Raw genomic sequence first — 72,089 nt, forward strand, 5'->3', positions numbered from 1 at the left:
GTTGATGAAAGACATCCATCTGCTGACATAGTTTTAAATGCAGGGTGTGAATTTCTAGTTATTCTAAGATAGTAGAAAGTATTCTGTATTCATTTGCCAGCATTTTTGAAAAGGGTTTAAGGCTAGATGAGTCTGTATCAGCTATGGTACTAATTCTTTTCTAACCAGTGATAAGTTATGAACTTCCTTTGGAGGTCACAAGGAACAGGACTTTTGTAGAACAATGTTTCTTAAAATACATGATTACTCTGGCAGACAGAAATAGCTAAATGGTTTGTTATCTTGCTTCCTTCATTGCCAATCCTGGTTTTAACATTTCTGTGACATGTAATTCAAAACCCATGGTAATTTAATTTTAGTGAAGTGAATTTTGTTCAAGAAAAAAAAAAAGAATGCTAAAGCCTTAACACGTGATTTATCTTACTTCATTTACATGTCGTAGTGAAACAACCTGATGCAAGGCTTGCTGTGTGGTGCAACAAACATTAAGCCATATGCAACATAATTGACCTGTTTTTAACAGCAGACGTAAGGCATGAAGATGGGATCATGTGTTCTGTAAACATCACCTTTTCTCTGATTTTGCAGAAAGTCTATAATTTTGCCTCAAATTTTTGACCTGTACCTTAAAATGTTTTGATTTTCTTGTACATTGCAGTCATTCTGTCAGTAATGCTGCACATTAGAGTTTCATGGTTCTTACTGTTCAGAAAATGCATGTTAACCCAAAACCTGTTGTATTGTTTTTAAGTGAATTAGAGTAATATTAAAAAAAAAACTGTCCCCGATCATAATCACCCCATTATTTTGTCTTTCTCCCTGATTCTTGAACAAAGGAGTTGAGAACTATGACCAGAAGAGCAATAGCTAGTGATTGTCAGCATGTATGTAAACATTTCAGGTCCTATTGTATGTCCTTTTCTGGAAGCACTGAATCAAGGTCACCCTGAATAGGGTATGGACAGTGAAGGAAACCACTTGGCCACTAACTGTAAGTACTAAAGACTGGTTTTGCTGGAAGAGGGTGGATGATGGATATGACAGGGAGAAAAAAATGAAAATATCCAAACATGCTGATAGACTCATTCAGGTTGCCAAGAGTCACATGCTATGACACAATGTTAAAAGTTGTATTGTAGCTACATTATCAAAATATAAAGTTTTATATGATAACTATTTTCTGCCATCCACTGATTTTCATTAAGAGTACCTCAGTCAGCAGGTTCTACAGTAAAACTCTCCACTAACTAGCATTGCTTCTTGTGGTCAACCTTGTGAATAATGGTTATTGATGTCACAGTATGAAGATGCTTCTAACTCACTCTGTTCTTTGTGCTTTATCTGGTAAATTCATTGATTTCTGTCATTGATTCTTAGCATACTTTCACCAAGAAATATTCTTCAGTTTTTCTTACATCATTGGCAGTAAGTCCACCTAGTCGTCAACCAGCGTAGAAGAAGATAATCCTGTACAGGAATTCAAATTTTGTGTGTGTGTGTGTGTGTGTGTGTGTGTGTGTGTGTGTGTGTGTGTGTGTGTGTGTGTGTGTGTGTGTGTGTACTCATGTGTGCTTGTGCATGTATGTATGTGTACTCATGCATGCTTGTCCATGTGTGTGTGTGTGTGTGTGTGTGTGTGTGTGTGTGTGTGTGTGAGAGAGTGAGTGCGTGCTGAGCAGGGTACAATGTACCACAATGATACTGTGAACTTAGCATAACTTTTAATTAAATCACTATGGAGTGTTTGTCTGCTATGCATGGGACAATGTAGCAGTATAACAAGTAAGCTTTGTCAGAATTTTAAGTAAATCACCATTAGGCTATAGAAGTGTTGTACACCCCCCCCCCCGATAATACAGTGGAAGTCTTTAATATGTCCTGTACAGTATTAATAGCAAGTTACTTAAGCTTACTTTTTGAAACACCTGTCAGTATTAGTCATCTTTAGAATTTTTTCTACAAAAGCCTGAGACCTATCCTGACACAACTTTTCACTTCAGTGTCACAATCTCCACATTATTTCTCTATGCGATGAGAATCAAGGTCACAGAATATGTTACTAAAATAACCTGGCCAGGTGTATACAACTTGGAGACCCTTAGCAGCAGTACTGATGTTAGCTGCTAGAGTAACAGCAACATTCTCAACTCATAACATCTAATTTTGCAATAAATATATAGATAACATGTTTATATTTTACTTTTGTGGATCCTTCAGTGGAAACTTCCTGTCTATACTTGCATGGAGGGCATTTTCTGTTGTTGATTTTGTTATAACTGCTGAACATAAGTAAAGTCCTGACTCAGGTTTTCCTAAAATTGTTACTTTGTTTCTGTTGCCATGATAATATCTCCCACTAATAATAGCTCGTCCTGGAAGAAGCATTCCGTTGGGTTCCCTTCAGCACCACGGTTTCATTCATCAAAGCTTCTTGGTACATCACTGGCTAGACTTGTGAATAAACATAGGTTCATAGGCAGGTACTAGGCTATCGGCCCTGGGGCCTATACAAGCCCAGCCAAAAAGGTACCCTGGCTTTTACCACCCAAGAAAATTATTTTCCTGTGCCACTGTCAAGCAGAGCCACAGAGATGTTCCCCGGGGTGAATTTCCTATTTCCCATGCGATCATCAAGATTTTTCTTGAAGAGTGCTAATGATGAGCTTTGTTTGATATAGATAGGTAGTTTATTCCAGAGTATGGGAAGTCTCTGGGACAGAAATCTATCCCTCCGGCATGTTCTGTTTATTGTGGTGACAAGGTTTAGGTCCCTAGAGCGTGTAGCTCGGAGGGATTGGGATTTCTTTAAGTGGAGCATGTACAACAGCTCTGGGTTTGACATAGCTTTGTATGTTAGGCAGAAATCACCTCTGAGTAGGCGATATGCGATGGAGTAAAGCTGGAGTTTTTTGAGATGGTCTGCATAGGGCATCTGTTTGAGGCCAGTAATCCTCTTTGTGAGGTATTTCTGCGGCCTTTCCAGTTGTTGTAGATGTCTTGTGAGGTGCGTACCAAAAGGGGCGTTGTACTCTATAATGGGTCTAATGAGTGATGAGTAGAAGGAAACAATGACCTCTTTTTTTCTGGATGAGAAACCTTTTGTGATGAGTTGTGCCACGTAGAAGGACTTCCTGACTACTGTGGCAATGTGATTATCAAAGGAGAGACTACTGTCCACCTGTGTCCCAAGGTCTCTTATCACACTTTCGGTGTTAAGTATACTACCGCCTATGTTTTATTTCATGGGTACAGAGTTTTTACCAAAGGGGATGACAATGCACTTTTTGGCATTGAGCTTGAGGCCATAGCTTTGACACCAGACATCTGTCTCAGTGAGGCCCTTTTGTAGGATGTCCACATCGTTAGGAGTTTCAATTATGGCTCCTAGTCATCTGCGAATTTTGTTAGCCAAAGACCTTCTGTGTTAGCCTATACTTCAGAGAAGTAGATACCAAACAGGAGAGGACTCAGGACTGAACCCTATGGTGCTCCCCTTGTCACTGGTTTGAAGTCGGATTTGGAGTCAGCTACTTTCACAGTGTGGGTTCTGTCAGTGAGCCAGTTGGCAACCCATCTTGTGACATAGGGATTTATACCTAGTTTAGTGAGTTTATCTATAATTCCAGAGTAGTGGGGGATGGTGTTGAAAGCCTTGACAAGTTTTAGATAGGCTGTGTGAACCACCTTAACCTTGTCTACGGCTTTGGTGACTGCTTCAAAGAAGTCAATCGGGTTTAGGAGACATGATCTGCCTTTTACAAACCCGAACTGGGTGGGGTCCAGAGTTTGGAGATTACCAATGTCTTTCTTTATAAATTCCATGACGATACGTTCCATGGCCTTGCAGACCAGGCTCGTCAGGCTGATGGGGTGGTAGTTCCCGGGGTCCGTGGTGGCTCCCCCCTTTGTGGAGTGGGATAACTGTTGCAGTGCGCCATTCAGCAGGCACAAAGCCTGAGGTGAGGCTATGATTGAACATGGTACTTAGGTGGGGTGCCAGTTCGTTCCATAGTTTGTGTAGAACACAGCCTGGGGTGTTGTCTGGTTCCATGGATGCTGTGTTCTTGGCTTTGGAGAGTGTGTTTTTTACCTGTGCAGCTGTGATTACAGGAACTTTGCATTCTTCCAGTATAGAGATGGGCTCTTTAGGGGGTGAGAGGGGGGTAAAGTTAGCACTGAACCTGTCTGCCAGGATGTTGGCAATATCAGCTGGGTCTGTATATTTAGTGCCATTGTGCTGTAACTCAGAGCAGATCAGAGTGTTGCCATTGAGATTCTTGACATAGCTATAGAATGCTTTGTGGTTGTCTTTAGAATCAGTGGCAATTTTGTTTTCATAACTAGCGTTGTAGGATTTTATCAGGGATCACAGCTTCTTACTGAGGCTGAGAAGGGAGCTCCTCCACTCATGGAATTTTACTCTCTTTTGCAATAGTTTCTTCCTTCTGTTCTACAGTTTATGGCAGGGGACCACCAGATTGGCTTCCTTTTTTTGGAGGATAGCGTCTTGGTTCTGTTTGGGATAGCATGATCCATGCACTCATGTAAGTGCTTATAAAGTGCAATTGTGTAGGATTCAGTAGTCGTAACTGTATTGTCCATCTGCATGGGTGTCATGAAGTTCACCACTTCTGTCTTAAGAAGCATGAAGTTGGCTTTGGAGAAATTTTTTACTATGGTTTCCTTAATGGGGGTGGGGGTGGGGGCAGGATGTGGATATCTAGGGTAATTAGCTTATGGTCAGATTGGACCAATGAGGCGTTGACTTCAGGTGTGGAACACCGGTCACTCATGTTGGTAATGACTAGATATAGGATATTGTTGCCCCTGGTTGGGGTGTGGATAAGTTGGTCCAGGGCATTGGAGTTTATGAATTCCAGAAAGCGTTGAGAGAAGGAGTTGGTACATGAGTAGTTTTCACAGTTAATGGTGGGGTAGTTGAAATCGCCCATTATTAGGGTGTTTGGTTGAACCCTAATATTTTCCAGTACATCAAGAAAAGAGGAGTGGGAATCCTGGGGCATGGTGGGTGATCTGTAGCAAGCTACAATTTGGATTGCAGTTTTGCCCAGAGTTAGTTGTACTTGGATAACCTCGGCTGCATTATGCTGAGCAACTAGCCTGGAGGTGTAGATATCCTTAATGAATATGGACACACCTCCGCCTTTGGTGTTCCGGTCCAGGTTACATGGCCGAAAAGTGTGGTATGAGTTATAGCCTCGTAGTGCAGGGGTGCTCTCTGGAGCCTTGAACCAGGTCTCAGTCACTGCACAGATATCAATGTTCTCCATTTTAAGGAGTGCCTCGAGTGAGTGCATTTTGAGATTTAGACAAGCCTTAGCTAAATTTCTGTGTGTATATGGTGACACATCAATGCCAGATCCTGGCTCAGTTTCTAGTGAGGGGTTAGTGTGTGAAATACAGAGCCAGGTGACCAGATGTGATACCATTAAGTAGCTTTCACTGCAGTTGTATGTAAATACTAGTGGGAGATGTGATAAGTGCTCTCTGTTTTTGGACCTGACAAGACACACATCCACTTTCATCTTGCCTTGCTTTAGTAAGTAACTAGGGAACAGCAGTTCTTCAGTCAGTTAGAAAAATATAGTGAGATTAGCTAAATGCAATTTTTTCTGTATTTGTCTGAGTCTTTCCATCTGTGTTTTTTTATATTTCTTGTGATTGAAACTGTGGTGTTTATTGTAAATAGATATTCAGTATTGTCATCTTCCCTTTTTATTATTTGTTATTAAATATATCCAAACCCTTCATTGTGGCTGGTCTTTTAGAAACAATTTCACCTTTGAGAGTACTTGCATTTGTTTGGTGACACTGTGACTCCACATTCCTGAAAGTCTTGCTGCTTGGTTAAACACTGCCATTTGTATAAGTATTTATTTTAATAAGTGTAATTGGGTACCCTGGTGAGAGCCTTAAAGTAGCTGGCTTTGGGTGTTCTGGTGGCATCAGATCTACCTTATAGCCTGGTTGGAGGTTGCAGAGTGGGTAAGCTGTGCCAGCCTTTCCCACGTGTGTGTGTGTGTGTGTGTGTGTGTGTGTGTGTGTGTGTGTGTGTGTGTGTGTGTGTGAGAAAATCAAATCTCAAAGAGAGTGTATGTGACAGCTACTTTGAACACGAACACTGAGAGTAGTGATTTCATAGAGAGGGTGGTGTAGGATTTGGATTGGAAAACTCAGTTAAGGACTCAGCTCTATAGTGGTCAGTGGGGAGTGTTATTTGGGGCCTGGAGAGAAAGCCCAGCCTCAGCACTGAAGTGTGCATTCCATGTGTACTCTTAAGGGAAATTGTACTTGGTGCAGAGAGCTGCATCTGAAAATACTGTGTGTGTTTATTTTTCTCACTATGAACATTCCCCACTGCTGGAAGTGGTGAGGATTGAGTCTCCTTGATCACTGGCCCAGAGGAGGGATGTCATATATTGGTGGCAGTGGTGGCATATTAATTGAACTTCTTTAGTCTATAAGCAGTTGTCGCTAAAGGTGTGTGTAGTAGCCACAAGGTAAACATACAGAGTTTCATTTTTCACAACAGTTTTATTTTTTTTTTAGTTTAGTTTAGTCAGGGAAAGCAGGCAAAAATGTCAGCAGAGGATTATGACAAGCTAAGAGTGAACCAGTTGGCTAAGGTGTGCAAATCCACAGGACTGGTGCATGCCAACCTGACTAAAGAAGAAATGATTTCAGCCTTAGTCGCAGCTGCAACAAAGACCAGAAACCAGGAAGACAACCAGTTTGATGATGGAGATGTGCAGCCCTCAGAAAAAGGACAATTCACCTTTTCCTCAGAGAACTTAAAAACCCATCTGGAGTTAAAGAGGTCTGAACTGGAGGCAAAGCATATGGAATTAGAATCAGCAGAGAGACTGCAGCATTTGGAGGCTGAAGAAAATGAGAAGCAGTGTCAACATATGAGGGATATGTTGACTCTTCAATAGGAACATGGAGGTAATGGGGAAGGGAATAACCAAATCCCAGAAACAACAAAGATCAGTAAATTTTTTTCAACAGTGTATAAAAGGTGATCATTTTGATCAGTTTTATTCATATATTTGAAAGAGTTTGTAAACAGTATGATGTTGATTAATGGCTTTGGGTGCAGTTCCTAACCCCCTTACTCCATGGTAAAGCTGTAAGTGCTGTTTCTAAATTGTTTGATACTGATTATTTAAATTATGACAAGGTTAAGCAATGTTTATTGAAATGTTTTAAGTTAACACCTGAAGCTTACAGAAAAAAAATTGTGAGAATAGATGTAGGGCAGATGAACGTGTATGTGATTATATTGCTGAGATAAGCATTCATTTTCATAGTTGGGTGAGTGGGTGTCAGGTCACCACCTTTGAAAGGCTGGCAGACATTTTGGTGAGGGAACAAATGCTTAGCACTTTGCCTGAGGACATGAGAATCTGGCTGGCATACCGGGAGTGTAACTCTGCAGATGAGCTGAAGAGAAAAGGGGATCTCTTCTTGGCAAGCAGGGCATCACTGCACAAGAAGGGGATACCCAGTGCTGCACATGGATATAAGGGAACCCATGGTGGACAGCCTAAACCACTCCAGCAGAGTTCACCAGTAAAAGGGGAAGCCACTAGTTCAGGTACATGGACAGGATGAAGGTTTAGATGTTTTAAATGTAACCAGAGGGGCCATGTAGCATATAAATGTCCACTGAAGCAAGATGGGGAACAAAAGATGAGGGAGCCAGCAATCTGAAATAACAGCATGTCAGTGGTAAGTTGTCTGGAGATAACAGAGGTGCCACACTATCACTGAAGTTTGTATCCTTTCTTATTGGATGGAAAACAGGCCACTGCCAAGAGAGAGACAGCCTCTGATAACCATTGTGAAGCCTGCAGTGGTTAAAGGGGAACAGTGCTTGCTTGGGCAGTCTACTCCAGTGAGAGTTTTAGTAGGTACCCCTTCCCAAGTACCTTTGGCCAGGGTTCACCTTGACTGGGAGGGTGGAAAAGGAAGCAAGCAAGTAGGTGTGTTTGAGGATATCCCTGCAGATGTCCTGATAGGGAATAATTTTGATAATGCAGTACCTCATGTGTATGCAGTTACATCCAGTCAGGCTTGAAGACAGACATGGGTCTGGTAGCCTGGGGGGGAGACCCAGATAGACCTCACACCTGAAGCCAGGGCTGGTGATGTGGCTATTTCAGGGAGGGAGCTACCCTGTAGCAGTGAGTCTGAAGATGAGCCACAGCAACTGATACAGGTACTGCTGCTCCCTTTGATAGGGTAATTGCAGTGGCAGAAGTAAGTGGTAGTACCCAGGCTGAGAGTGAGGCACCGCTGGCAGAAGATACCAAACTTCCTGTGGAAGGAGAGCTGAGAAGGGTCACAAAGGTAGAGTTGTGACAGGCTCTGCTCTTGGACCCTACATTATGAGGCTTGACGGAGGTAGCTAAGGAGGCAGCTGATTCTGAAGGAAAAGGGGAGACTGTATACTGGAACAAATGATTACTGTATAGAGAGTGGACCCCTGAGGGAGGGATTGAGTGTGAGGTAATACAATTGGTAATGCCCTGACCCTACTGTCTCGTACTTCTAGCTATAGCCAATGACATTTCTTTTGCAGGTTATATGGGGATAAAGCATACCAAGAGACATATTATGCAGAACTTTTATTTGTCTAGGATTGCAAGAGATGTAGCAGGGTACTGCAGAACCTGTGAGCAGTGCCAAAAAAGTAGGCAAGGTGGGAGACAAAGGTCAAAGCTCCTTTCATGTCTTTGCAGTGATTAAGGAGCTATTTCAGAGGGTAGATATGGATACCATGGGGCCTCTGAGAACCCCAAGTTCCACTGAGAAGAAATATATCCTTGTGGTAGTAGATTATGCTACTAGATATCCTGAGGTGGTGCCTCTGTCCTCTGTCATGGCAGAGAAGGTGGCAAATGCTTTTTTTAGATATTTTCAGCAGGGTATGTTTCCTGAGAGAAGTACTGACTGGTAGAGGTGCTACTTTCATGTCAGAGCTGCTGACTTGTCTGTGGGAGCAGTGTGGGTTGAAGCACCTAAAGACTACCACCCCCAGACTCTTGTGGAGAGTTTTAACTCTACACTGAGGACCATGCTAAGGGCATTTGCAAACCAGTTTATGACAGAGTGGGACAAATATTTGCTCCATATGCCTTTTGCATACATAGAGGTACCTTAGGAATCCATACGTTTTTCACCCTTTGAGTTGCTGTATGGGCATAAGGTAAGGGGGCCCTTTTGATTTGATTTGTGATGAGTGGGAAGCTGAGTGTGAATCTCACAAGGGGTTTGTTGTGGCATATGTCCTAAACCTCAGGACAAGGCTTAGGGAGCTCATGGACTTGGCCGAGGAGAACCTGGCAGTCCAGCAGCAGAAAAAGGACTGGTATAACAGGAAATCTTAAGCCAAATATGCTGTGGGACAGCAGGTTATGGTGCTCATTCCTGTCAGAAGCAGTAAGCTGCAGGCAGCTTGTGAAGGACCCTTCAAAGTGATAAGGAAGGTCAGTGATGTTAACTACATCGCAAAACTGCTATGCGGGAGGCAGGGGCACAAACTGTACCTTGTTAACATAATGAAGCCTTACCATGATAGGGAGGCCCTTGTGCCAAGTATTTGCAGTGGATGGCAGGAGGAATTTGAGGGGGATTTGGTGACTGATTTTTTCAGTGAGGCTCGGACTGATGGGTCTATATCATGTTATCAAACTCTTAAAAGTTCGAACGTCATATGGTCGACACCATATGATCGAACTTTTAAAAGTTTGAACATTTCAGTGGAGATCTCTGTACAGTGCACAATGGGAAGATTTCTGTTTTCTGCACTGTAATGCGATCTCTGAGTTGGTATATTTAAATAGCGGAGTGTGAGAGGGTCTGCTTAAACTGTTCAGGTAGTTTTTTTGGTTTGTTTTATTTATTTTTTTATTGGATTTTCAAACTTTTAAAAGTTCGATCATATGGTGTCGACCATATGACATTCCAACTTTTAAAAGTTCGATTATGTAATATAGATGCCGGACTGACAGCTCAGTGGAAGGGATAGCAATGTTCCAGCAGCTATCCCCTACCCAGGTTCGAGAAATCTGAGTAGTGTTACAGGAGTTTGGAGACATGTTCACTTGGAAACCTGGGTGCACCCACCTGCTGCAACAGCAACATGTGGAAACAGGACCCCAAAGATCTATCAAGAAGGCCCCATACATGGTGTCTGAGCAAGTCAGACAGACTCTGAGGAAGGAGATACAGGAAATGTTGGAAATGGGACTAATCCGGGAGTCCAGCACTCCCTGGGCCTCCTCAGTTGTGCTGGTACCAAAGAAGGATGGCAGCACCAGATTGTGTATGTGACTACAGAAAACCAAGCAGCCATACAGAGTCAGATGCCTACCCCCATGCCTAGGACACATGAAACCTTAGATCAGTTGGGCTGAGCTAAGTATTTGACCACTGTTGATTTGACCAAGGGCTACTGGCAGGTGTCCTTGACTCCTACCGCTAGAGAAAGGTCAGCCTTTGGGACTCATTTCGGATTATATGAGTTCTCGAAGATGCCCTTTGGGAGGAAATATTCCCCAGTGACCTTCCAGAGGCTGGTAGGTTGTATCTTAGCAGGAGTTTTATGCCATTGCTTACCTGCATGATATTGTCCTCTACAGCCATTCCTTCAGCATGTCATGGATGTTCTGGGCAGACGTCAAGGGACAGGATTGACCATTAAGCCCAGTAAGTGTCAGGTAGCTATGACAGAGGTCTCCTACCTGGAACATAGAGTAGGGAGTGGTAAGATCAGGTCAGAACCTGCCAAAGTGGAAGCTATTCAGGCATGGCCTGCCCCTGTTTCCAAAAAGCAGGTGAGAGCATTCTTGGGGACAGCTGAGTACTCTAGAAAGTTTGTTCCCAATTATAGTACAATAGCTGCTCCCCTCACAGACCTGATGAGGAAGAACAGGATAGATAAGGTTGTGTGGACCCAGCCTGCAAGCAGACATTTCAAAAGCTTAAAGGGGCTTTGGGAGGACCCCCCATGCTAGCCAGTGCAGAATACAGCAAAGTATTTGCTGTGCAGGTGGATGCTTCAGACCATGGGTTGGGGACTGTACTCAGCCAGATTTCCTCAGAGGGAGAAGAGTACCCTGTTGCATATCACAGCTGTAGACTCCAACCCAGGGAGGAATGTTATGCTGCCATAGAAAAAGAATGTCTAGCCATAGTATGAGCACTGCTGTTGTGTATCTCAGCTGTAGACTCCAACCCAGAGAGGAATGTTATGCAGCTGTAGAAAAAGATTGTCTATCCATAGTATGGGCACTGCAAAAACGTCATCCCTGTCTGTATGGAAGGAAATTCACTGTGGTTACAGACCACAATCACTTAACATGGCTACATCAAGCCAGCCAGCAAAATTCCAAGTTATTAAGGTGGAGCCTAGGGTTGCAAGCATATGACATGACAGTGCAGCACCATAGTGCGGTCAGCAATGCCAATGCAGATAGGCTGTCAAGTGAGTATGGGTTAATGTGTTCCCAGACATGCTCATTCCTCTTGAGCACATTTCTCCAGGGTCACTTGAAAAACTAGCTTGAGCTTTCAAAGGGGGGTGAGATGTGATGATGTGAGATAGTGACAGCTGTGCTAGGGAGAGTAGGGCAGTGCATGTGTAACACATGCCAGCATCGCTAGCTGGAGTTTTGTAAAGAATTATATGTCATTTGAATATCAAACTGATCTGTACAGATGCTTGTGTTAAAAATGTATTTGTAACGTTGCTTGTGTTAATGCATCAACATTGGGTCCTGCTGGACAGAAAATAAATATACATGTATGTCAGACTGTATTGCTGTAACTGATGAAATCTATATGTTTTAACAGAGGATACTGAAAGAGAAGGAGTTAAGCTCAGCCTGGCTAACCTTAATAAAAATAGCCTGAAATTAAATTACTTGGTTTAGGCCATGAAGATTTTATCACACAGGCCTGAATGCAGCCAGAGAATGGCTTGTTAGTCTCTGCAGGAAGGTGGGAGTGTTGGAATTTTTTATTACACTTTCCAGATGCTGTAATAAACCTTAGCTAAAGTTCTGTGTGTGTATGGTGACACATCAGTGCCAGATCCTGGCTCAGTTTCTAGTGAGGGGGCAGTGTGGGAAATACAGAGCCAGGTGACCAGATGTGATGTCATTCTATAGCCATCACTGAAATTGTATTTGAATACTAATGGGAGATGTGATAAGTTCATTCTGTTTTTGAACCTGACAAGAGACACTTATCCACTTTCACCTTGCCTTGCTTTAGTAAGTAACTCTTCAGTCAGTTAGAAAAATATAGTGAAATTAACTAAATGTAGTTTTTTCTGTAGCTGTCTAAGTCTTTCCATCTGTGTTGTTTTTTTTATATTTTCTGTTATTGAAACTCTGGTGTTTATTGTAAATAGATATTCAGTATCATCATATTCACTTTTTTATTATGTATTATTAAATATATCTAAACCCTTCATTGTGGCTGGTCTTTTAGAAAATATTTAACCTTTGAGAGTACTTGCACTTATTTAGTGGCACTGTGGCTCCATGCTTCTGAAAGTCTTGCTGCTTGGTTAAACACTACCATTTGTCTAAGTATTAATTTTAATAAGTGTAATTGGGTACCCTGGTATGATCCTTAAGGTAGCTGCCTTCGGGTGTTCTGGTGGCAGCAGATCTACCTTGTAGTCTGGGTGGAGGTGGCAGAGCGGGTAAGCTGTGCCAGCCTTTCCTAGATATGTGTGTGTGTGTGTGTGTAAATCAAATCTCAAAGGGAGTGTATGTGACAGCTACTTTGAACAAGGACACTGAGAGCATTGATTTCATAGAGAGGGTGGTGGAGGACTTGGGTTGGCACACCCAACTAAGGACTCAGCTCTATAGTGGTCAGTGGGGAGTATTATTTGGGGCCTGGAGAGAAAGCCCAGCCCCAGAACTGGAGTGTGCATTCCCTGTGTGCTCTTACTTGGTGCAGAGAGCTGCCTCTAAAAATACTGTGTGTGTCTATATTTCTCACTGTGAACATTCCCCATTGATGTCAGTGGTGAGGACTGAGGCACCTTGATTACTGGCCCAGAGGAGGGATGTCACATGTACTAAATATCTATTTTTTAACAACTACTTCTGTTCTAGATTCAACTAAAAACTCTACCAGAGCAAGTGTTTCTGTTAAAATCTCCCTATCCCTTTCACTTTGCCTGTACTCTGAGATCAAGCCCTGGTAGGGAAGACAGTCTAGCCTGCAACCCAAATGTTTTCTTGGCCTCATCCCACTCTATTACCTTTCCTGCTTGAGTTATTTGCTTCCAGTATCTTGGTTCCTTTACCAGGTTTCATCAGTAAGTTCCAGACCCTCTCTTGCCTAGTTTCTGTACCCCTACTTGCAGTCATCTCTATTGACAAAATCTCCTTTCCCCATCTTCTTATTGGCTTAGTTCTTAGAATATATTCTGCTACTTTATGGATGTAGTAGTGTGTATGGTTGTTATTGTTCTTAAAGATCTACATTCAAAATCTCTCTCTCTCTCTCTCTCTTCATCTCCCCCTTATTTCATCAATGTCCCTTTCCACTTTGAATTATAACCTTCTGCTTGTGTTATATACATATGAAGCTTAACTGTGTAGTTCTAAAATATCACTTCAAATCAGGTAAACCTAAATTACCTTGTTTTATTGGAAAGATCAGCTTCTCTCACTTAACTCTTCTGCTTCTTTCCCTCTCAGATAAATTCCTTCAGTTTATTATTATTGTCCACAACTTCTCCTCAGGTTGATAAAAGTATGTCTGACCTCTATAAAAGACTAAAAGGACTAAAACATTTTTCACTGCTTGCATCTTATCCATATTCATAGATAAGAGTTTCCAGTTTCTCAATATTTGTATTATCTTTTGTTTACTCTCTTCCCATATATCCTCAGCTGCCATAACAAAAGCCATTTTAATCCACACTCCTAAATGCTTCATCTTATCATGTCCCCATAAATATAGGTATTGCTGAACCAGTTTGTGTCTGGGTACATAATTTATGACTACAGCCTTTGTTTTATCTTCATTACTTTTCCAGCTCAAAAAGACTTGAAACTATCTCAAAATGTTCCATGCCATTGAGATGTCCTTTTCTGGATTTATCTGGTACAAAATAATATCTGCAAATAAAGCCAACTTTTCTTGATTACTATACCAATTATATCGTATTTCTGCGTCTCTTATTTTCTTTGCCAATGGCTCTAAATATAAAGCAAACAACAAAGGGGAAAGAGGACACCTATACATGGCTCCTCTCTTCAAACATAACTTATCTGAGAAGAACCCTTCCACTTTAATTCTGGCCTCCAGTCCTTCATATAGCCTTCTAATTAACCTTATTATTGTATCAGGGAATGCAAATGCTTCCAATGCCCAACTCATAATCCCAGCTTACTCTTTCATACACTTTTCCTGCATCAAGACCCACCATCAACAGAGATGTTTTCTTGCATTCTGCTTCCCTCTGGATCATCATTGAGCTGTTAATATTGTCAAATGTTTGTCTTCCCTCCACAAAACCACATTGATCCATATCAATCAATTTTGACAACATCTTTGCCATTCTTTTAGCTAGTATAGACATAAACACTTTATACACTTACACAGCCAAACTGGAGGCTGAGCTCTCGCAACCCAAGACTGGCACAGTCAGTCAGGAGGAAAAGGTAACCACCCGCACCACAAATCCAGTCTCACACAGACCTATTGCATCTGCATACCCAACACATAAACACATAAAAACATACTCGGAGGCTCTAAATAAAAATCTGCCTAAACAGCAAAGACCTCCTAAGCAGATATCCAAGCAACAGCCACCCCTCAACAATACCCACGAATCACATATCTCACAAAATCAGTGTGTCTCACAATCACAGCCCTTAATGCCAAACAACACACCAAATACACTTGTTATAGGGGACTCTATTGTCCGGCACACTGACATCCCGCTCACCAGACTGAACAAGGAGAAGGTCACTGTAAGTTGCCTGTCAGGTGCCAGGATCCGCCACATAACGCAAGCACTCAGGTCACTCCAAAGCAAGTACAAGTATAACTCCATCGTTGTCCATGCTGGTGTGAATGACCTGAGACGTACCTCCCTGGACTACATGAAAAGAGACATAGAGGAGCTCTCTGATCATGTAGCCCAGGCTGGTATGACCCTGACCTTGAGTAGCATCTTGCCCTCACCAAGAATGATGCCACAGTATAAAGACAAAATGATCAGTTTCAACAATTGGCTAAAGTATTGGTGTCATTCAAAGGGGATCCAGTGTCTGTCAGCCTGGGATGACATGCTCGACAAGCCACGTTGCTTCGCTAGGGACGGCTTGCACCTGTCACCCTTAGGCTTTAGTATACTGGCCAAGGCTCTTGCCACCCCCATAGTGCCTTTTTTAGGCAAGGCTCAAAGGACAAACCCACCTCCATAGACAACCCAAGGATAAAAAAACTAAAGGTAATGCTACTCAATGCCAGAAGTCTAAACCTCAACATGCACGCACTCGAGGCTCTCCTCAGTATGGAGAAAATCGATGTCTGTGCAGTAACAGAATCCTGGTTCAAGGCTCTTGAGAGCACCCCAGCACTACCAGGTTATAACTCATACCATGCGTTTCGGCCCCAAAACTCAGACCGAAGCACAAAAGGAGGGGGAGTATCTATATTCATCAAAGATACCTACACCTCCAGGTTAGTGGCACTGCACGAAGCATCGGAAACCATTCATGTGCAACTAACAGTGGGCAAAACTGCCTTTCAGTTTGTAGCCTGCTATAGAACACCCTCCCTATTACAGGAACCCCACTTGGCATTCCTGAGAACACTGGAGAATATGAAGGTCTCTCCAAACACTATGTTATTAGGTGACTTCAACTACCCAAACATTGACTGGGAAAACTACTCAAGCCCAAACACCCTCGCCCAACGGTTCCTTGAATTTGTAAACTCTAACGCGATGGAACAACTGGTCACCACTCCCACAAGAGGAAACAACATATTGGACCTGGTAATCACCAACATGGGGACTCTATGTTCCTCACCAGAGGTAAACCCCTCATTGGTAAGATCAGACCATAAACAAATTTCCCTGGACATCCATATCCCATCCCCACCCCCAGCCAAGGAAATCACGGTAAAGAATTTCTCAAAAGCCAACTTTGCACTTCTCAAGACTGAGGTGGAATCCTTCAAAGCCCCCGGGCCAGAGGATAATACAGCCCAATCCGCAGAATCCTTTACAAATGCATTCTATGAGCACCTGCAGGAATGCATGGATCGTGCTTTCCCAAATAAAACCAAGACTCACTTCTCCAAAAACAGGAGACCTGTCTGGTGGACCCCGGCCATAAATAAGCTATACAACAGAAGGAGGAAGCTACTACATGACAAAGCGAAATCTCAAAAAGGGAAGCCATCTCTGATCAGTATTAGCAAGAAACTTTGATCCCTCATAAAATCATCAAATGCCAGTTTTGAAAGAAAAATTGCCCTAGACACTGAAAATAATCACAAGGCCTTCTTTAGTTATGTCAGGAATATGGGTGGAAACTCCCAGATATGCTCTGAATTGTTGCATAACGGTACAAAACATACTGAACCTACAGACATAGCCAGCATCCTGGCTGACAGATTCAGCGCATACTTCTCCCCCCCCCCCCAAAGGAGCAAATGCCTATCCCAACTGAATGTAACCTCCCTGACATCACAGATGCACAGGTGAAAGCTGCCCTCTCCAAAGCAAAAAACACAGCATCTATGGGGCCGGACTGTGTCCCAGGCTGTGTCTTACACGAGCTCCAAGAAGAACTGAACCCTCACATTAAGTCACTGTTCAAACTTAGTTTTACTACAGAATATGTACCCAAAGAATGGCATACAGCTACAGTGGTCCCACTCCACAAAGGTGGTGCCACAACGGACCCCGGGAACTATCACCCCATAAGCCTGACTAGTCTGGTCTGTAAAGCTATGGAGCGTATTATCATGGAACTCATAAACAAAGACATTGGGAGCCTCCAGAAACTGGACCCTACCCAATTCGGCTTTGTTAAGGGCAGATCTTGCCTCTTAAACCTAGTTGATTTCTTTGAAACAGTTACCAAAGCCATAGATGAGGGCAAGGTAGTCCACACAGCCTACCTGGACCTCGCAAAAGCCTTCGACACAATACCCCACTCGGGCATCATAAATAAGCTTACCAGCTTAAATATCAACCCCTATATCACAAGATGGATTGCAAACTGGCTCAGGGATAGAGCCCACATGGTCAGAATTGCAGGTGCCATGTCCGAATCCAAACCAGTTACAAGTGGCATCCCACAGGGCTCAGTTCTGGGACCTCTCTTGTTTGGTATATACTTCTCTGAGGTTCAGGCTAACACAGGGTGATTATGGCTGACAAAGTTCGCAGATGACTGCAAACTGGGGGCCATAATCGAATCTCCAGCTGACACAAGCATCCTCCAAAAGGGTCTCACAGAGATGGATGCTTGGTGCCAGAGCCACGACCTCAAGCTAAATGCTAAAAAGTGCATTGTCATCCCCTTTGGGAAAAACAAGGTGCCCACAAATTACCACATAGATGATAATCCATTAAATACAGAAGAAGTAATTAGAGATTTGGGGACCAACGTAGATAGTAATCTCTCCTTTGATAATCACGCTGCCAAAGTGGTTAGAAAGACCTTCTATGTAGCCCACCTTATCACGAAAGGGTTCGCATCTAGATCAAGAGAGGTCATTGTGCCCCTCTACTCGTCACTCATCAGGCTCATAATTGAATACAATGCCCCTTTTGGGATGTACCTTACCTGACACCTGCAGCTCGACTAAAAAATCTCCAGCGCTACTCAGTTGCTTACCGCCTATTCAGAGGTGATCTATGCCTGACGTACAAAGCCATGTCAAACCCAGAATTAATGGATATGCTCCACCTCAAAAAATCCAAGTCCCTTAGAGCTACACTCTCCAGGGACTTAAACCTCAGCACAAAAATAAATAGGGCATGCTGGAGGGACAGATTCATTTCCCAGAGGCTCCCCTCACTCTGGAATAGAATCCCAATTCATGTTAGACATAGCCCCTCGCTGACCCTCTTCAAGCGAAATCTGGACGCGTGTATGGGAAATTGCAAATTCACCCCTGGGATCTCTTCTGTGTCTCTGCTAGACAGAGGCACAGTAAACTAATCTTAAAGGGTACCTTCTGTGACCTGCTTTACAGAGGCACAGTAGGCTAATCTATTAGGGAGGCGGAAGCCAAATACACTCTGGCTAGGCAGCCTAGTATCTACCTATGAACCTATGAATAATTGCAGTTTAAAATTGAAATGGGTCTCTATGAAGCTGGGTCTGAAGGCTCTTTGCCACATTTAGGTAACAGTCACCACAGCTTTCTTCCAAGATGTTGGTTCTTCTCCTCCTTTTAAAGTACTGTTAAACAAAATCTTCCCAGATCTTTATCTTCCATCCTAATTTCCAAACTTCCACAGGAATGCCATCACGGCATAACCCTCTCACCCAAAAAAACGAACTAAGTCCCAGAAAATCCACAAAAACAACAACGTAGAAGGAAGACGACCAAATAATCCACTGCTAACTTCCAAAGAATACTTTATTCGATACGAAAAGACTCAAATAAATGTGAAATCCATCAAGCGCTTTCGCCTGAAACACTGTCAGGCTTTTTCAAGATACTCACACCAAAACATACCTTGCTTTAAATAATACATTCAATAAACATTAATGACCAATTATTAAAATCCATTAAAACAATTAACTCTAATTGAATAATTCATTAAATTGGTTTAAAATAATTTGTACGCCTACTGAACACCTTATGAGAATCAAAACCACTGTTGTGTGTTGTATTTTAAACATGTGGAAACGATACATTTCTTTGCTAACGCTCTTTTAAGAGCTTTCTTTCTTTTCCTGTGTCATTTTGTAACTTTAACTAAACCAAGATAAAAACCTGCATGTACAAAAAATGAAAGTGGATGTGCAAAATGGGGAAATATTAAACTAAATTAATCTACGAAATCTATGCAATCTATCCGCTGTGCCCATATTCGTATAATTTAAAATATGTCTGTTAACTTGCGACCCTTATTTTCATGCTCGAAACACTCATAATTAATCCATCAATAATAAATACACTAAGAATGATAAATGTCATAAATACATCTGTTAAAACTATATATAATTATGTATTGACCTATAAATATCCGTATATAATATAATATAATTTATAATATAAATGATGGATTTCACATTTATTTGAGTCTTTTCGTATCGAATAAAGTATTCTTTGGAAGTTAGCAGTGGATTATTTGGTCATCTTCCTTCTACGTTGTTGTTTTTGTGGATAACCCTCTCACCCCACAATGTGACCTTAACCGTGGTTCCAACATTATCATCCTGCACAATCAAGCCATTTTTTTTTTATTTAACATTTGTTGACCGGGAGAGTACAACTAGGACAGAACCTATTTTCAGCGGATGCCCGGGAAGAAATGCTCCAGCTGCATGTCTTTAGAATGTGGGAGGAAACCAGAGTACCTGGTTGAAACCCACATGAATGCAGGAACACAGAAGACACCCCAGCTGAGGATCGAACTGGAGAACCTCTTGCTGTGAGACAACAACGTTAACCACTGCACCATTCTGCTGCCCAAATACCCAACATGTGACACCATGCAGCATGAACCACGATGAATGTCATCTACCTTGTCTGAACCAGAGGATACCAAGTTCCAGGATGTTGATGTATTGAGATGAATTTATACTGCAGTATTTCATAGCAGAATACCCTGAAGAAAACTCCAATAGATATTCCATACAAGATTATGTGGAATACCCCATGAAATATCATGGAGACACCTCTCAGGACATCCTTGGGGGCACTCTTTGGAATGCAGAAGGAGCATCCAATGTAATGTCCTGAAATACACTACATGGTGCAGTCTGTGGAATACTGTAAATGCCTTCCACAATAGCACTGATGTGCAGTCCGTCTTACACCCCAATGTTGTCCTCTGTTCTTCACTGTATGCTGTGTCCTATCAGCTGAGCAAACGATCATGGCTGCCACATGTAACACTTTTCTGCATGCAAAAATATGTGGTAATCTCTGAGGTACAGGGTGTACAGAATATGCACATTAACACTTAGTATGCACTGGTTTCAGTATTGTAACTACTACAGGGTGACGCCTCTACTTATGTATTTAGTAAAATCATATAAATATTTCTTGATTATATGTCACACATTACTTAGCATCTCAACAGCTACTAAGTAGTGTTCAGTGTTGGGAAGCTAAAAAAGTAATACTGAAATAAAGTAAAAATATTCCTTTTTCCCAGGTGTAAGAAATCTAGGGATTCTTACTCATGTTTTTATCTAGGACCTTTTTGGTACTAGCATAGGGTCTACATGCTGAATCTTGAAGTTGCATGTGTGTTTTGTTCCCCAGAATGGACCAATGGTTGGTCCTATATGCTTTTTTATAAAAGCAAATACAGCTACTTCATACATTTTTTGTATTCAATAGCATGTAGATTATAGAAAGAGTATTTAATTATATTATGAAATGCAGAGTGCAAATAGCAACATTGCAGGAAATACATCTGTAAAGAAATGAGCATGTGAATTTGACAGAGAGGATTTCGGAATGGATATTCAGCAGAATATCAGGGACAGAAGAAGGGAGTAATTATACCAATTGTTAATGGGGCACCAATAGTGACAGATGAAGGGGAAAAAAGACAAAAAAATGTAGATTTGTGGTAGTAAGGGGCTATTGGCAAAGGAGGAGGATTAGAATGGAATGTATTTAAATTCCACTAAATACTGCTGTTATGGAGCTTAAGAAAATTTTGGGAGTAATAATTATCTTTCAGCAGGGAATATCATTTATAGGTGAGGATGTATCAGGGTGACCTAGAAAGATCAATATAACAAAAGAGGGTAGATTTCTGAAGACATTAATGAAAATATTTGGTATGGAAGATGTGAATTCAGTAGTAGGAACTCGGACATAATTTATGTATTATTCACCAATGTACAATAACTGGGATAGTTTAGATAGAAATTATATTTCATAGGAACGTGCATTTAATTGAAAGCTTCAATACCCATCCAATAACCATTTCTGATCATGCTCCAATGAAAACTAAGATAAAAAAAGCAGGGTAATGAAATAAAAAAGACAATGGTGCTCTCACACCTACCTGATATAAAGAGAGGAATTTAAAGAATGGGCAGTGGAAATTATTCAAGAGTTATTAGGGAAGATAGAAATATCTTCAGATGTTATAGCTAGTGAGTGGGATAAAATGTAAATCTAGTTTAATAAAACAAAGAGGTATGGTTAAGAAGTGACAGAAATTACTTAAAGGGGCTGTTAAAGGGTAAAGAATTGTAGAATATGGGGAATTTCACAGAACAAGAGGAGGAGCAAATGCAGAGTTCTAAAGAGAAAATAAGGGCGTATCTGGATAACATGCATGAGTTTAGAAAGACTGCTGTTAAGCAACTAGATCTGATAACTCCAGAGCATAAAAAACTTTTAGTACAACCACTTAGGCAACAGCTGTTGCCAAACGTAAGGAACCTACAAACAAGAAAAACAACCAAAAATCCTGTAGAGGTTTTAAGATATTGTGGAAATTTATGAAGATTTGTATAAAGCACAGAAACATGGAAATCAAGACAAAATACAAATTGAAATATTTATAGAAGGCTTAATTATGCCAAGGTCAGAGATACATGAAGCTCAACAACTAACAGTTAAGATAGGAGATGATGAAATAAAAACCGTGAAAATTATTCAAGAGTTATTAGGGAAGATAGAAATATCTTCAGACGTTATAGCTAGTGAGTGGGATAACATGTAAATCTAGTTTAAATACAAAATATGGCTTGTTCTCTATCACAGAAAATATCCAACCAGTATGCCTTGTCATTCTTCAGCAGATACATGTACTACATCTGCCCATGATCCTGCCAGTATACGCCTACCACTGTTGTATCTGAAAGACCTGGAGTTGCACCATGTCATCTGGAAGCTGCAGCTAATAGAGGCTGTGTGAGTCACAAGAGGCACCATGATATGCATAAACTCATGATGATGATGATGTTTAGTACCTCTGTACATGGTGCTTATCATACCATTCAACACTAGGGATGGCATGCATGGTAGCAGATTGTGCTTTGGTGATAGCCTTTACCATCTGCCAATTTCTCTCCATGGAGTTTCACACTTCTTGAGGGTATGTTGTAGAATCAGACCAGGGCAGTAACTGAGTGACTTGAGACCACAGATGGATTCTCACATCTGATACACTGCAGATATCTCATCCATTGTCATAATAGTAGTAGTAGTAGTAGTAATAATAATGATAGTGTCTATTTGTTAGTGTTTGTTAACAAGATACGCCCACTAGACATGCAGTTACTTTATTTTATTTATTTTACATTTGTTGACAGGGCTAGTCTAGCTGGAGATATTTCCATTTTCAGTAGCGGCCCGGGGAGAAAAGCTCCACAGAAGTAGGATACATACAGAAAAAACATCATACAAAAAATAATAATAATAATAGAGTTAGTAATAGAGTTTGCAAAAAACAAAAACAAGCAAACCCTTCAATGTAAAGTACTACTACTTGAGTTAATTAGTATTACACACAATTACAGTCCAAATAACATTATACAAGTTGAAACATACTTATCAGATAAAGTATTTATTTATTTTTTATTTATTTATTTATCATTTGTTGACCAGGAATGTCCGACTAGGTTCCACAGAGCCTGTTTTCAGCGGAGGCCCGGGGAGAAATGCTCCAGATGCATGTCTTTGGAATGTGGGAGGAAACCGGAGTACCCGGAGGAAACCCACGCGAACACAGGGAGAACATGCAAACTCCACACAGAAGGCACCCCAGCCGAGAATCGAACTGGAGAACCTCTTGCTGTGAGGCGACAACATTAACCGCTGCACCACCGTGCCAAACAAGGATTGGAGGTAAGGCAAGTAGAGTGAATAAGAAAATAAGGGAAAAAAGGAAGGGATTAATTGTGGAAAAGAGAGCAAGTTAAGGTAGATAACAGGTAGAGAAGCAGTGGGATGAGAAAAGAAAGCCAAGTAGAGAAAAGAGTAAAAAGGAGTGAGAGAGAGAGTTTTAAATTTAGGTAGTACTAGTGGAAAGTTAATCAGGTTTACTACAGGAACAAAGCCAGTGATTTTGGAAATGCAGTTTAATATTTTGTTTGAAAAGAGGCAATGATGTAATCTTTGTTATATTAGTAGGTAACAAATTCCATTTTGTCCCTACAGCATTGGTAAATAGTGAGTCGCCAGCATTGTTATTTGATTTTATTGTACTTGTCAGGAGTTTACTAGAAGAGCGGAGAGAGTTGAGATTGTTATAGGGGATTATGAATTGTGAGAGTATCGGGGTATTATTAGGTTGGTACAGTATTTTATGGGCAATAGAGAGTTGATGGATTATAAGATAGTTCTGAAACTCTAGCCAGCCTAGAAGTTTTAAGTTAAGACAGTGATGGGTTTTATAGGGGTTAGTTCTGAAACTCTAGCCAGCCTAGAAGTTTTAAGTTAAGACAGTGATGGGTTTTATATAGGTTTTACTTTTCAGGGGGGACCCAGGAATAGTGTCTAGATAAGTGACTTTCACAGAGTAGTAGACAAAAGCAGTCTGTGGGGATCAAATCCAGGTCAGTTGCAGGGTCTAGGTCTAGCAGCATACAGTACAGGAGTATGCTGCCTAGAGGAACCTGAGTCCATAGCCATCTGTATTGTAGCACCTCTCTTTTGGTTTTGTCATCTTCCTGGACTCATGGTCATCCATACAAAATATTTCCTAATCACAAGTGATTGACAACATATTAGCTCTACATTCTACCCACAAAAATCAAAATAAGCACGTTTGAAGCCACGAAACATAAACACGTCAAATATCTCTGTATGTTAGGTACAGGTGTCTCTGAGAGATTACTGTATATAAATAAAAATACTAGGTCATTTATTTTAAGTGTGTCTGTTGATCATATATAGAGAATGGAACATTATATGTGATAATCAAGATTTATTTTCTGTGATAGAGAACAAGCCATATTTTGTATTTAAAAAGATTACCACTTTAAAGTGTTTGTTAGAACATTCTAGCACTGTCAAACTAGTACCTTATACATGGATAAAACAAAAGGAACTTCTAAATATGGGGAATATAATACATGTAGATTTAATGTGTGAAGGTCTGTATATTCATCATCATCAACAACCCCCTTGTCCCATTTTCTAGATGGGGCCAGGGTGTCATGCCAACTGTTGCCATCTCTCTCTATTCAGTCCCACTCTCTTACCTTCTTCATTACTTATAATTGACTGTTGCTGATCATCTCTTACACAATCTATCCACCTCTTTGCTGGATGCCATCGTTTTGTCTTGCTTTCTTCTCTATTGTCCCAAATCTTCATTACCAGATTGTATCCTGCTTTTCTGCACATGTACCCAAACCACCATAATATGTTCTGTTAGACCTTTTCTGCAATTGGAGTTACTTTGGCTTCTGCTCTTATGTCCTTATTTTTTGTCTGTCCCACTGTATGCATCCTAGCACCCCTGTCAGGCACTTTATCTCCATCACTTCTAGCTTCCTCAGCTGCTCTGCCTTAAGTACCTAGGTTTCTGTACCATACAGTAGCACTGGTCATACCACTGTTTTGTACACTTTACTTTTCACCTTCTTTAACATTCTAGCATTCTTCTGTCACTCTTTGCCAGTTGGCTGTAGCCCCTCTGATTCTAGCTTTGAGCTCCTCATTCAGACTTCTCTTCTCCTCAACCACACCTCCCAAATACTTGAAGCAGTTAGCCTGTTCCACTGCTTTCCCTTCTATCTCATTTCTTAGCTTTTCCTCATTAGCTGCTGTTATAACTGCCTTTATCTGTACACCGTTTCATCCTATGTGCCTTCAGTTTTGCATTCTATTCCTCGAACCTTTGCTGAAGTTTTTGCTCAGAATCTGCTTGTAATGCTACCTCATCTGCATACAGCAACTTTGTTGATCTGTCCCCTCTGACCTGTTTGATAATGTAGTCCATCATTAACATGAACAGTGGCAAGCTCAGAGCTGAACCTTGATGCAGACCCACTTACACTGGGAACCCCTTTGTGAGACTGAACACTGTTCTTACTTACTTTCTACTGCTCTGCATATTCATTTGTAAATCACCCTCTCCAGAACTGTAATGCAATGTGATAGGACTTTGATACATCCTTGTTCTTTAACACTAGCATTAGTATACTTATTCTCCAGTCTTCTTGGATACATCTTTCTCTCAACACTGCTATGATTACCCACAAAAGCCATTTCTCCCCCATCTCACCTAACATCTTTGTTATATCTGCTGGGACCTCATCTATGCCTGCTGCTTTCCCTGACTTCATTTTCCTTAACATTTTTCTTATTTCTTCTATGGTGGGCTCATTCTCCTCTCTCATTGTGGGCTCCTTCTCCTCTCTCATTGTGGGCTGTGTCTGGGACAGTACAGATTATCTGAGGTCTTCTTTATTCAGAAGCTGCTGGAAGTACTCCTTCCATCTGCCTTTGATATTCTATGGACTGGTGAGCAAGTTGTCTCTAGCATCCCTTATGAAGGGTGTCTGACTATCATCTTTATCTTTTTGCCTTGCAACCTGATATAGTTTATTTGTGCCATCTGCTGAGTCACTTTCTAGAAACTGGTAGAGTGCCTCTGATTCTTTTTTTCATTTCTATTGTAACTCTTTTCTTAGCCTATTTGTTAGCCAACCAGTATTCCTTCCAAGCCTGGTGCATCTTTTCTATCTCTCACTTTTTCCTGCAATCTTTCTTTCTCTTGATGACTTCCTAGGCTTCTAATATTCAAAACTTTAATAGAATTTTAGGGCCCAGATCCCATTATATATGTAACTCTAAGCAACTAGTTTATGTGGCACTTTGTTCTACATGTAATGCATTTTATGTAGGTATGACAACTAGAGTCTTGTCACAATGGAGCATATTTATACCATCAAGACAAAAAAATGAGAATGCTGTGTGCAAGCATTCTGTACACTATAATGAGTTTGACATATTTTACTAAAATATATAAGTAGTAACTTCACCCTGTAGTAGTTACTATGCTGAAACCAGTGTGTACTAAGTGGTAATGTGCACATTTTGTACAGCCTGTGCCTTAGAGAATACCATAGTTTCTCAAGTAGCGGCCATCATCATTTGCGCAGATGATAGGGGACACAAAACACAGGGAAGAACAGAGGACACACCTGGGGGTGTAAGACAGACTACACACCAGTGCTGTTGTGGAGGGTATCTTTAGCTTAGTTAAATAAATTACTTACAGACTGACATCTGTAAACTTCTGCGGAGAGAACGAAAACATGAGACAAGTAATTTAGTTAAGGGACCAGAAAGAAGGTGATTTAATAAATAGGTTAGAAAAAAAGAGAAATCAGGTGACAGTTATATTTTCAGGCAAAAGTACTCTGGATTGAATGGTGTTATAAACATAAAATTACATATAAAAGGACATAAGTTAAGGATATGGGAGATTAAGTATGATTGAGAATATACATTTTTATGATTACTTTTTATTGAGACCATTTTCATTTAGATTATTTTTTGCACATGTTTTTATGCCATGTGCTTGTCTCTCAGAGCATTAAAAACAAAGTAGATATGTTTAAGCCCTGGAAGGCACCTTGGCAGTATAAGGCTATAATGCCTTCCAAAAGTTTAGTCCACTTAAGAAGGGACAAGAGGTGAATGTGTATCAATCTACATAAAAAGTAAGCACACCTCAAGATTAGTGAAACAATATGACATGTCCAGCTAACCTTAGGTAAGGTCCAATATCATATCCTTGCTAGCTATAGGCACCTGTCTATGACCCAGGATAACCATATTGTGTACTTGAATGTGTTGGAGTCATTCACAGTTCAGCCCAATACCATACTCATAGACGATTTCAACTATTCCACCATAAACTGGGATATATACACAACCATTATCATGCAGGCTGAAAGATTCCTGGATTTTGTCAATGCAAACATGGAACAGCTAGTCTGCACACTTACTAGGGATGCAAATTTCTTGAATCTGGTACTCACAAATATGAGAGAACATTGCACTGTCCCTTATACAGTGTCCTTACTGGTCAGATCAGATCACAAAGTGGTCAGTCTTGAAATAAATATAAGGACTGAACTCCCAGCAATCCCCAGAAGCTTTAAGAACTGTTTCAAGAATAACTGAATTCCAAGCCCCTCCAAACTCAGAGAACATGGTGGCCTATGCAGAAGTGTTTAGGGAAACCCTGTACAATTCATGTAAATAACTGGATAGAAACAGCAACACCAAACCAAAATAAACTTAGGACAAACTCCAGAAACAAACCACCTTCTTGGACCTCCAGAATAAATAGGTTGTACAACAAAAGAAAGAAAATCCTGTCCAGAATAAGAATGGCTATGTCCAAAAGGCAAAATCACTCTCTCTTCAGTCTCAGTCTAACAAAGCCAACTTTGAGGCAAAAATAACCTCCTAGGCTAAGAATAACCATAAGGTACTTTTCACTTATGTATACAACCTTAAAGGGAACACCCAACAGTGTGCTGAACTAAAAGTAAATGGAACTTCCTATACTGAACTGGGGGATATAACAAATTTGCTGGCAATTAAATTTAGCTCCAGTTTTACCCCCCCCAGTTCCTTCTGGGGAAAAACCCCTACCATTTCTCCCCCAACTATCACTTAAGAACAGGTCCTCACTGCACTCTCTTGATCTAAAAACACTGCATTAATGTCTCCTGATAATATCCCAGGATGCCTCCTAAATAGCTTGAAACATGATCTGTCAGGCCCACTAGAATCTCTACTGTACTATAGCCTCCAGGTAGACTTCATCCTTATGGAATGGAGGACTGCAATGGTTATCCCTCTACACAAAAGCAGACCATCAACAGATCCAGGAACTACAGACCCATAAGTTTGAATACTCTTATATGCAAGGCCATGGAAAGCATTATTGTAGATCTGATAAAAAAAGACATAGAAAATCTTCAGACACTGGACTCATCCCAGTTCACTTTTGTCAGGGGCAGGTCATGCCTACTAAACTTGGTGGACTTCTTTCAGAAGGTCACTAGAGCCATGGAAGAGGGCAAAATGATACATACTGCCTACCTTAACCCGACAAAGGCATTTAACACAACACCTCACTTAGGTATTATAGACATACTCCCAGATTTAGGCATAAATCTCAGTGTCACCTGATGGATAGCCAAACAGGACACATGAAGTTAAGGTGGGGGAATCCACTTCTACCAAGAGACCTGTTACTAGTGGTGTCCTGCAGGGCTTGGTACTGGGATCTCTCCTCTTTGGAATATACTTATATGAAGTCAAGGCAAATGTAGAAGGCCACTGGCTTTCAGTTTTTTTTGATGACTGTGTGACGATGTGAAGTATTGCCAGCTATGCCAGGAGAAGTAGGGCAGTGGATGTGTAATATGCCAGCACAGCTAGTTGGAATTTTGTAAATAATTATGTGTCATTTGTATATGAAACTGATTTGTACAGATGCTTGTGCTGAAAAATGTATTTGTAAAGTTGCTTGCATTAAATGTGTCAACAGTGTGCCCTGCTGGAGAGAAAAGAAATATACATTTATATCAAACAGTACTGCTGTAATTGAAGAACTGTATATATGTTAACAGAGGATACTGGAAGAGAAGCGGTTAATTTCAGTCCAGCTAACTTTGAAAAATATTGTGAAATTAAATTACTTAGCCATAAAGATCATATCTTACAGTTCTGATTGCAGCCAGAGACAAAATATCTGGGAAAACAAGTACTAGGAAGCTAATTGCCGCTCTGGCAGGGTAGAAGTTTGAAATCATTTTATGACTTCCAGAAGCTGGAACAGATCTTAGCAAAGCTTTATGTGTGTGATTATTGACACATATGTGAGAAATTCTGGGTTAGTTACTAGGAAAGGGGGTAGTATGGGAACCAGAAGTCAGATGACTAGATGTAATTGATGTCATTCTGTAATCCGGGGCAAAATAATGTTTTAATACTAGATGAGACTGAAGTCTCAGAGCACTCTGCTTTTGAAAGAAGGATCCCTCACCTACTTCATCTTGCCTTGCTCTAGTAAGTGAACTAGGGAGTAGTAATTCTTTAGATCAGTCAGGAAAATATAGTGAGATTAGTTAAGTACTGTTTTTCTGTATCTGTGTGAATCTATTCCTCTGTGTTATTTTATTATTTCTGAATGCAGAAAATGCATAATTATACCCTTTAGGAAGATAACTACACCTGCAAATTACAACATTGGTAACACTCCCCTAAGAGTGAACTGAGTGGTAAGGGACTTGGGAACTCAGGTTGACAGCAACCTGAAATCTGTCCATGGTAGTGAAGAAGATCCTTTCACATGGCACAACTTAGAAGCAAGGCATTGCTTCCAGGTCTAAAGAGATCATAGTCCCATTTTACTCAGGCCTCATTAGACCAATAATTGAGTACAATGCAACCTTCAGCATATACCTGACCAGGCATTTGCAACAGTTGGAGTAGCCACAGAAGCTCCTCCGTAAAAGAATAGAGGGTGTAAATAACATGTCCTATGTAGTCATTTTCAGATCCAGTCCTAATGGATCTGTTATACATTCACAACACAAACAGCAACAGAATCACCTGATCTAAGGATCTAAACCCTGTCTGTAACATGAACAAAATATATTGTAGGGACAGATATGTGTCTCAGAGGTTACCCCTTCTCTGAAAAAGACTCCCCATTTATGTGAAACAGAGCTCTTCCCTAAGCCTATTCAAACACAGTTTGGGCCAAAGGATGGGAAATCACAAATTCACCCCTGGATTGTCGCCTGTGGCCATTATGGATAGAGCTAGTCTGTAGATGCCCTAAGGCACAGCCATATACCAAAGCCATTCTAGCCAGCGGGCATTGATAATTGGAAAAATGGGGCACAATTGGCTAAACTTAAAAAGGCTCTACTGCTGTAAGCCTAGTAACCTCCTGTGATCCTATAATACTATGATATACTTGAAGCGTGGACAGAAGTACACAGCCCTGGCATATTAGCAATAACAAAAGCCTGGTTTAAGGATAACGTATGCTCCTCATCTGCAATCAAGGATAACTCCATCATATACTTAAGCAAACAAGCAGGTCTTAAAATTGGAGGAGGTGCAATGTCACTCATTAATAAAGGTACAAATATGTTACCCTCTCTAATAAACCAAAATCAGTCTTGTCTTGAGAGCACCTCCAACTGGCTGTCAGTCTCTATGACTATAAAAAAGACACACTAAACTGTATATTACTTCTCTCTGTATATCCCCTGCTGTCAGCATAATTGCCTTGCAAGAAACGCATAACATAGAGGGTTATGATTGGGTCTGCTGTCATAACCATATTATTTTAATCTTGGCATCCATGTCAGGAACATGATAATTAATTGGTTTTGACCACTGAGATCCAATTATAGCTCTTTCTAGTGCATAGAATTTTATCTACTCAATGTATACCAGTCACAAAAGAAAAAAAAAGTGTTTTTATCAGCTCTGAAAGTCAGTAAAGCACTTAACTAGTGCTGTGACATAGACAGCAAGTAGATACTATTGGATTCAAAAGTTAGGGATAGTCTAACTTAGTTAAATAAATTACTCACAGAGTGATGTCTGTAAACTTCGGCAGAGAGAAAGAAAACATGAGGTAAGCAATTCAGGGACAGCTGAGAATGAAGGAACTTTTCTTCTGTTAGCTCTGTAACAAAGCTTAGCAGGTATGGAATAACACAGTTCGTAAAGCACTGATGTTAAGTTGTCAATCTCGCCTTCATTCTTGCTGGATGGGTTCGGAGCCGATCCTCGGCTCCGACTCGGCACTTGCTTTAGCTTGAGAACTCCTTTTACCAGCTCGAGGCAACCCTATATCCCATGATGCAAGGCGGAACTACCTCAGATCTCGTTTGCCGCTTAGCGAAAGAGGTCTCCTTTGCCAGCTGAGGTAAGTAATTTTTTGTCAAAAGAGAAAAAGCTTAGTTAGGGATTTATTTCCCCCTTGTTTCCACTTTTATAGTCTGTAGTGTGTTACAGCCCACCCTATTCCCTTATAATTCAAAACTTTTAATTTCCTTTGGTAATTGTATAAAAGTTTAGTTAGGCCTAGACCCCACTGGTTAATCCCTACCTGTGTGTTTGTGTGTTAGGGGATTAATTGTGTGTGTTTGTTGGGGTTTGTGTGTGACTTCCTCCTTAGGAATATGTCAAAGGAAAGCAAGGTCTCAGGCTTCAAGAAGTGTGACTCGTGCTGTCAGAAAATGTCTCTGACAGACGGTCACACTTCTTCTGTTTACTGCCTGGGGCCTTTGCACCTGCAGGACTCCTGTGCTTTGTGTCACTCTTTTAGCCAGAGAGTCCTGCAGGAACGGAGGAATAAGTTAATCCTCCGTGGCTTACTTAAGCCAGAAGGTTCTCCCTCTAAAACAGGGTCTGGTAAACCTTCTAAGCCACCGAAGGTTCAGGCTACAGTATCCAAGCCTCCTCCGGTGGCTCCGGCTCCGTCGGAGCCGAGATCGGCTCTGGCTGGAACCGATCTATCTGCTTCCAAAGTAGTGGGTTCGGCACCGATTGGTTCCGACACCCGGTCTACTGTGGCCTTGTCGGCTCCGGCTGGAGCCGACACCTTATCCAGCATCGGAGCCGAGAAACCTTCGGCTCCATCTGGAATTCAGGGGACTTCGGCTCCGATGACTTCGTCCCGAAAGAGATCTCGGTCCCCTTCATTGCAGAGTATCCACTCGGCTCCGAGGTCTCCTCTTTTGTCGGAGCGGAGCCGATCTTCGAGATCTTCCAGGCTGTCTGACCACGACTTAGAGAGGGTGGTAAGCAGGCTGTTGAAGTCGCAGGCACTGGCCCAAATGCTCCATAGCCCGTCTCAACAGACTTCGGCTATTGTTTCACCCCTTGAACTTCCTCCTCCGACTCCACACCAGAGTTCGGAGCCGGAGCTTCTCGGGACAGCGACTGTTTCGGCGCCGGAGCCGATACATCCTTCGGCTCCGTCGTCCTCGGCTCCGATCTCCTCCTTGAGACCTTCCTTGGAGGGATCCGGTCGTCGGGTTTCCCTTGTCGGCTCCGAGGGGGCTAGTGGCATCGGACCCTTGTCCGACCCCGCTCTCCCTCTCGGGGCTTCGGCTTTGGTAAGCTTGGCACCGACATCGGCCTCGGAGCCTTCCCTCTCAGTGGAGCCGGGAATTCCTGTATCCTCGGATCGGGGATATTCCGGCCTCCCGGGGAGGGGAGCCTTTGAGGTGATGAGGAGTGTCCTGGCTACTGAGCCAGGTCAACGGTCCATCCCTCTAGCTCCTCCCTCTTCGGTGCCTGTAGACACCTCTTGCCAGCCTCTTGCTCTCAGGCCCAGGGATCCATCGCCCCAGGTTTCCCCATTGGGAATTTCCTCCTCTTCCAAAGTTGCTCCTGATTCGGCAGGTGAACCCCCTCGGAAGAGGACGTGTAAGAGGAAACACACAGACTCCCCCGAGTCTACTACATCTGATACCAACTTAGATGAGTCGGAGGCTTCCCCACGATCCCCCTCTGAGGATGTCTCCTTTTCAGACATCCTTGAGCTCCTCAAACAGAGGGGGAATTGGCCATCCATTGATCCCTCCGAGGATGAGTCGGTATACCTGGAGGCTTTTGGATCCCGACCCTCCACCTCCTGGGTGTCTCCGCCTTTCGACCCACTTATGCAGGTAGTGGCTCGGAAGGCGTGCGGCTCCAGATTCTGTGGAACCTGTCCCCAGGAGACCATCCAAGTTTATCACGGCCCCTACGGACAAACAGTTTCTTTCCAAGGGCGTCTCTGTGGATGCTATGGTGGTGGCGGCCACTAAGAAGGAACTGGCGGATCCTTCAGTACCTGTCCATCCTCCTAACAAGGATTCTAGGACCATGGACAGGTATGGAAAGCGGATGTTTTCTTCAGCGACCTTTGCTATGCGTTCGCTGAACTACCTTTGTCACTTCACCAGGCTTCAAAGAGATATTCTCAAGGAACTGGGTGAAGTGGTCCAGGATCCTTCTGCTGCTGGGGCTCAAGAAAAGATTGCCTCACAGCTAGCAATCCTGAATTCCCTATCCAACTCCTCCATGCGGCTCATATCCTATGCGGCCGATGGAGCGAGCAGGGCCGCAGGCACAGGAGTTGCTCTTAGACGCCAAGCCTGGATGTGGCTTTGTAATTTTGCGGACCCCTTTAAGGCGTCCTTCACTAATACCCCCTTTGATGGTTCGGCTTTGTTCAGACCTCAGGTGAAGGATACCTTGACCAGGTGTGAGCAGGACGGTAAAACTCTTTCTGCCTTTGGAGTCCATTTTTCCACCCCTTCTAGACCATATCCCAAGGGTCAGAAGGGAGGGAAGATGTGGTTCCATAAAGCCCAAGGAGCTACACCGGACACACGTGGTCAGTTTACCCCCAGAGGCAGAGGGCGTAACAATAATAGACGCCGCCCTAGAGGCAGGGGGGGTCCTCAGAACCAGGGCAACAGGGAGTCTCTTCCTGAGAAGCCCTTTCAGCATCCCTGAGGTGTTGCCCGACTGTCCACCCTTGGAGGCAGTCGGGGAAGGATTTCGCTGTACCCAGTAGCCTGGCATTCCCTCTCACAAGATATGTGGGTACAGTCGATCATATCCGAGGGTTACAAAATCCCCTTGAAAGGTATCCGTACCTCAACAATCCCTTCCAGACATCTCACCCGGTCAAAGGGATTTGGCAGAACAGGAGGTTTCAAAGCTCCTAGAAAAAGAGCCGTCCAGACTGTGCCGGCAGACCAGGTAGGATCCGGCGTCTACTCGAGATTCTTTTTGGTCCCCAAAAGGACGGGAGATTGGAGACCAATATTAGACCTGAGCAGTCTAAACAGATTTGTCAAGAAGGCAGGATTCCGGATGGTCACGCTTCAGTCCATTCTGCCCTTTCTGGGCAAGGACAACTGGATGTGCTCTATAGACCTTCAGGACGTACTATCACATAAAGATTCACAGGCGCTCCAGAAGGTTTCTCCGCTTTCGGCTAGGGACCAGTCATTACCAATTCAGAGCCCTGCCCTTTGGCCTCACTTCAGCCCCCAGAGTGTTTACCAAATGCATGGCAGTGGTCACAGCTCATCTGAGACGTCAAGGATTCCAGGTGTTTCCTTATTTGGACGACTGACTCCTCTCCGCCACCACCAGGTGTCAGCTTCTTCAGACCAGAGACTACACTCTACAGCTTTGCAGAAGTTTGGGAATTTCAGTAAATTTCGAAAAATCTTCTCTGCTGCCTTGCCAATCTATCACCTTTATAGGCGCAGAATTAAACACCGTCAAAATGTTAGCCAGACTAACAGATCAAAGAATTCTGGACATCCAAAAATTCATTCGGATTCTATTGCAGAGCAACAAGGTCAAAGCCAGATTTATACTGAAGGTTCTAGGTCTTATGGCTGCGGCCATTGTTCTTCTACCACTGGCTCGCTTCCACATGCGTCTTCTGCAGTGGATGCTATTCACGCAGTGGTCGTACCACAATCTCCCGATGAGGCACGAAATCTTAGTCACACAGTCGTGCAGAACTCATCTGAATTGGTGGATTTCTTCCCCTCTTCTTCATCAGGGCCGACCCTTTGTTTCCCCTCCTCCAGTTGCCACAGTCACTACGGATGCCTCTCTGATCGGGTGGGGGCATTATCAGGGCAGGATGGTCCACGGGACGTGGCAACCCATAGAATACCATCTGCACATAAATGTCCTGGAGATGAGAGCGGTGCTTTTAACGTTGCAGGCCCTCAACGACTTTCTTCCCACGGGGACTATTGCAGTACAAACGGACAACATGTCCATGGTCTGGTACATCAACAAGCAGGGCGGGACCAGGTCCTATCCGTTGTGTCGAGAAGCTCTCAGACTTTGGCAATGGGCAATCTCCTCTCATCGGTTTCTGATAGCAACGCACATCCCGGCAGGTCCAACCTCTTGGCGGACAGGCTGAGCAGATCCATTCTGATGCCTCACGAGTGGTCTCTCAATCAATCTGTAGTGGATCAGATTTTTCTGAAGTGGGGCACTCCTTGTTGCGATCTTTTTGCTACTCCTCAAAACAACAAGTGCCCCGATTTTTTCACCCTCTTTCCCCTTCCAGGCCAACCCCTGAGAGACTCTCTAACCCAGGATTGGCCCCGGGGACTTCTGTACGCTTTTCCTCCTTTTCCCTTGATTCCACAAGTCATTCAGAAAGCCACCGTTTTGAGGGCCAAGTTGATTCTCATTGCCCCTTATTGGCCTCGACAAATTTGGTTTCCGTCTCTGCATCGTCACCTTCTGGTGCAGCCCTGGCATCTGGACCCAGTTCCGGATCTCTTGATCCACCAGTCGAGTCAGCAGCACCGGGCCATTCATTCTCTCAACCTCACTGCTTGGTTGCTCCACTTCCTTCCCTAGCCAGGCTTCCGATGATCTCTGACTCAGTCAGAGACATCTTAGTGTCTTCTTTAAAGTCGTCCACTAGGACTGTTTATGCTAGCAAGTGGCGACGTTTTTCTATTTGGGCAAATTCCAGGAATATTGATCCCTTTACTGCTCCTGTACATTCTGTTTTAGATTTCCTGGCGGAGGTTTTTCATTCAGGATCCTCGTCATCTACAGTTAAAGTACAACTGGCTGCTATTTCCAAGTATCATGTTAGCTTGCATGACAATAACATTATGTCTCATAGATTATGCAAGGCCTTTCTGAGAGGAGTTTTTCTCCTAAAGCCGCCTATAAAGCATCCTCCTCCGCAATGGGATCTAAACTTAATGTTGGCATCCTTGATGCTACCTCCCTTCGAACCGTCTGCTTCATGTTCTTTGAAGTTATTGACCTGGAAAACTATATTCTTACTGGCTGTCACTTCAGCAAGAAGGGTTTCCGAGATTCAAGCTCTCTGCATTCGTTCCTTACTTGGTTTTTCATAAGGACAGGGTATCATTAAGAACGAACCCGTCCTTTCTCCCCAAAGTTGTGTCTCAAACCAATATTAACCAATCTATAGATCTACCAGTCTTTTCCCCAAACTATTCCGACAGAGCTGAACAGAAGCTTCATTTTTTGGATGTCCATCGTCAGCTCAGGTACTATTTGCATAGAACTAAACAATTCAGGAAATCGGACCAATTATTTGTCTCCTATGCAGAAAACAGGATAGGTCTTCCAGTTTCTAAGGTGACCTTATCCAGATGGTTGACTTCCACCATTTCCTATGTGTACTCTCTCAGAGGCAAGCAGCTATCTTCTAAACCGAAAGCACACTCAACCAGGAGTCTATCCACTTCTGCAGCTTTTCAGGATAGACTACCCATTGATACTATTTGTGCAGCAGCTACTTGGGCCACGCCTCATATCTTTGTCTCTCATTACAAGTTGGACTTGGCGTCCAGAGATAGGGCCAGTTTTGGTTCCACAGTTCTCAAGAGTCTGTTCCATTGAGCCACCCGGGATACAGGTGCTAGGGACGCGGTCCCATCCAGCAAGAATGAAGGCGAGATTGACAACTTAACATTTAGAAGTTATGTACCTACCATAACGTTCCATGTTAGTTGTCTTCTCGCTTCTTTCTTAGGCCCCTCCCTCCTTCCCCCTGGCCTGGACAGATCTTGAAGAGTTCCTATCAGGTTGTTTTCCTCCTGAGCCTTCATATGAGGACTCTTTTTATGAACTTGTTTTCCTAATTATGTTAGGTTAGTCCTTAGCAGGGTAGGTTAGCTACCAAACGAGATCTGAGGTAGTTCCGCCTTGCATCATGGGATATAGGGTTGCCTCGAGCTGGTAAAAGGAGTTCTCAAGCTAAAGCAAGTGCCGAGTCGGAGCCGAGGATCGGCTCCGAACCCATCCAGCAAGAAAGAAGGCGAGAGAAGACAACTAACATGGAACGTTATGGTAGGTACATAACTTCTAATTATGGCTGAGTCTTGCACTACAGAAGCACTTTACAGGGGGTTTTTTTTCCAATTTTTGAGTCTAATCCCTGTGCTCCATGTACTACATAGGTCTAAACTCTTGTAAAAAAAAAATAAAATGATGCAGTCATTGAAAATGTTAGCTTAGATGTTCTTGGCCTAAATAGCTTAAAATCACAAACTTTATAGCAGAAAATAATCACATCTAATTAATTACAACCCCAGCCAGACTAAGTCCATCATTTGAACACGATTCCTCATTTGGCCTATTCATAAATATTCCACTACCTCTAAAATCTATCCACGCTGTCCAGCACAATGAGCAATCACCTACGTATGCAGGCCAACCTAAACTTCAAAACTACAACCTCTTAGTATATTGATCACTTGATCGCTGTTTGAAGCTAAAGAGAATAACATCCTTTGTAACTAAATGTTTGTTGACTGGTCCCGTATATACAAATCTAACAGCACAGCCATTGCTCTCCACTGCTTCAAATCAATTAATTCCTTACTAGAAAAAAAAAAACTTCTCCTTAACTAAAATGAGGCTTTGCAGACAGCAGTGCCCAAAAATCACCTCATCAGTGAAAGCCTACTAAAATGTAGAAATAACTCTTAAAAATTATGGAGAAGACAAAACAATCCTAAGCACAAGTGCTCCTTTTCAGTGCTAAAAAAGAAATGCAAACTATCAATAAAAGAAGCTAAGTCCACCTACTTGCATAAAAAAAAATCATTTTCCATAGCTTCAAGCCTTTCTACAAAGTAATCAAAGACTTAGCTTAATTCAGTGATGATAAAAATGAATCTTCTTTCCTTGAAATGACTGGCACACAACTTGTTGACTTCAAAACAGCTATCTCATCACCCACCACTAAAAACTCCATCTCCACGTCACACAGCATTCCCAACTATATTAATGTTGTCAGCCTGCTTCTTTTGTAACTCAGTTAAAGCAATTATGACTAAAACTGTAAGGGGAAAAAAAAAAAAAAAAAGATTCCAAATGATACTCTAAAACAGCATGCATCCAGTAAACTAGCAGTGTGACCCCTCTGCAAAAGAATTGGACACATCTTTAATATGTCATTAACTGCCACCTCCTCTGTCCTGACACAGTATAAACATTAATTAATAATCTTAATCCCAAAAAAGGCTCTTTTTAAATGTAGACCAATCTCTGTACTATGACGTATCAGAAAGTCTTTGAGAGAATAATCTACAACCAAATTATAGATCATCTTAACAAATATGAACTGGTTACAGACTATCAACATGGCTTCTGCACAGGGCACACCGCTTTAACCTCCATATGTACAATCACTGAAAAGGTCTTTATCTCAACGGAAAAGTGAGAGCTCACTGGTACTGTTTTTTTGACAAAAGTAGAATCTTTGAAACCATAAACCATACCAACTATTAAATACACTAAAATCCTTGGACTTCGGTCAGAACCCCATGGTGTGATTTCAATAGCATCTTGCTAACAGAACCTTTAAAATTCAATCAGGATCTGAAGTAACAGAAGAAGGCACCTTTAAATCAGGGCCCCTCACCCTCAGGGATTTGTACTCAACCCAATTATTTTTTCCACCTTTATTAATAAAGTAGCCCCCCCCCCACACACACACACACACATACACATTATCATGTGTACCAATGACATAATCATTCATAACTCAGGTAAAACTGCAAACTCAGTAAAATTTGACCTACAGAAGTATTTCACAAATATCTGTCACTGGCTCAGAGAAAAACTTCTTGACATTAACCTCTCAAAATCTGACTCCATGCTCTTCCACATGCATAAACAATACTAAACAAAAACAAACCTTTAATGATCAAAGCTCTAGATAACAATAATTTATCAATTTAATTCATCAAATGGAAAGCTCTAAATATCTAGGACTTATTTTACATCTGACTCTAACATTCAAACTACACACAGAACATGTCACACCTAAAGTCCTGTCTCTGTTAACAGCCTCTTACTCTGTCTCTAGCCACCTCACCTCATAAGCCTGGTGTGACATTGCAGAAGTGTAATTATAGTTTGGCTAGAATGCAGCCTCCCTTTTCTAACTCTACAATCTTCTCAAAACACATACTGTATCCAGATTTCAGCCATTAATATATGCAGGTATATTAACCTCTTAGCCATACTTGAACATCACTGCACAACCATGACCAAAGCTTATTGGCTTCCTGTTAAAGCCATACCATTATTACTTCTTTATCCTAAAACCAGTATGCTTAAACTCAAGAAAATATACTAAAACTTAGCTAGCTTTTCTTATTCTTAACTGTTACAGTGCTAAGTTTTATCTTACTATGTTTAATTATGCTTTCTAAGGGTGTGGATGTAGTTTTAAGTCCTTTCTTTTATCTTGTTTCAACTGTTTTACTCTATATGAAATAATTTCTGATGACAACCAAATGGCCAATTGTATATTACACTTTGATAGTATGCCCGGTTTGTAGCTGAAAAGGGTCCCATCTTCCCAGCCATTAAAAGGATAAATAAAAATTAATAAAATAATATGATACAGACTTTGTTGATCAGTTGTGACTGGGCAAATACAAAACACACACACATATGCAAAAAAATATATTATATAGATATATATATACATACATACACACGAGTGTGTGTGTGTGTGTGTGTGTGTGTGTGTGTGTGTGTGTATATATATATATATATATATATATATATATATATATATATATATATATAAAATATATAAATATATATATATATATAAAATATATAATATATATGTATACATATATATATATATATATATATATATATATATATTTATGTGCGTGTGTATCTGTATCTATATCTATAGTCATATAAATAAGGTCCCTTTCAGAGGCTTGAACCTCATATGATCGACTTTCCTAAATGTCATAGCTTTTGAATGGTACAGTGGGGATCAGGGAATTTACCCATTTCCTACGAAAATAGCTAACCTATTAGCTGACAGATTTGGTGAAATTTTTAACTTCCCCCATCCCCTCCAAACATTCAACAAAACATTACCTCTACATCTCCCCCACCTTGCATCTCCAAAGAGCAAGTCATGAATGCTCTATCCAAGTCCAAAAATACAGCCTCTATGGGACCAGGTGGCATCCCAGGATGCAGTTTAAATGGTCTAATACATGAGTTAGCAACTCCATTAAGTACTCTCTTCAACCACAGCCTGAGTACTGGTTTTGCCGTGCTGAATGGAAAACAGCAACAGTCATCCCCCTTCATAAAGGGGGTACAACAACAGACCCCGAGTACTACAGATGCATAAGCTTAAGCAGCCTCCTTATCTGTAAGATCATGGAACAAATCATCATGGACCTTATAAATAAGCATATAGGTGATCTCCAAACCCTTGATCCGACAGTTTGGTTTTGTCAAAGGCAGGTCATGCCTGTTAAACCTGATGGACTTCTTTAAAAACATCACCAGAGCCATAGACGAAGGCAGATCTGTGCATATAGCCTACCTTGACTTAGTCAAGGCCTTTGACACAATCCCACATTCGGGCAGCATTGATAAACTCTCCCAGTTGAATAGTGACCCTTATGTCATCAGGTGGGTTGCTAACTGGCTCACCAACAGATCACACTCAGTTAAAGGTGGGGACTTTACCTCAACCAACCAGCAGTCCTGTCATCAGTGGGGTTCTGTAGGGGTTGATGCTGAGCCCCCTATTGTTTGGAATGTACTTCTCAGAACTTCAGGCTAAAACAGAGGGACTGTGGCTGACTAAGTTTGCTGACAACTGTAAATTAGGTGCAATCATTGAATCCACAAACGATGTCAATATACTTCAAGAGGGACAAACCCGGGATTGGTGCCAAAACCATGGACTCAAACTCATTGCAAAAAATGCATTATCATCCGCTTTGGTAAAAACTTTATCCCTGCAGACTATCATATAAATAATAATACCCTAAGTAACTCAGTAGTGAGAGATTTGGGAATGCAAATTGATTGTAGCCTACACTTTGACCACCATGTGTCTATTGTGGTAAGGAAGGCATTCTATGTCGCACACCTCACTAGCAAAGACATTGCCTCAAGAGCAAAAGAGGTCATAATACCCCTGTGCTCCACCCTCATCAGGCCAATAACTGAGTACAATGCTCCCTTTGGTATGTACCTTAGCAGGGAGCTGCAGTAACTTGAGAGACCACAGAGATTTCTAACCAAGGAAATATATAAATAGATATAGCTAGATATATAAATACCTTTCTCAAGCACTTAATAATGCTCACCTCCCAAATTGAGCAGTGTCATACAAGATAACCCTGGTGTAAATTTGTGTCCACCCATCCACTCATCAGGACTAGCCTGAAAGGTAGACAAAGTAGTACTTTATTTGACCTGTAGTGGTAATGTATTCCATAGGCTGAAAATATGTTGAGTGGAGAACTTATTTCTCCAGCGAGTCTTGTTTATTTGTTAGTGTAGATTTACGTTCTTAGTGTGGTTTTTTTTTGTAAATCTACTGGTTTTGTAAAGAAATAGGAGGTCAAGCAGGACTTGGTCTTTCATGGCTCAAAAAGCACACAGATGACATTGCAGCAACCTGTACGCTACCAAGTATAATGAGAGTCATTCTAATCTGCCAGGATAGTTTAAGGATTAAGGACTTTTAATTTTTATAGTTAAAAAATCTTTGGGGCCTTTCCATTTGAAAGATATACTTGGATTTGTACATACCAAAGGGGGCATTCTATTCAGTGGTGTCTGATAATGGAAATGTACAGTGGTAGGATGAATTTTTTTTTATTTTGAATAAATTCGTTTGGAAATTAACCAGTTCAGATAGAAGAATGTCCTGACTGTGGTGGAAACATGATGATCGAATGAGAGAGTTATCCACATAAGCACCCAGATCTCTTATGGCTGTCTCTATCTGAAGAGGAGTACCATTTTTAACATATGAGGTGAGAACAACCTTTCTGCCAAAAGCTACTGTACTGCATTTTTTTTTCATTTGGTTTGAGACCTTTTTCTGACAAATCATGTGAATGCATATCCCAGCCCTTGGGTAACAATGCCCACTTTGCAGTCATCAGCAAACGTGGACACTCACACTTCTGGGTTATTGGCTTGAATGTCTACAAATAAATGCCAAACAGGACCGCAACTGATTCCTTTGTCATACAATTAGTGTATTTCTAGGTATCCCACAGTGCAGTGTTTGGCTTTAAAATATTACATCATAGCCCCTAAGCTTCTATCAGTGCATTGACTTTACATGTGTTTTCACATATACTCTACTTTCTTTTAGTCAGTAAAGTTTAATTACCATGTCTTGCTTTTCAATGACTTAAAGGCAAACATAGATAATCACAGTATTCTCAGTGCCTGTTACTTCTTTTTCTTTTTAAAGTAGCCAGTTTTCATTCTTTTGTTATGCCTGTGTTGTAGTCCTTAAACTTATCTCCCCTCCCCCAAACACCTCCCCTTTGTATCTGTCAAAATGGCAAAGGTAATTTGAGCTGTTTGCTGCTGTGATTGATAGCTCACAGCAGGAGACAAAGTTCATGAATTGTTTGTTGCCTTGTACTATCCACCTACTTACAGTGGGACACTTATTTTTGCTGTACCATGGCCTCTGTATCTCCCCCAATACCATTGATTTATCCACCCTTTCACTTCATTTACTTACTCTACCATCTGGCATGTAATCCTGTTGGTTACATATGCTGCCACTATTCCATATCCCACTTCTCTTATCACTTTTGAATATCTGAGAGCCCATATAACTCTGTCCCGACTCATTTTTTCACTGGTGTAAGTTTCCATTACCCCTTTAATTTCTGCTTCCCTTGCTGCAGTCAGTTTCTGCAATTTGCTCATTTTGTTTCCTGAACATTGCTAGGCATTACCATCCACCTTTCTGATTTAATAGTTGATTTTATATTCCTTCCTTTTTTCCCCTAATCCTCATTCCATCTTCCTTTCTTTATAGCCTACCTCTTCCACCTACGTCCTCCTTCTGCTTTGCATTTGATCCTGAAAGCCCTTCCTCCTTGTTTTAAAGGTATCAACATTTACTGTGTCTTTACACATTTGTTTTAAGCACTACTGTTCTGTCTGGGCTGAGATAGAGACTATCCCTGGCATACAACTCTATCTTATCCCATATCGTACTGTCTTTGTAACATCATCACAGCTTTGTCTTAAGGGTACAGTCATTTTAATGTATCTTTCCACACTTTTTTTTCAGCACTACTATCCTGTCTTGGCTGAGATCGTGCCTTCTCCTAGCTATCCACTCTGCCTCTTCCCATGTCTTACTTCAGTCACTCCACTCTGTTATGCTCATGCTGTCCTTACGCCATCAACAAGCAGCTGAACTAAAGTCCTCAGTTATTTCCTGCCCTTCTGGCTTTCAGCACTCGTAGTATTTGGGTGCTGGCTCGTTCATGGCATGGAAGTATTGGTGAGAAGGATTTTGTGCTTTTCAGCTGCCTGAATCTTACAGCTAACTCTCTGGCCTTCCTGATACCTTTCTCACTGGGTTCTCTTTGCTAAATTATTTGTGTACATGAAGACCACTATATGTGGATATTCAAGTTTATTTAAGTGCCTTAAATTAAACTCCTTACATTGCTAGGCATTACATATCACCCTTCTGATCACATGGCTGACTTATTACACTTTTTTCTTTCCTCTCTCTTGCAAACTAAACTGAACTTTATTTTACTTACCTACCCCTGAAACAATGTACGTTACGATGTTCACTTTACACAATCACTGCAACACATATCTGCATTTTGTTTTCCATTAATTTAATTTGTAAGGGGCTAGCATCTCCCTTAGCCCCCTTCTTTAGATCTAGATAGAGGGAGTAAGGGGCACTATTCTCTCCTTACATGGGAATTATAAGCACTTCATTCTAAAAGGCATACAGTTGGGTTGACTATTCTAGTCTCAAAAGAATTATATGCTGAATTAAGTACAGTAAATAAATAAATTGAAGAAGTGAAGTGGTCATGTGTTCAGTGATTTATAGGTTCTTAGTAAGTTTACAGCGAAGGAGACCATCAAAAATGCTCAGCTATATTACCCAGTACTATTGGGAGACTAACAATGACCCCTACTAAGAACACTTCATATTCAGAGTGAACATTTGTGATTCAATCATCCAGGCTGATTTTAAAGGTTGCTAGAGACATACTCTGCTAGATAGGTAGGGCAGTCTATTCCAAAAACAAGGAATATGTTAGATTAGATAATCTGTCTTGCCATCTGGTGTTGTTGGTGTGGTAGTACAGGTTTACGTCTATAGAATAGGTATTTACCACTGGTTCTAATTAGGCGAAAGAGATCAGAGAGTGCTTGCTCATTCTTAGCGTGGACCTTTCACTGAAAAACACTATAAAATGCCAGTGGTTTAATATTGTTTCAAAACTTTAGCTGATTAAAACTCATTCTCTTGGTCTCCTTCACGTCATGAAAAATAGGGTAAAAAAACATCCATGGTAGGATGCCCTTTCCATCTTCCACATGCCAGTGATGACATCACATCCTCCATGTCTCTGGGAATTGGGCAAGCAAGAATAATAATCTGTAGTGTACTTTTAAAACAAGAGTGTTCAATTAGTGAGACTAAAGCTGAATATTAGCAGCAAACATATTTCAAAGAAAAGTAATTCAAATAACTCCATAGTTCAAAACTGAAATTCAGAAGAAAAATAAATCCAGTCTTGGCAAGCTGAAAGCAACAGTACCCAAAGAAAAATCTGTGTCCAGACCTTAGGTAGCCATTCACCTTCTGTTCTTTTGAGAAGACCATTGCCACAACCCCTCATTTTCTTTATAATGTTAGTCAAAGGCTGTTTTAATAGTGCTAGATTCTCTCCTTTTGCCTTGCAGCCCCATCTGATATCTTAAACAGATACATTCACTGTACATGTAACTTTTATATTACAGTACATTACATTTCCATTATCACAGAAGGAGGCAATAATCCTATGTAGTCTGCTCTTTAAAGTAAATTTACAAATCTCCTTTCCCCTTCATCACTACCACTCCCACCCTTTTTGCCACCTGTTCTATGCTGGCTTGGTTGCTTCTGTGGCTCCCTCCCTATCACCTCCTTTGGTAGTGCATTTCATGTGGTTAAACCCTCTGTCTGAAACAGTACATTTTTATATCCTGGCAGTAGCTAGTTATTACAGTCTGATGCCTGTGCCCCCCCCCCCCAACTTCCCTATTCAAACTGACGTCTTCACATCTTTCTGATGTGACTTGTGCACCAGTAAGGTGCCCCCCCCCCCCCCCACACACACACACACTTTCGGTGTCATGTGAAAAGAGCTCAAACTCCCTTAACTCATGTTCATATCTTTTCTGCATTCCTTGGATCTTTCTGTATTCTTTCTAGTAGGTTGCTCTCCGTTTCATTATATGGCCACTAGAAGTATATTCAGTACTCAGTGTGAAGTCTCACTAGGGCCCTGCACAGTGAACACATTACTAATTTGCTTCTGGGATGTATCTTCCTGAGGAAAGACTTAGCATTCTGTTTGCTGTTGCTGCTGCTGCCAGTGCCCTCTCAATCTGCTTCCAGTGGTTTAGTTCATGTGTGGTCAGTGCCTCTCGATCCATTTATTTTTTTTTTACAATGTTCCAGTCACTTCCACTTCTGCAGCTAATCCTTTATGCCAACAGTATTGTGACTTAAATGCACTTTGCATTTGTTTGCACTGAACCTCAGCTACTACATTTCTGCCTATTTGTTCAACCTTTACAAATTATTTTCCTAGACACTCTCTTCCATCCTGCATTTACACACACCTGTCTTTGCTTCAACACCAAAAAAGGTTGCACTTGGTCTCTAGTGCTTCAGATATGTCTGAGACAAACATATTGAAGAGTACTGGACCCAGGAGAGACCTTGTCATTGCCCCAGTGTCACCTTTGTAACTCCTGACGTTGTTAATATCACCAGAACCTGATAGTGTCCCTCTCACCGCAATCTTCTGTGTTGTGTAATTCAGTCCCGCAACTATCCATTGCTTCAGTCTTGGTCCTACTCCCAACCTTTCAGTTTTCTTCTCAGTTTGCTGGGGGATACGAAGCCAAGGGCCTTACTGAAGTTTAAATAGACTATGTTCACTGTTACTCTCCTGTCAAGTTTACCTGTAACCAGTCATAAAACTGGATATGTTTTGAATAACACGTCTTTCTGAATTTTCACTGTTTTTATTTATGTTACATCATCATTGAAGCCTTATTCCCTTTCAGTTTACTTTGCTAATTATGCTACTTGAAGAAGTCAACTATAACTTGCAGACCAATCTCTGTCAATGTAGTATGTAGTGCAGTAATTGGCACTGGGTTCTTGGATTGTCACATAATACAGACACCTGTAAAATATTGTCCTGTTTAGTGCACTTTGATTGACGACTGATGATGTCAAGTTCTGGGAGCATTTAGTAACCTTCAAACATGCACAGTGCTGCCTGCTGATATGATTAAATCTGTGATCAGTGGTAACCATTTTAAATGTTGAGACCTGCTACAGTGAGTCCTAAAATGTGGAGATTAAATGGCCAAGAGAACGGACTTTCATATATTAAGTCTGAGATGCCATTTCTTGGAATATTTCATTTTCTCTAAGTTATGACGATCTGAGTTGGTGTGTATAAGTTTCGAGGGTGTGGGAGGTGCAGGAGAGCTAATCTCCCCAGCAAAAAGAAGTTTAAAAGAGAAAGCTATTTTTGAGATTCACACTTCTGCTTTTGGTCTTTTTTTGCTTGTTAGCACTCAGCATTTCATGTGCCAACACTTCAGTAGGGAGCCATGATCACCAACCATAAAACACAAAATGATTTTAGAATTTGTCTGCAACCTAAGGTCTATGTATTAAACACTACTTCCATAGAAACCCGAAATTAACTGGGGAAAATAAAACATTCCTGTTGACAGCTGTATTTTAAAACTCTACTTGGAGTTCAGAACAGTGGTTACTGCTCACGGAAATTGTTCACCATGACATAATATCCTTGTGCCTTTTGCTAGCCTGCATTTAGTTCAACACTTAGATGCTGACTTACCTAGGAGAAGGTATGTATGTATGTATATTCATTACTTTCTTAGTCATTGCTTGTTAATATGTTAGCTAGTATGTTATGGGCCTGGAATATAGTTCTGCTTGACACCATTTCATTAGCCAAGAAGATTCACGACGGCAAATATTTCAAATTCAGCTATACATTCCATTCATTCCATTCTTTTAAGGCATCCTCTACACCCACTTATCACCCTTATCGTAACAACACTTTAACTTTCATTCCAGGTAATCCCCTTTATCCAGACATATTTTATAGTTGTAGTCTTTAAGATCTTATAACTAGACTGGATTTAGTTCTCTCTCTCTCACATACTTAATCTCCAGAACTGTGGTTATTTCCAGATAGATGTTCTTCATGTTTCACTGTTGCAGTCATCACATTTGAGTTATCTGCCTGCAGGTAGCCCTCAGCTGGCCTGAATACCAGAGTCTTGGATTCCTGCGTCGGATGCTGTCTCTTCTTCCATGATGTCAGGTCGTCAGGGGGTATAAAACATGCAGCCGACGCTATTACATCAGTTTTTCTTGCTGTGCGGTGCCCGAAGCAGAAGCAGTTTACAAGTGCCAGTCGGCCGACTCCTGAAATTTTCGTTTTTGAGTTTCAGAACCGAAGTCTTCGAAAAGATAAGTACCCCATTGGAGATGTTTTTTCTTGCTCCAACCGATGTCAGTAAAAGTTAACAATTGTCTTACCTGTGGAAAGCAAATACCTCATAAAGATTTCCATTCCTACTGCATTCCTTGCTTAGGCCCAGACCATGACGTCCCTCGTTGTCGGTTTTGTGCCTTGTTCAACCCCCGAACTATTCGTCGTCGGGCTATCTTTGCAGAAAATTATTTTGGTACTCTGTATCCGTACTCCGAAATGGCTTCATTAAGCCATCCGACTACCAATCTTCTGAAAAAAATGTAAGGATAAAGACAGAGACAGACTGCATAGGTCCAAAACTGCTAATGACGCTTCCGTTAAGCTAGTCACCAGTCCACTGGTACTCAGTGAGGCGATTTCGCAGCCCCTGATGCCTGCTACTTCAGATTCGCAGGCCTCTACTGAAACCCATTTGGAGTCCGGTATGCCACGAGAGGCTTCTTCGACTATGGAACCTGCGGATGTCTCTACCTTGGATGGGTCCGGAGCCGCTATGCAGGCACTGGCTTCTGAGGGTGTATTCAGACCTACAGACTTGCATTTTAAACCAACGCCATCTTCTTCATCCAGGCCTAAAACTCGCACCACGCCTAGAAAACCAATGTCCAAACCGCATGCTCAGGCCCATATGCCTAAAAAACAAATGCTTAGAATGGATGAAGACCTTATTACTTAATTAGGGGAAGCCAGCATTCCCCCTCTAAGAGACCTAGTACTGATTTTCCTTCTGATTCTTCTGATTAGGAATCTGATATTTCTGTTCCTTCTGATTATCAGGATTTGCCCTTATCTTCCTATGAGGATTCTGATGCAGAGGATTCCATTCCCTCTGCTTCCCCTCCAGAAGACTTTTCTTTTGGTGAAACCTTGCACACTCTTAGGGAGCATTTCTGCTGGGAAAGCCAGGATTACTCTGACACCAAAAAGAGGCTTAGGGAATTCTTACTCCTTCCTCAACACAGGCCTTTAGCTATCCCTCCTGTTCTGGACATTGTAGGTGACGCTTTCTTGGAATCTAGCCTTTCCCCAATCACCTTACCCTCCAGCTCCCAGAAAACCTGACTCTCACAAGTTCCTCTTCAAGAATCCTACTGCAGATCCAGAGACCATTTCCCAAGGACCAAAAGGCATTAAGGCTACTGCTGCCAAAAATCCTACCCTTTCTGATAGAGATTCTAGAGCCTTGAACAGATGGGGTAAGAAGGTATACACTTCTGCTACTTTGGCTATTACGGCTTTAAATTGCCAGTTTCATATGTTAAAGTACCAGCAGCATATTATGGGACTGCTTAAACACAAAATGATGCTGATTCCTGACTGTGCTAACACAAAGAATTACAGGATTTAAAGCACTCTGCAGAACAAGTTGGTAAACATACTTTGCAATGTGGTTTTGACTCTTTAGAAGCATCTTGCAGGGCTGCTGTCACTGGTTCTGTACTTAGAAGGCATGCTTGGCTTAAGGAGTAAAACTTGCCAGATCATGTTAAAGCTAAATTATTGGATGCGCCCTTAAACCAAGACCACCTGTTTGGCAACAAAGTAGAAGTCCTCAAAACGATGGAGGAAAAAGCTAAATCTATGCAAACTGTTAAAGATTTTACAAGTACAGTCTCCCAGATTTAGTAGGCATTGGCCTTCAAAGAATTGGTCCTTTCCAGTCTCTTCCGGGCCTTCTCAGTCCAAACCCAGAAACAGCAGACCACCTAGGTTACAGTCTCAGGCTACGCACAAGCCTAAGCAGTGAGGGGCTCCCACTTCCAAAGCAGGGAGTAGTAAGCCACCCCCTATGGAAAAATTGCACAATGACTTAATCCTAATCCTTACGAGCACTGCTCAACTGCCTGCTCCCTTTAACATATGAGGTGAGAACAACCTTTCTGCCAAAAGCTACTGTACTGCATTTTTTTTTTCATTTGGTTTGAGACCTTTTTCTGACAAATCATGTGAATGCATATCCCAGCCCTTGGGTAACAATGCCCACTTTGCATTCCACTTCCACACCCTACCAACCCCAAACGGTTGGCCAGACCTACCCCAAATCAGTGGGCGGAGGCCCAACAGCAGGGCTGTCTCTTCTAAGTATCAGGGCTATTCAACCTGTCCCACCAGAACAAAGGGGACAAGGTTTTTATTCCAGACTTTTTCTGGTACCCAGAAAAGAAAGCTCCTGGCATCCTATCCTGGACCTTTCTATTTTAAACATCTTTCTGGTAATCCCAAAATTCAAATGCTAACACTTCAATAGCTGCTTTCTATGCTAGGCAAAGATGCCTGGTTGGCAACCTTAGACTTAAAGAAAGCTTACCTGCACATTCCAGTAAGGGAATCTTGCAGGAAATACCTATGCTTCAGGACAGGCTCCATGCACTATCAGATGTTCATCGTGCATACAGCTGCAGTCATAACAGATGGGTTCTCCTGCCGTCAGGCGGGTCCTCGGTCGGCCGAATGCCAAAGTCTAGGTCCGGCGTCGGTTGTCGTTGCTTCTTCCCTGACGTCAGTGTGACAGGGGTATAAAAACCAGCCAACGCCATTTTCTTCAGTCTTTCTTGCCGCGCGGTGCCCGAAGCAGAAGCAGTTTGCAAGTGCCGGTCGGCCAGCTCCTGAGATTACGAAAATTTGGAAACCGAAGTCTTCTTAAAAGCTAAGTACCCCATTGGGGAAACTTTTCTTGCCTCAGACCGATGTCAGACAAAGTTAATAATTGTATTTCTTGTGGGAAGCAAATACCGCATAAGGATTTCCATTCCCTCTGTATACCTTGTTTAGGCCCAGACCACGACGTCTCGGTCTGTCGCTTTTGTGCTACATTCAACAAATGCACTATTAAGCGTCGGGCGGAGTTCACCCAGCATTATTTTGGGAAAGCATTTAACTATACTATGTCGTCGGATACTCCGACTCCGGTTTTGTCTAAAAACGCAAAGACAAGGACTGACACACGAGGTCCGCGGCCTCTACCGACACCACGCCAAAGCCGACTACACGTGGTCCGGTTCTCAGCGAGGCGCCTACGCAGCCCCTGATTACCGACGACACATCTTTGATGGTGTCTCCTGTGCCCGAGGTCGCAGGCTCCTCGGCCCACACCCCGACTACAGATACCGAAGCCACTCTTGGCGTTGAAACTCAGAATGTGGACAGGTCCTAATCCACTCAAGGTGTCTTCAGACCTTCCTCTTCTTTCTCCATCAAGGCTTTCACAAAGTCTAAAGCAACCATGCACTCTAAGGGACCAGCTACACAGGGCCCATCTCCAGGCCCCATGCCTAAGAAACAGATGCTTAAAATGGCTGAGGATTTAATTACTCTAATCAGAGGTTCTCAGCCCCCACCGGACAAAAGGCCCAGAGTGGAGGAAGATTCCCCCTCCTCTGATCAGGGCTCCATTATTTCAGAGCACTCTGATGATCAGGAACATTCTTGCTCCCCTTTTGAAGACTCTGATGCGGAGGAGTCCATCCCTTCTGTATCCCCCCTGAGGATTACTCATTTGGGGAAACTTTGCATACCTTAAGGGAACACTTCCAATGGGAAGGCCAGGATTATTCAGATTCCAAGAAAAGGCTCAGGGAATTTCTCTTGTTAACCCAGCACAGGCCTCTGGCTATACCTCCTGTCTTGGACATCCTAGATGATGTTTACTTGGAGGCCTGCCTTAACCCGGACTCTCTACCTCCAGCTCCAGTTAAGCCTGACAGGTACTACAGGGTTCCTGACTCACACCAATTTCTATACAAAAGCCATGCTGCTGACCCAGAAACCATCTCACAGGGCCCCAAGGGAGTTAAGGCCTCCATTGCCAAAAATCCATTGCCTTCAGAGAGAGATTCCATATCCTTAGAAAGGTGGGGAAAAAAGGTATATACCTTGGCTACCTTATCCATGAGGGCCTTAAACTGTCAGTTTCATATGCTAAAATATCAACAGTTTTTGTTATCACAATTGAAAAGTAAAATGTCACAACCTGAACAACCAGACTTGAAGGAGTTGCAGGATTTGATGCATAGTGCAGAACAAGTGGGTAAGCATACCTTACAATGTGGTTTTGATGCTCTAGAGGCCTCATGTAGAGCTGCTGTTACAGGATCAGTCATACGTAGGCATGCCTGGCTCAAGGAACAATCCTTGCCTGATCATGTCAAAGCTAAATTACTAGACGCCTCTCTTCAAAAGGATGTACTATTTGGTGCTAATACTGAGGAAGTATTAAGGAAAATGGAGGAAAAGGCTAAATCAATGCAAACTGTGAAAGAATTTCTACAGGTTCAACCCCCACGTTTTAGTAGAAATTGGCCTTCCAAAAACTGGTCCTTTCCTGCCACAGACAGACCCCAAAGAGGCAGATACAGGCGCCCTAGGGGCAGAGGACAATCCCAATGATCGTACAGAGGCAGACAATGGCAAGCTCCTACACAAAGAGGTGGTGAGAACAACTCGCAATCTTTCAGAAAGCAAACCCAATGACTTTCCCCTTTGCATGCCAACCAGGTCTCAAATGGCAGCCCCCTTAGGAGGAAAGCTGGCATTATTCTCAAAAAATTGGCATGTTTTCACAAAGGACAAATGGATCCTGGACATTATAAACAGAGGCTACAAGTTCTATTTTCACACCCTTCCAAAAATGAGAGGCATGCCAAACCTGCCACACAATCAAAGGGCAGAGGCACAAAGGCAAATTTCAGACCTCATAAACATGAAAGCTATTCAAGAGGTACCTACGCACGAACAAGGTCAAGGTTTTTATTCCAGGCTATTTCTGGTGTCAAGGAAGGGAAAAGATTGGAGACCTATTTTGGATCTATCCATCCTAAACACATTTCTACTCGTACCAAAATTCAAGATGCTCACTCTGCAGCAGCTTCTTCCCATGTTGGGCAAGGAGTCTTGGCTGGTAACATTGGACCTCAAGGAGGCATACCTGCATGTCCCAATCAGACAAAATTGCAGAAGGTACCTCAGATTTCTTGCAGGTTCAACCCATTATCAATTCTCTGCATTGCCCTTTGGCTTATCTACTGTGCCCAGAGTATTCACGAAATGCCTGGCATCAGTAATTGCCTACTGCAGACTTCAAGGGATACAAATATACCCCTATTTGGACGACTGCCTGATCCAAGCTGACAGCAAGCACATTCTTCTGAAACATCTGGCTTATGTAATAATGTTATTGAACTCTCTGGGATACACAGTCAACAAAAAGAAATCAAGGCTAATACCCTCTCTGAAGATAATTTTCCTGGGTGCCAATTTGGACACAAACACCCAGATGGCCTACCTCACGCCAGAGAAGCAGGGGCAGCTAATTAAATACTTCAGAGCACTAGCAAATTGCACCAGGCTAACTGCAAGGAAAATCCTGCAGGCTCTGGGATTCATGGCATCTTGCATCTTACTAATCCCATGTGCAAAGCTGCATATGAGGAAACTACAATGGTACCTGAAAAACATATGGTCTCAACACAGCCACAGTTTGGAAACAATAATACCACTAATTCCATGTCTGCAAAAGGAATTTCTGTGGTGGGCTCAAGCATGTCAAACAAACACAGGTCTTCCATTCAGCAAGCCTCAAGCAAATCAAGTCATCACAAGAGATGCCTCAGACTATGCCTGGGGGGCACACATGACAGACCGGTGCATTCAGGGCAAATGGTCCCAAAGAGAAAAGCACCTTCACATCAATCAAAAAGAAATGCTAGCAGTAATAAATACTATTATAGCTTTCAAGGACTTTCTACAACCAGGTCAACTATTGATAAGAACGGACAACACCACAGTTATGTGGTACATAAACAAACAGGGAGGAACACATTCTTACCCCCTATGCAGACTGGCCATGTCACTTTGGAACATGTCCATGGACTTACAAATGGAACTACAAGCACAGTACTTGCCAGGCAAGGAAATCACGCTGGCAGACAACCTAAGCAGGAATATGACAGATCCACACGAATGGAAATTGCATCCAAAAGTTTTTACAGAAATAATCCAAGAATGGGGAAGGCCAGACATAGATCTCTTTGCCTCCCACAAGAATCATCAATTGACAAACTTTTGCTCAAGGATCTTCCATCCAAAGGCCTGGAGAGTGGACGCTCTTTCTTTCAGTTGGACATCAATGACAGTTTATGCCTTCCCTCCTCTTCCTCTGCTGCCCAAAGTTCTATTAAAGACCAAAGCAGACAGACCAAAGATGATCCTCATTGCTCCAGACTGGCCAAGGCAATACTGGTACCCACTCCTGAGGAGCCTGATGCATTCCCCACCATGGACCCTGTCTCTAATGCCTCTTCTTCTGACTCAGCACAGTTTCAAAACTCTTCACAGCCAGCTAAAAACACTCAATCTAGCCGCATGGAAGATTCCTTAGCATCACAACAGGCCCTACTCTCCAAGGAGGTGCAGGATGTCATTTTGGAGGCCAGAAGGCCATCAACTAGAAAAGCTTACTCCGCAGAATGGAAACATTTTTGTGTCTGGAATGAGAAAAAGGGCCAGGATCCTGGAAAACTGAATTTACCTCAAATACTACAATATTTGGCTGAACTGCTAAGCAGTGGACTTTCTTTCTCCTCCATCAAAATCCATGCCTCAGCCATTTCTGCAGAATACAACACTGATCCACCTTTATTCTCTCACCCTCTCTTAAGACAGTTCCTCAGAGGGGCTAAGAATTTAAGGCCTCCAAGGAAACAATCAATACCTGCTTGGGATCTTAATTTCATTCTGGAAAAACTGACCTTGCCTCCCTTTGAGCCAGCTGCCTCATCAGATTTGCAATATTTGTCCTGGAAAACAGCTTTCCTTCTGGCTATCACCTCAGCTCGTAGAGTTTCAGAACTACAGGCTCTCATGGCTGTCCAGCCTTTTATCATCTTCCATCAGGACAGAGTTTCCTTACGAACCAACCCGTCCTTTATGCCTAAAGTGGTATCCAGGGTAACTTTAAATCAGGCCATACATTTACCTACTTTTTATCCTAATCCTCAAAACAAAGGGGAGAGATTACTACATTCCTTGGACATCCAAAGACAACTGCGTTATTATTTGGACAGAACAAAGCATTTCAGAAAATCAGAACAGCTCTTTGTGGCCTATGCGGTAGGAGCTCAAGGGAAGCCAATTTCCAAACAGACAATCTCAAAATGGATAGCCCACTGCATACGCTTTTGTTATTCCTTTCATGGCAAAACTGTTCCTACAGGCATTAGAACTCATTTCACCAGGGCCACAGCCACCTCTGCAGCCTTCCTCAGAGGAGTTCCTACCAAGGATATTTTGGAAGCAGCCACTTGGAATTCTGTGCATACCTTCTCCAAGCACTACAACCTACCATTATACTCCAAATCTAGAGCAGGCTTTGCCACTGCAGTCTTGCAGGGCATTTTGGCTCCTCCTAGTTCCACCTAGTGCCTACCACCCCTTTCTTAGCTTTGGGATTCTACCCATCTGTTATGACTGCAGCTGTATGCATGATGAACATAGGTTTTGTACCTACCATAAATGTAGATGTTCAAGTGCTAATACAGCTGCAGTCCAGGTTTCCCTCCCTCCTTCCCCTCTTGGAACAGGCCTATAGGTAACACATCCTCATACAACCTGATTGGGGTTTTCATTTATGATGTATTTGCTTGCAACTACTGTATTTTGATTATATTGCACTGCATTATCATACAAATTTATGTATTGCCTTCCTTCTGGGGGCACCTGACATGTGGGGCAAGAAAAACTGAAGAAAATGGCGTTGGCTGGTTCCTTTATACCCCTGTCGCACTGACGTCAGGGAAGAAGCGACGACAACCGACGCCGGACCTAGACTTTGGAATTCGGCCGACTGAGGACCCGCCTGACGGCAGGAGAACCCATCTGTTATGACTGCAGCTGTATTAGCACTCGAACATCTACATTTATGGTAGGTACAAAACTGTACTTTCTCTGCACTTCCCTTTGGCTTATCTACTGCTCCCAGGGTATTCACAAAGTGTCTGGCTCCAGCCATTGCATTTTGCAGGTAGAGAAATATTCAAATATACCCATACTTGGACGATTGTCTGATTCAGGCAGAATGCCAGGACTTAATATTAAAACATCTGGCATTCTTAAAAAAACTTCTAACCTCACTGGGGTACACCATAAATGAAAAGAAACCTCACCCAGTACCCTGCCAACAGATTATTTTCCTGGGAGCAAGCTTGAACATAACTTCCCAGATGGCTTTCCTCACTCCAGAGAAACAAGTTTATTTGACAAACTACTTCAAACTATTGGCCACAAAGACCCAGCTATCTGCAAGGAAAATTCTGCAAGCCCTGGGGTTCATGGCCTCTTGCATTCTACTAATTCCATATGCAAGACTGCATATGAGGAAACTACAGTGGTATCTAAAAAACCTATGGTGTCAACATTCTCAGGACCTGGAATCAATGATTCCTATCATTCCTTGTATAAAGATAGAGTTACTTTGGTGGGCAGAGGCCTGCTACCACACCAAGGGACTCCCTTTCACTCTACCCCCTGCCGCCCAAACCCTAACAACAGAAGCATCAGATTATGCATGGGGGGCTCACTTGGCAGGGCAGTGCATTCAGGGCAGATGGAACCCGAGACAGATGCACCTGCATATCAACCAGAAAGAAATGTTAGCTGTACAGAATTCAATGACAGCCTTCAAATACCGCATTCTTCCAGGACAACTATTGGTAAAGACGGACAACACCACAGTCATGTGGTACATAAACAAGCAGGGGGGAACCCACTCGTACCCTCTCTGCAGACTAGCCATGGCTCTGTGGAACACAGCCTTGAACTACCAAGTGCACCTACAAGCTCAATTACTGCCAGGCCAGCTAAATTCACTGGCAGATGACCTAAGCAGGAATCTCATGGACCCATATGAATGGAAACTGGAACCAAAAATATTCAACCTCTTGAGGAACAAATGGGGGACTCTAGAGGTAGACCTGTTTGCCTCCCCTCAGAACTACCAGTTGGACAAATTCTGCACAAGGACTTCCCACAGTCAAGCTTGGAAAGTGGATGCCCTGTCCTTTACCTGGGAAAGCCTCTCCATTTATGCCTTTCCCCCTCTGCCTCTCCTCTCAAAGGTTCTGCAAAAGATCAAACAGTACAAGCCAAGGACAATACTGATTGCACCAGACTGGCCACGCCAGCACTGGTACTTCCTCTTGTGCAGTATGACACTGCTGGAACCATGGCACCTGCCTCAGACCCCTTCCCTGCTGTCCCAGCAGGCGGGCCAGATTCTGCATCCTCAGCTTCAAACCCTGAACCTTGCAGCTTGGCTAATTCCTGGAGCTCTCCAATAGCATCCCTCAGTAAGCAGGTGCTAGATGTCATTCTAGAGGTAAGGAGGCCTAGTACTAGAAAATCCTATGTGGAAAAGTGGTAAAGATACTGTTCCTGGAGCTAGACTCAGGGGATGGGCAAAACAGTACACAGCTTACATCATATTCTTCAGTACTTAACAGAAATGCTCCACAAGGGCCTATCCTTCTCGTCAATTGATATTCATGCCTCTGCCATTTCAGCACATTATAATACTGAGCCACCCCTCTTCTCTCACCCTCTGCTAAAGCAATTCCTTAGAGGGGCCAGAAATTTAAGACCCCCCCAGAAGAGCCCCTACTCCACCCTGGGACCTTAACCTTAACTTTGTATTGGAAAAGTTCACTCCACCTCCCTTTGAGCCAGCTGCAACTGCAGAGCTGAAATTCCTTTCTTGAAAAACAGTCTTCCTTCTAGCCATCACTTCAGCAAGAAGAATGTCTGAATTATAGACCCTCGTGGCAGTGGAGCCTTTCTTTATCTTCCATGCAGACAGGGTTTCCCTCAGGACCAATCCTTTCTTTGTGGCAAAGGTGGTGTCTAGTGTGGCCCTAAACCAGTCCATTCATTTGCCTACTTTTTTCCCTAATCCACAAAACAAAGGAGAATGAATACTACAATCTCTGGACGTGCACAAACAACTTAGATTTTATTTGGACAGGACTAAGCCTCTCAGAAAATCTGAACAGCTGGTAGTTGGCTTTGCTGCAGGGGCAGAGGGGAAGGCCATTTCAAAGCAAACCAGTTCTAAATGGATAGCCCATTGCATTCATTTCTGCTACAAGCACCATGGAAAACCTACCCCACAGGGGATAATATCACATTTAACCAGGGCTGCAGCTACCTTTACAACCTTTTTCAGAGGAGTCCCTACCAGGGACATCCTAGAAGCTGCTACCTGGAGCTGTGTACATACCTTCACCAAGCATTACCACATGCCTATTTTTTTCTAAATCCAGAGCTAGTTTTCCCACTGCAGTCTTGCAGGGCTTAATAGCTGGCACTAATGCTCTCTAACTTCTTCCTCCCTTCCTTAGCTTTGGGAATCAACCCAAATGTGATGACTGCAACAGTGAAACACAAAGAACATAGTACAGTTGTGTACACTTACCATAAATGTAGATGTTCTAGTGTATTCACCGTTGCAGTCCTGGTTACCCTCCCTCCAGGCTCCTGACTTCTCTTGGCTCTACCTTTCCTTTTTGTTTGGTGTACTTCATTTTTCTGGCATATTTGCTTTTTGTTGGAGGTGTACCATAACATACAATTGCTTCCCATTGTGGGGGCACCTGACATCTGGGACAAGAAAAACTGATGTAATAGCGTTGGCTGCATGTTTTATACCCCTGACAACCTGACGTCATGGAAGAAGAGACAGCATCTGACCCAGGAATCCAAGACTCTGGTATTCAGGCCAGCTGAAGGCTACCTGCATACAGATAACCCAAATGTGATGACTGCAACAGTGAATACACTTGAACATCTACATTTATGGTAAGTGTACACAACTGTACTTTCTTTGCAGTGTATCCTGGAATACTGTTTCCTGTTTGTTATAGACAATTTTGGACACTCTAGCTACATGTTTCTTGTGGATCTGATCTCTGACACAGAGATTTAAGATGCTGGATAATATACCTGTACTCTGCAGCATTCATGAGTTTGATACCTGCAACCTCTGTTTGCTACTGTGTGACCCTCAGCAAGTCACTTAACAACGCAGTGGTCCCAGGTTGAGCCTGAAATGGGCTGACATGGAGCACTGTTTTACCACAGTTTATAAATGTATTGTTTTTTACTTTTTTCGGATCTAGAGTTTTTAGTGACTTCTAAAGTCTAAGCTTGGGACTTTACCCTGAAGGTGATGAAGGTGGAACTCCCAATTCCGGAAACAAAGTTGCATACTTATGATAAACATAGATTTAGATTGGCAGTTCCAGCTTTATCACTATATCCTGCAGTCATCACTCTGCATTGTTCTTCTGGTGGACCAGGGTAATCTGTCTTCATGATGCTTATGTTATTTTATCTTTTATATTTTCTTATTTTTATGTATCTAGGAACAGTTCTACAAAGATCCAGAGAAGGGTCTTTAGTTTAACAGCATTATTGGTAAACGGGAGTGGTCAGTTAGCTTGGGAAAATTTTAGATGCCAGACCACCTAAGATTTGTTGGTCTTCCTCCTGAAGGCAGAGTCAGATCATGGTCAGATGGGGTCCTAAGCAGGGTAATGGTTCACCCTCCACAGCCATTCCCGAAACCCATTACTTGGTTGTTTCTCCCCAATTACGATAAATCCTGTTCAAACCTGTCAGTGTGCGTACTATTTTATTCTTTGCTTCTACAATGATTACAGATATTTGGATTTTATTCAAAACTTTTATTTAAAATTTTATAGCACAAACACTGATAGCAATTTGCTAAACAAAACAAAGTTTTGCAATGAAAACAGACTTAGCATGAACAACAGCAAACTTCTCTGCCATTGAAACTCACATTCATTAAAGGAAAACTTCAGGCTCAACCACAATTTAACTCAACTGCACGTCTTTTTCTTTCCCTGTAAACTCATCTCAGCCATCAGCAGTTACCAGAACACAGAAAGAAGTTTGTCAGTTCTACATTTCTGCCTTTCCTTAGCATAGGGCAGGAAAGCCCATCCCCCATTCTTTGGTTCATAGGTAGGTACTAGGCTATCGGCCCTGGGGCCTATACAAGCCCAGCCAAAAAGGTACCTTGGCTTTTACAACCCAAGAAAATTATTTTCCTGTGCCACTGTCGAGCAGAGCTACAGAGGTGATCCCCGGGGTGAATTTCCTATTTCCCATCCAATCATCAAGATTTTTCTTGAAGAGTGCTAATGAGGAGCTTTGTTTAATATAGATAGATAGTTTATTCCAGAGTATGGGAAGTCTCTGGGACAGGAATCTATCCCTCCGGCATGTTCTGTTTATTGTGGTGACAAGGTTTAGGTCCCTAGATCGTGTAGCTCGGAGGGATTGGGATTTCTTTAACTGGAGCATGTCCAACAGCTCTGGGTTTGACATAGCTTTGTATGTTAGGCAGAGATCACCTCTGAGTAGGCGATATGCGATGGAGTAAAGCTGGAGTTTTTTGAGACGGTCTGCGTAGGGCATATATTTGAGGCTGGTAATCCTCTTTGTGAGGTATTTCTGCGGCCTTTCCAGTTGTTGTAGATGTCTTGTGAGGTACATACCAAAAGGGGCGTTGTACTCTATAATGGGTCTAATGAGTGATGAGTAGAGGGGAACAATGACCTCTTTTTTTCTGAATGAGAAACCTTTTGTGATGAGGTGTGCCACATGGAAGGATTTCCTGACTACTGTGACAATGTGATTATCAAAGGAGAGACTACTGTTCACCTGTGTCCCAAGGTCTCTTATCACACTTTCTGTGTTAAGTATACTACCGCCTGTGTTGTAATTCATGGGTACAGAGATTTTACCAAAGGGTATGACAGTGCACTTTTTGGCATTGAGCTTGAGGCCATAGCTTTGACACCAGGCATCTGTCTCATTGAGGCCCTTTTGTAGGATGTCCACATCGTTAGGAGTTTTGATTATGGCTCCTAGTTTGCAGTCATCTGTGAACTTCATTAGCCAAAGACCTTCTGTGTTAGCCTGTACTTCAGAGAAATAGATACCAAACAGGAGAGGACCCAGGACTGAACCCTGTGGTACTCCACTTGTCACTGGTCTGAAATCGGATTTGGAGTCTGCTACTTTCACAGTGTGGGTTCTGTCAGTGAGCCAGTTGGCAACCCATCTTGTGACATAGGGATTTATACCTAGTTTAGTGAGTTTATCTATAATTCCAGAGTGGGGGATGGTGTTGAAAGCCTTGGCAAGATCTAGATAGGCTGTGTGAACCACTCTACCCTTGTCTATGGCTTTGGTGACTGCTTCAAAGAAGTCTATCAGGTTAGGAAACATGATCTGCCTTTTACAAACCTGAACTGGGTGGGGTCCAGAGTTTGGAGATTACCACTGTCTTTGTTTATAAGTTCCATGATGATACTTTCCATGGCCTTGCAGACCAGGCTCGTCAGGCTAATGGGGTGGTAGTTCCCGGGGTCAGTGGTGGCTCCCCCCTTGTGAAGTGGGATAACCGTTGCTGTGCACCATTCAGCAGGCACAAAGCCTGAGGTGAGGCTTTGATTGAACATGGTACTTAGGTGGGGTGCCAATTTGTTCTGTAGTTCGTGTAGAACGCAGCCTGGGATGTTGTCTGGTCCCATGGATGCTGTGTTCTTGGCTTTGGAGAGTGTTGTTTTTACCTGTGCAGCCGTGATTACAGAATTTTGCATTCTTCCGGTATAGAGATGGGCTCTTTAGGGGGTGAGAGGGGGGTAAAGTTAGCACTGAACCTATCTGTCAGGATGTTGGCAATATCAGTTGGGTCTGTATATTTAGTGCCATTGTGCTGTAACTGAGAGCAGATCTGAGTGGGTCCATTGAGATTCTTGACATAGCTATAGAATGCTTTGTGGTTGTCTTTAGAATCAGTGGCGATTTTGTTTTCGTAACTAGCTTTGGAGGATCGCAGCTTCTTACTGAGGCTGACCAGGGAGCTCCTCCACTTATGGAATTTTACTCTCTTTTGCAGCAGTTTCTTCCATCTGTTGTACAGTTTGTTTATGGGAGGGGACCACCAGATTGGCTTCCTTTTTTTGGAGGATAGCATCTTGGTTCTGTTTGGGATAGCACGATCCATGCACTCATGTAAGTGCTTATAAAGTGCAATTGTGTAGGATTCACTAGTCGTAACTGTATTGTCCATTCGCATGGGTGTCATGAAGTTCACCACTTCTGTCTTAAGAAGCATGAAGCTGGCTTTGGAGAAATTTTTTACCATGGTTTCCTTAATGGGGGGGTGGGGGCAGGATGTGGATATCTAGGGTAATTAGCTTATGGTCAGATCGGACCAATGAGGCGTTGACTTCAGTGTGGAACACTGGTTACTCATGTTGGTAATGACTAGATCTAGGATATTGTTGCCCCTGGTGGGGGTGTGGATAAGGTGATCCAGGGCATTGGAGTTTATGAATTTCAGAAAGCGTTGAGCGAAGGAGTTGGTACATGAGTAGTTTTCCCAGTTAATGGTGGGGTAGTTTAAATCGCCCATTATTAAGGTGTTTGGTTGAACCCTAATATTTTCCAGTACATCAAGAAAAGAGGAGTGGGAATCCTGGGGCATGGTGGGTGATCTGTAGCAAGCTACAATTTGGATTGCAGTTTTGCCCAGAGTTAGTTGCACTTGGATAACCTCGGCTGCATTATGCTGAGCAACTAGCCTGGAGGTGTGGATATCCTTAATGAATATGGACACACCTCCGCCTTTGGTGTTCCGGTCCAGGTTACATGGCCGAAAAGTGTGGTATGAGTTATAGCCTGATAGTGCAGTGGTTCTCTCTGGAGCCTTGAACCAGGTCTCAGTCACTGCACAGATATCGATGTTCTCCATTTTAAGGAGTGCCTCGAGTGAGTGCATTTTGAGATTTAGACTTCTAGCATTGAGTAGCATCACCCTCAGTTTTTACTTGCCTGTTCCTGTTACGGTGGTGAATTTGTCATTTGAACCTTGCCTAAAAAAGGCACTAAAGGGGCGGCAAGAACCTTAGCCAGTATCCAGAATCCCAGGGGTGACAGGTGCAGGCCGTCTCTGGTAAAGCATTGTGGTCTGTCAACCATGTCATCCAAGGCAGACAGATACGGGATCCATTTAGAATGGCACCAGAAGCTTAGCCAGTTGTTGAAGTCAATCATTTTGCCCTTGTACTGTGGCATCATTGTGGGTGATGGCAGAATGCTACTCAGGGCTAGTGTCATACCTGCCTGGGCTACAAGATCGGAGAGCTCTTCCATGTCTCTTTTCATGTAGTCCAGGGAGGTATGTCTCAGGTCATTCACACCAACATGGATAATGACAGAGTCATATCTGTACTTGTTGTGGAGTGACTTGAGTGCGTGGGTTATGTGGCGGATCCTGGCACCCAACAGGCAGCTGACAGTAACCTTCTCCTTCTTTAGCCTGGTGAGTGGAACATCAGTGTGCCTGACTATAGAGTCACCTATGACTAGTGTGTTGGATCCGTTGTTTTGCCTTATTGGCTGTAGTTGAGTGGGACACTGAGTCTGCGGGCTATGTGTCATTTGGGTTGTGTTGGGGGGTGGAGGTTGCTTGCATTTCTGCTTTGGTGGTCTCTGTTACTTGAGCAGATTATTATTGAGAGCCTCTGCGAATGTTTTTCTGTTTCTGTGTGTGTATTTTGGTGGTGTAGATTTAGTGAGACTATGTGATGAGTGTGGTGTGGAGCAAGTGTTTACCTTCTCCTCTTCTTGACTGTCAAGTTCAGTCTTGATTGGAGAGAGCCTTACCTCCAGTTTGGCTAGATAAGTGCATCTCTCACAGGTTGTAGTGTAGGGTGGTAGGAGGAGAGGGTTGTCTGTGTACATGAGGCAATTTCTACATTTCCCCAAGACGCCCAGATTCATCAGATAGACAGGAGAGAACACTGGGAGCTGACCCTTGGACATGCCTGAATAAAAAACTATTTTCCTCTAGATAAGTGAGGAAAGTGAGTACAAGAGCTGTTTTTCTCTAAGCAAGTGAGGAAAGTAAGTACCAAAACTGTTTTCCTCTAGGTAATGAGGAAGGTTGAATGCTGTAGTAATTAGTAGGTTATTTAGTGCTTACAAGTTCTGAACAAGTGCTGATCACGAATAAGCAAATTCAGGTGCTAAAACTAAGAATCTGTATCTGGACTAAACTAGTTACAGGAAAGGGGGGAAACAAGTGCAAATGCGGGCTTTTAAATCAGAAAGTTGAGAGAGATGGAAAAACTGCCCAAACTGCCAATAACTACAATTTCTAGGCCAGAACCACTCCTTATGTGGTAGATAGGTTACCTAGTGCTTACCACTCCCACTTTTAAGCTAGAAGGCTTCCCTCCAACACAGAAAGCTGGGGGGGCTCAGAAGCTTACATACAATCCTGGATACAGCAAATTTGATTCTGGACTACACTAGTATATATATATATATATATATATATATATATATATATATATATATATATATAAAGTAGCTAAAACAGCAGTAAAAACAATTCAAATGCAGTGCAAGCTAGCACACTTGCGTATGTAGCAATGTTAGACCAAACAGTTTAAAAAATGCAATTAAATTAAAAATGACTAAAAACAAGTTCAGAAGGAGTCTATTAAGTAGAATGAGGTAAAGAGACGGGACTGGGGAGAGTGTCCCAGATCAAATCTACAGTGGGAACGGGCAACTGCAAAAGCCTCCAAATTTAAACAACAACACAGGATCGCATCCTTTCAGGTGGAGTTGGTCTCCACCTTCCTGACGTACCTTTGACACAATCACATCAGTAGTCTCCCCTCTCATGCTGATCCTCCCACACCGTGACATCAACATTATGTAGCACAGCCCACTTATCAGCTACTATAAAATACTGCAAAACTTGTGTGGAGCTCTATTCCATCCACTGTTTCCATCCGGAGTAAAAACAACATTGGATCAAGTAATTTCCGTAGCAAGACAGCAGGCGAAGTCTGTCAGGAACATACAGAATTTGCTATAATTTTTGATAAGTTGATTTAAAGGGGCACTATTCCATTTCTAAATCCTGCTTCTTGGTTCGGGCCAAGATGTATATATTCACACCCACTTCATTAATTAACATCTAATTTTCTTACATACTGCACGCGTCATCCTCAGTTCTCCCCACAACATTATCTTTCCCTAAATTCCTGTTAAATCCATTTTTCCGGTCTTGTTTGTGTTCTCTATAGAATGCAAAGCTTTGCTTCTTGGTTCTGAACAATATCCTATTCACTACCACATTTATCTCACCCTAACATGTCTTTGAGCAATTACAAATAAGACTCTACTATTTTTCCTAACTAATAGTGTAGTTCACAACAAGTATTATTCAGTGAAATTGTTGTGGTAACTGTAACTTTTAATCTCGTTCCAATACAATACCGAAAATGCAAGTAATCAGTGTTTTTTTCTTTGGTGTCTGATTATTTACTGAACTGGTTGGAGGGCTGCACTGCAGTAATATGTTCACAATTGTGTTGGCATCCAGAAAAAATGTTTTGATTTTAATCTTCTGTAGTAGTGGTTTGAGTACTGTTGAAGAATGTTTGCACCAACTTGCCATTGCGATCCATTCCTGGTTGCTTCTGACAGTGCTTGCAAATCAGCCCGATGTAAACAAAGGAAGAAAAACATTTAAGTATAAAAAGAGGTAATCCTAAAGTCATTATTTTATGTTTTCTTGACTGGCCATGCTTCTAAGGTTTTTGTGCTAGGATACAGCTCAGCAAGCTCCTGTTTGGTGCCCTGCAGAGTTCTACAGCAGCAGAGAGACAAAAGAGAGATGGAGTGATTAAGTATCATTTTTCTGCATTTTCTTGCTGCCTTAAGCTAATTCCGCCTAAAACACAGATTTTCTAGAGTTTCTGTGATTTAAAAAGCTTGTTTCAGCTACATATTGTACTTATTTTACTGCCTGCACTTTAACAAAGTCATTTTTGTGTTTAAATTACCTGTTTAACTGTTGTAGGCTACACACTCAATTGTGATAGCCATTTCTGTGCATTTAAAGTGTTTTTTTTTAATTGTATCTGCTTTATTTTCTAAAAAAATGAAAAATGTACGTGTTTTCCCACCTTTCTAAGCTAGTATAGTCCAGTTTTCAGGTTAGTGCTGAATTCAGGGCTGTGTTACAATTTTCTGTGTTTGTCCATACCTTACTTGGATAGAAGGAAGTTTATCTGTTCACTGTGAGAGAGGGAGCTTTGAGCAGTCTATCTGTCCCTGGAGGAGTGGTTTCAGCCCAGAAATTAGTAGTTTATTGGACATTTTGGGCTAATTTCTATCTCTTTAATTTCCCTGCTATAACACCCATATTTGCAAGGTTTTTGTGCTAGTATACAGCTCAGCAAGCTCCTGTCTGGTGCCCTGCAGAGTTCTACAGCAGTAGAGAGGCCAAAGAGAGACTTTGGAGTGATTGAGTATCATTTTTCTGCATTTTCTTGCTGCCTTTAGCTAATTCCGCCAAAAACACTGATTTTCTAGAGTTCCTGTGATTTAAAAAGCTTGTTTCAGCTACATATTGTACTTATTTTACTGCCTGCACTTTAACAAAGTAGTTTTTGTGTTTAAATTACCTGTTTAACTGTTGTAGGCTACACACTCAAGTGTAATAGCCATTTCTGTGCATTTAAAGTGTTTATTGATTTGTATCTGCTTTATTTTCTAAAAAAAAAAAAAAAAAAAAAAAATACTTGTTTTCCCACCTTTCTAAGCTAGTATAGTTCATTTTTCAGGTTAGTACTGAATTCAGGGCTGTTTTACAAGTTTCTGTGTTTGCCCATACCTTACTTGGATAGAAGGATGTTTCTCTGTTCACTGTGAGAGAGGGAGCTTTGAGCAGCCTATCTGTCCCTGGAAGAGTGGTTTCAGCCCAGAAATTAGTAGTTTATTCGCCATTTTGGGCTACTTTCTCTCTTTCATTTCCCTGCTATAAAACCTGCATTTGCACGGTTTTGCGTGCTGGGCAGCGCTGGTTAGCTAGGGTATAACTATTCCTGGCTCCACAAAGTCTACTTTTCAATATTTCCCTTGGAACTAGACAAACTTTCAACTTAAGCACTCAAATCATTCACTTCTCATCCTGGCACTTGCTCAAATCTTATGGCAAGCACTGATAAACCTTAGCACTAGACCCCCCCTATACTGTAGAGAAGGGCAAGGCTCTCTATTTGAAATTACCAGCCAGTCAGTAAAACAGTTCACTGTACCTATCCAGGCATGTCCAAAAGGCAGTTTCAGGTGTACTCTCCAGTCAACTGGTGAATCTGGGCATTTTGAGGCAATGTTACAATTGCTTCATTTACACAGACAGCCCTCTCCTCCTTCCACCAAACACTAAAACATGCGAGAGATGCAATTATACAACCAAACTGGAGGCTAAGCTCTCTCAACCCAAGACTGGACCAGGCAGTCAAGAGGAGAAGGGAATTACATGCATCACACCACCAGTCTGACATAGACCTATGAAGCCAGCACCAGCAAAAAGAAAAAAAACATACTCGGAGGCTCTAAATAAAAATCTGCAAAAGCAGCAGAGACCTCCAAAGCAGACATCCAAGCAACCTCCACCCCCCCAGTACAAACCATGAAACACATACTTCACAAAACCAGTGTGCCACACAATCACAGCCCTTAAGGCAAAATAACATACCCAACACACTAGTAATAGATAACTCTATAGTCAGGCACACTAACAACCCACTCACTAGGCTGAACAAGGAGAAGGTTACTGTTAGCTGCCTGTTGGGTTCCAGGATCCACCACATAACACAAGCACTCAGGTCACTCCAGAACAAGTACAAATATGACTCTTCATTGTCCATGTTGGTGTGAATGACATGAGCCGTACCTCCCTGGACTACATGAAAAGAGACATGGAAGAGCTCTCTGATCACATAGCCCAGGCCGGTATGACCCTGACCCTGAGTAACATCCTGCCCTCACCAAGAATGATACCACGGTATGAGAAAAAATGATCAATTTCAACAATTGGCTAAGCTTCTGGTGTCATTCAAAGAAGATCCAGTGTCTGTCAGCCTGGGATGACATGCTCGACAAGCCACGCTGCTTCACTAGAGATGGCTTGCACCTGTCACCTTTAGGCTTTCGAATACTGGACAAGGCTCTTGCCACCCCCATAGTGCCTTTTTTTGGCAAGGCTCAAAAGACAAACCCACTGCCGTAAATAGCACAAGTAACAAAAAACTGAGGGTAATGCTACTCAATGCCAGAAGTCTAAACCTCAAAATGCACGCACTCGAAGCACTCCTCAGTATGGAGAAAATCGATATATGTGCAGTAACAGAAACATGGTTTAAGGCTCCAGAGAGTACCCCAGCCCTACCAGGCTGCAACTCATACCATACATTTCGACCACAAAACCCAGACCAAAATACAAAAGGCGGGGGAGTATCCATATTCATTAAGGATACCCACACCTCCAGGTTAGTGGCACAGGACAATGCTTCAGAGATCATCCACGTGCAACTAACAATGGGCAAAACTGCTATTCAAATTATAGCTTGCTACAGATCACCCACCATGTCCCAAGACCCCCACTCCACATTCCTGGAAACACTGGGAAACACAAAGGTCCTACCAATCACCCTGATATTGGGTGATTTCAATTACCCAAACATTAACTGGGAGAACTACTCAAGTACAAACTCCCTTGCCCAACATTTTCTAGAATTTATAAACTCAAACGCCCTAGGTCAACTGGTCAACACCCCCACCAGAAGTGACAACATAGTGGACCTGGTCATCACCAGCATGGGCGACCGGTGTTCCACACCAGAGGTTAACCCCTCGCAAGTTAGATCTGACCATAAACTGATCACTCTGGAATTCCTCATTCCGTCACCACCCCCGGTCAAAGAAACCACCGTGAAAAACTTCTCAAAAGCAAACTTCAAGTTACTTAAGACCGATGAGGGAAGTTTCAAAGCCCCCATGCTAAAGGATAACGCTGTCCAAGCTGCAAAATCCTTTACTAATGCACTCTACGGGCACCTACAAGAATGCATGGATCGTGCTATCCCAAACAAAACCAAGACTCACTCCTCCAAGAAAAGGAAACCAGTCTGGTGGACCCCTGCCATAAACAAGCTATACAATAGAAGGAGGAAACTAGTAAAGAAAAGAGTAAAATTCCAAGAAGGGAACACATCCCTGATCAGTGTCAGAAAGAAACTATGATCCCTCATAAAATCATTCAAGGCTAGCTTCGAAAGAAAAATTGCCATGGACTCCACAGATAACCACAAGGCATTCTTTAGCTATGTCAAGAATCTAAGTGGCAGTTCTCAGATCTGCTTGAAGTTAGTGCAGAATGGCACAAAATACACTGAACCGACCGATATAGCCAACATCCTGGCAGACAGGTTCAATGCAAACTTCACCCCCCTCTCACCCCCAAAAGGGCCCATAACTATGCCAGAAGAATGTAGTGCCCCTGAAATCACAGACACTCAGGTTAAAACAGCCCTCTCTAAAGCCAAACAACACAGCATCAATGGGACCAGATGGTGTCCCAGGCTGCATCCTACATGAGCTCAAAGATGAACTAACCCCTCACCTAAACACACTGTTTAAACTCAGCCTCTCCACAGGCTATGTGCCCACAGAGTGGCACACAGCAACGGTTATTCCGCTTCACAAAGGTGAAGCCACAACGGAGCATGGGAACTATCACCCTATAAACCTGACTAGCTTGGTCTGCAAAGTTGTGGAGTGCATCATAATGGATCTCATTAACAGAGACATTGGAAACCTCCAAACACTGGACCCTACCCAATTCAGCTTTGTTAAGGGCAGATCATGCCTCCTAAACCTGGTGGACCTCTTTGAGACAGTTACCAAGGCTATATATGAGGGAAAGGTGGCCCACACAGCCTACCTAGACCTCGCAAAGGCCTTCGACACTATTCGCCACTCAGGTATTATAGACAAGCTCACCAGCCTGAACATAAACCCCTACGTCATGAGATGGGTTGCCATCTGGCTCAAGGACAGAACCCACTTGGTAAAAGTTGCGGGAGCTAGGTCTGACTCTAAACCGGTTACAAGTGGCATTCCCCAGGGCTCAGTCCTAGGACTCCTCCTGTTCGGCATATACTTCTCAGAGGTACATGCAAGCACAGGAGGACTATGGCTGACCAAGTTCGCAGATGACTGCAAACTAGGGGCTATAATTGACTCTCCGGCTGACACAGACATCTTCCAAAAGGGTCTCACTGAGACAGATACCTGCTGTCAAAACCATGACCTCAAGCTAAATGCTAAAAAGTGCATAGTCATCCCCTTTGGAAAAAACAAAGTACCCAAAAACTACCACATTGGTGGTAGCCCCCTAAATATGGAAGACGTAATAAGAGATCTGGGGACCCAAGTAGATAGTAACCTCTCCTTTGATAATCACATTGCCAAAGTGGTTAGAAAATCCTTCTCTGTGGCCCACCTAATCACAAAAGGGTTTGCATCCAGATCGAATGAGGTCATGGGGCTCCTCTACACATCACTCATCAGACCCATCATAGAGTACCATGCCCCATTTGGGATGTACCTTACAAGACACCTGCAACAACTGGAAAGACCACAGAAGTACCTCACCAAGAGGATCACTGGCCTCAAGCAGATGCCCTATGTAGCTCGACTGAAGAAACTCCAGCTGTACTCGGTTGCATATCGCCTACTCAGAGGTGATCTCTGCCTGACATACAAGGCCATGTCCAACCCAGAATTGATGGACATGCTCCACCTAAAGAAAACCATATCCCCTCGAGCCACACACTCCAGGGATCTAAACCTCCACCACAGCAATAAATAGGACATGCTGGAGGGATAGATTCTTGTCCCAGAGACTTCCCATTCCCTGGAACAAGATTGTAATCTACATTAGGCAGAGCTCCTCGCTAACCCTCTTCAAGAGAAACCTTGACGAGTGGATAGGAAAGAGAAAGTTTACCCCAGAGATCACTTCAATGGCTCTGCTGGACAGAGAAACAGGGAACTAATCTAAGGGGGTGGTGAATGCCAACACATTCCGGCTAGGCTTATAAATGCCTTCGGGCAGATAGCCTAGTACCTAGCTATGAACCTAATACTGGTCACTGCTGAAGTGATAATGATAGCACACCTTCAACACAAACGCACGCAGTTTGTTCAAACTGCATTGTTTCAGATAAAGTAAATGTCAGTAATGGCAACCATTAAAATGTAAAAGGTGAAGTTTCTTTCAGTGAAAATTTTATGTTTTAATGGCTGTCATGCTGACATGCAGTGGCAAAGCACTTTTATCACATGAAGGATACAGTAACTGCAATCCTATTTCTCTGTCTGTTCAGACTTCCTTTACTTATCATTGCTTAAATTTACTTTATATTAACTACACATTTTTGCCTTTTATTAGATTCACCTCATTCTATGGAGATTCGGTTCAAAAGCTGCATTTTAAAGCAAACTTCCATCATACAACGCCGAAACACGAAGAAGACGACCACAGAAAAGGAAACCTGATTTACAGGCACACACATACACAGATTATTATGTATCTGTTGTATTTTTAAAAGTGTTGCAAAGGTCATTGTATTAGCTAATGAACTGTGCATCACTTTTTAAAATTCAATAGATACCTAATAATTTGAAAAGTTGTACAAACGCTTCTGCATATATCAAAAAAAAATAATTGCATTCTTTTCCACTTACACTTACTTTGTGTTGCTATGTGAAACCAGTAAGTTGTGTTTATGAGAATCGGTAATGCAGGATTGCGTTGCTGATTTTATCGCTGCTCTTTGTTTTGGTGTTGCTTCGGCTCTTGTATTGGGTACAGAATTTCATTTTAAGGGTGATTTGCTGCCAATATGAACAACCTAATCTAGTTTTGACTTTGCCTCAGTCATTAAAAAGTGACTAGAATTGTCTGAAGTCCTACTTCATTAAGATGAGTGTATGTATATCGTCTAAGTACAAGTGTCATCTTTATGTATTCTGTTGCAGTTTTTATTATCTATTTTTTGTGTATTATCGTCCTGTATATTATTGAGATTAAGCTCGACTGAAAGAAGGTCAGTTGGTCCATCTTTGGGGAAAATGCGTTCTTCCATTATAGATATTTGAGAAGCAGTTACTGAAAACTTCTACAATTTATGACTCAAAATATTGCACCTGGATCAGCAGAATTTTTTAAAAGCTTGGATGTAACTG

Source organism: Protopterus annectens, chromosome 13.part0, assembly GCF_019279795.1.
Source record: "Protopterus annectens isolate FY-2018-M chromosome 13.part0, PAN1.0, whole genome shotgun sequence".
Classification (NCBI taxonomy): Eukaryota; Metazoa; Chordata; order Ceratodontiformes; family Protopteridae; genus Protopterus; species Protopterus annectens.